At 42.5% G+C, this 72089-nt stretch overlaps 1 long non-coding RNA gene and 1 other non-coding gene across 2 annotated transcripts; both read left to right on the top strand.

The window, feature by feature from the left end:
- The first annotated feature begins 29369 nt into the window (after positions 1-29369).
- Positions 29370-29531, top strand: LOC133371549 (U1 spliceosomal RNA). Its single transcript, XR_009759340.1, has one exon. It is a non-coding gene; the product is annotated as a U1 spliceosomal RNA (small nuclear RNA).
- Positions 29532-33123: 3592 nt separating this feature from the next.
- Positions 33124-49885, top strand: LOC133371339 (uncharacterized). The gene is made up of 3 exons (XR_009759303.1): positions 33124-33358; positions 46384-46482; positions 49621-49885. It is a non-coding gene; the product is annotated as an uncharacterized LOC133371339 (long non-coding RNA).
- The last annotated feature ends 22204 nt before the right edge of the window (positions 49886-72089 follow it).

The following is a 72089-nucleotide window of genomic DNA, read 5'->3' as shown; positions in this document are numbered from 1 at the left end:
TTTGATTTGGATTCCTGCATTGAGCAGGGGGCTGGACTTGATGGCCTTATAGGCCCCTTCCAACTCTACTATTCTATGATTCTATGATACTCTTCTTAAGCCAAGGGCAGAAAAGCAAGCATCAATATAATTAACACGCGTAAATTGGATTGGTTTACTTCATCCGCGATCCATGTTTGACAGGACAAAGGCAAGTTGGGTGGCTACTTGCGTCATCATAAATGCATGCATGCATACATACATACATAAAATAAAGAGGAAATGGGAAGAAGGATTGACTATTAAACCACTCTGAGTATTATAACTCTGTGAGGAGAGCAGGAGCTTCCTAAGAACTTTCATAGCCCTTAACAAACTACAACTCCGAGGATACTTTAGAGGAAGCCATAACTGTTTAAAATGATACAACAGAGCTTCAAATGTATAGGGCAGGTGGGGCCTTTATCTTTAAACCAGGCAATCCTTCAAACAGAGGACCATCCTCTGTAAAGTACAACCTAAACACTTACAAGATTTGGGCAAATAATGATTTCTACCCTGAGGGTCACAATCCTTCATGAGCAACCTTCCAGCAGTCACATGTCCATGGTGGGTAGGGCAATGGATGTGAGCTGCCTTTGCACAATAGGCTACGGGACAGAGAGGAAAACATCAGTGGCTCCTACATATAGGCCTCTCCCATCCCGGCGAACTAGAGTCATTATTACAGTTCAAGGACAGAGTCCAGCCATACACACACACACACACACAAATACTGGAAAGGGAAAGGGAGAAATGTGGTCTAGGGAGAAGGGGTGTGACTTGTGGAGAGTCCCAAGGGCCAGTTAGAGATGCTTGAAGGGCCACATCTGGCTTTTAGGCCTGAGGTTCCCCACACTTGTTTTCCCCCATACACATACTTTGGGAATCATAGAAAGGGTTTAAGAACATATGAAGAGCTTTGCAGGATCAGGCCAGAGGCCCATGCAGTCCAGCATGCTGTTCTCACAGTGGCCAAATAGATGCCCACTGGATGCCCACAACCATGACCTGAGTACCATAGCACTCCTGTGGTTTCCAGCATTCAGAGGCATACTGCTTGTGTTTTGTACTCATTTGCTGACCCTTCATCAGGAGAAATGGCAGAACCAAGGGCTTTTGGCTGAGACACCCCCCAAAAAAATCAGATCCAGTCCTCTATAGATCTCTCCAAAAGTACATTCACCAGAAACAGCCGTCTACTCAGAGCATTTCACCCCATAAAAGACAAAAGGAAAGCATTGAACTGTGCTATACAATTGGTGAGGTTTCTGCAAAGGTAAGATGCTGGCCACTGAGCCACCCACCTCTCTCGCACACTGTCTGAGGGCTTTCAGAGTTTAAAACATAATGGTTAATCAATGGAAATTGTTGTGATCAGATGGATGAACATGTGCTTTTTTAAAAAAATGAGGCTAATTTCACTTAGCTGTGAAATAATTCCACTCTCTCCAGTCTTTAACTTGGAGAGACACTCTTCATTTTCAAAGCAATACAATTAAAAATATATCATTATTTTAAAGAGGAAAAAAATTATCTTTGATCAACTGCATTGGATTTCCTATAAGTCAAGGCACCCCATAAAATAGCCTACGTTAATGCAGCTTTCGGTGGTCAAGCAGTTGTTTGCTTGTGTGCAAGATGCTGTCACCTCCAAGAGCTCTTTGGGATGTTTCCTAGGACACTATCAAAACCAAGCATGTGATGAGGGGGTTTGGAGATCTGTCGGTGGGGTAGGTTTGGAGACCGCTGGGGGTAAATTAGGCTTGGGGATCATTGGAGGAAGAAGGGTAAGGTTTGGAGACCCATAGACGGGAGGTTTGGAGACCTGGGAGGGGGAGAGGGGGAGCTTCAGCAACCATTTTGCTCATGGGGTGTGTGTCTGGCAACCCATGTGTGGTGGGGTTGGAGTAGGGTTGATGAGGGGTGGGAGGATGGCTAGGTGCACCTGGCAGACACAGTGAGGGGAGTGGTAGGGGCGGCATGGCAGAGGGGATGGATAGATGGCTGGGCGACACCTGGCAGAGAGGGGGAGGCCTTGGGGGTGCTGTAGGGTGGGGTGTAGGCGGGGCTGGTGAGCAAACCATGCAGGGGCAGTAGCCCATCATTTTTTAAAAATAAGCTATGCAGGTGTTCAATGCAATGAGGGTAGAAAGGTGGGATTAGAAATGTCCCACAGATTGCAAGATGGGGCAAGTGGGCATCACCCGTTATCAGTGGAGCTCCTGGCTTCTCCCTTGATTCCTCAAACCACATCCCTCCTCTTTGTTGACTCTCTTTTGTTGGTACAATTGGCCAATATGTGGGTGGGGGGTGAGTGATGCACATTCATCCCACCTCAAGAAGGACTCAGTGCCATAAATCAGTGACATGTATTTGTTTGTTATTTGATTTAAGTATTTATAAGCCACGCTTTTCATAGAAGTACATCGAGGCGGCTTACACCAGACAAAAACACAAATAAACATTAAAAACCAATAAATCACCATTAAGAACAATAATAAAAGCATCACTAAATACTGCATTGGTTAGACAGAAATTGATTTTCAAGGCCTGCCTGAAAAGTTCAGTTTTAAAGAGCCACGTGAAAGAAAGGAGAAATGGTGTCTGCTGAACATCTATTGGCAGGGAGTTCCACAGGGCAGCATCTGCCACACTAAACGCTTGGTCCCTGGCATGACAGAGTAGCATATGCCCATATTAACAAGCCTTTTAAGTTGAAACCTATTCCAGTCTGCATCTGTGTTGGAATTGTTTTTTAATGTGTTTTTTTTAAAAAACAATATTTTTAACCCTTTTTAAAAGATCTTTTAAAAGCTTTTTTAAAAATGTTTTTAAAGTTGTTTTGTTTTGGTGTATTTTAGGGTCTGTTTTTATGATGTTATGATGTGTTTTTAGCACTTCTGTTTGCTGCCCTGGATCCTGCTGGGAGGAAGGGTGGGATATAAATCAAATAATAAATAAATATTAGAGCAGAGTGCCTTTTCTTACCACTTTGGGAAGCTACAACCAGATCACTACATATTTTAAATGTGCAAACAGGGATTGAGCTATTGCACTTCTCTTTTTACAAAATAAAGACTTGCACAACAAGTAGACAACAGTTAAATCATATTGGGATAACTGTGCCAAGGAAAGATATCAGAAAAGCCTTGCTGGAAAATGGAAATGGACTGCCTTCAAGTCGATCCCGACTTATGGCGACTCTATGAATAGGGTTTTCATGGTAAGCGGTATTCAGAGGGGGTTTCCCATTGCCTTCCTCTGAGGCTGAGAGACAGTGACTGGCCCAGGTCACCCAGTGAGCTTCATGGCTGTGTGGGGATTCGAACCCAGGTTGTAGTCTAGCACCTTAACCACTGCACCACATTGCTAGATCAGGCCAAAGTCCCATCTAGTCCAACATTCTGCCCTCACAGTGTTCAGCCAGATGCCTCTGGGAAGCCTGCAAGGAGGACCTGAGCACACAAGCACTCTTCTCACTTGTGATTCTCAGAAACTGGCATTTGGAGGGACACTCCCTCTGTCAGTGGAGGTAGTGCATAGCCATCAAGGCCGGTAGCACTAGCCATTGGTAGCCCTATCTTCCATGAATTTGTCAAGGCATTCAAGTTGGTGGCAATTAATTCGTCTTATTGGAACAATGTGGGTTTTGAGGCTCATGGAGGAGAGTGGGATGGGACCTTGCCACACTCCAGATAACATCATAGATGTGCAACAGGGTTCAAACTGAGTTTGGGATCAGGCTCTGAATTAGTATATTTCATAGCAGGCTTCCTTTCCCCCTTGTTGTCTGTAGTAGTAACCAATTATATCAAGCTGAGCATGATATGGAGTAAAAGCGTCAAACCTCCTCTCCCCCTTGAATTCAAAGTGTTCTAGTGATTTTGAATCTGCCATTGTCTGAGCTAACTATTTCTCCTTCTTTAAAGAATGGGATCATGTAAAATAACAGAGTGGAAAAGAAGCCTTCATCAAAAACACAAAAGCTTTGAAGGATGTGATGGTGCTTCAATAGGATCATTACGATGCCTTATAGTATGTTATTACCTTCTCAGCAATTTAGTATGAAATGCGCATCACCGCCACTATAAGTTAACACAATGCCTCTTTCAAAGTCTTTATGTTGTGTTGGCACAAGAGCTGTTTTTAACAAGCCTTTAATCTGCACATCTGTATATGTCAGGCAACTATATGCCCACCACCATTTTTTTTTTAAATTGGTTACTAAAGAAATGAAGTATCAGCTCTCCATCTCATCTTCATCTAGCCAACAAGTCATCATTTATGGGGGGGGGAGAGGAGATGGATGGATGAATGCTATGGATTAGCTTTCACTGAAATGATGCAAATAGCATATTGTGTTAAGGGTCACTTCAGATGTCTTGAGAAGCATCAAAAACAAGATACTTTTGAAAACACAGATGCTGCAAGTGACAAGTATTCACTGAAACATATATGGTGGCATAAAAGTGGTGATTAAAACATTCTTCCCATCCACATTTCTTCCTGGTTTTTGAGGTTCTGAATTTCCTGGTCTTGAGGTTCTGGATTTCCTGATTTAGTTTGCAGAGTAGCACTGTTTAGGGATGGGAGAGGAATTCATTTCACTGACCTTCTCTGATGTTCCCAAGCTTGTTTGTTTGGAAGGAAACTCATAAGAACATAAGAACATAAGAAGAGCCTGCTGGATCAGGCCAGTGGCCCATCTAGTCCACCATCCTGTCCTCACAGTGGCCAACCAGGTGCCTGGGGGAAGCCCGCAAGCAGGACCCGAGTGCAAGAACACTCTCCCCTCCTGAGGCTTCCGGCAACTGGTTTTCAGAAGCATGCTGCCCCTGACTAGGGTGGCAGAGCACAGCCATCATGGCTAGTAGCCATTGATAGCCCTGTCCTCCATGAATTTGTCTAATCTTCTTTTAAAGCCGTCCAAGCTGGTGGCCATTACTGCATCCTGTGGGAGCAAATTCCATAGTTTAACTATGCGCTGAGTAAAGAAGTACTTCCTTTTGTCTGTCCTGAATCTTCCAACATTCAGCTTCTCTGAATGTCCATGAGTTCTAGTATTATGAGAGAAGGAGAAGAACTATTCTCTATCCACTTTCTCAATGCCATGCATAATTTTATACGCTTCTATCATGTCTCCTCTGACCCGCCTTTTCTCTAAACTAAAAAGCTCCAAATGCTGCAACCTTTCCTCGTAAGGGAGTCGCTCCATCCCCTTGATCATTCTGGTTGCCCTCTTCTGAACCTTTTCCAACTCTAGAATATCCTTTTTGAGATGAGGCGACCAGAACTGTACACAGTATTCCAAATGCGGCCGCACCATAGATTTATACAACGGCATTATGATATCGGCTGTTTTATTTTCAATACCTTTCCTAGTTATTGCTAGCATGGAATTTGCCTTTTTCACAGCTGCCGCACACTGGGTCGACATTTTCATCGCGCTGTCCACTACAACCCCGAGGTCTCTCTCCTGGTCGGTCACCGCCAGTTCAGACCCCATGAGCGTATATGTGAAATTCAGATTTTTTGCTCCAATATGCATAATTTTACACTTGTTTATATTGAATTGCATTTGCCATTTTTCTGCCCATTCACTCAGTTTGGAGAGATCTTTTTGGAGCTCTTCTCAATCCCTTTTTGTTGTAACAACCCTGAACAATTTAGTGTCATCAGCAAACTTGGCTACTTCACTGCTCACTCCTAATTCTAATTCTAGGTCATTAATGACTCCCACTCCCACTTAGATTCTGTACCTCTCCAAATGCAATGCATTTTTTGCTATAAGAAAAGTAATCAGTATTTTATATTTTTAATTTTTTAAAAAAATGCTTACACAATGCGTATTTTACTGGTGAATGTATTGAAAAGCCCTGAAAAGTGAGCATTTTACATATTTTTAAATTTTATATTTTTAAAAGTATTTTACATAAAAAGTGTGCACAAATTGTGTACAACAGGATGAAATGGATGGAATGAGAGACTCAAGTGGTTATATATATTAATGAGTCTAATCTAATAAATTAGTCATGTTTATTAACTTCAGTGGACTTACTCTGAGTAGGACTAGCACTGAATACCACCCAGTGGGATGCTAAGGAATAGAATGGGACAGAATAACCTACGAGTGAGTGACAGCGAGATGGAGTTAGCTGCTCATTCCATCTCCACTAATAATTCATTAGTGATCCACTGTTCTCCAACTTTGTATCAATAGACAATGATTATAAGAAACCAGTAAGTTTCAACAGCACAATCCTATACATACTTACTTGGGAATAAGTCCCATTGAACTGAGTTGGTCATAATTCTGAGTAGACATATATCAATTTCACTGTAAATGTGTTTCGCTGAAGAAGAAGAAGAAGAAGATTATGATCACCATATTCCAGCCTTCACCAACCTGGCACTGATGAGAATTATAGACCAAAATATCTGGAGGACACCAGATTGGCAAAGTCTGCCATATTATTCTATGGTGTTCACACCATTTTTCTGTAGAAACAAATTCTATAAGACTAGCCCAAGGAAACATACACAATAGTGCCTTTGTCATCATAAGGTAGCTTTGAAAGCTTGTCTCTCAGAAAGGAACTGCATTCAGGCCTATTCTCTTACAGCTTCTTATTAAAGATGGAAGGAATATTTTACCCACACTAGGGGTAGGGGAATCAATTCTCAGCATTCATTTCATTTATGAACTCTTGAACCTCTTAATAATCGTGCCAGAATTCTGTTTAATCCACAGCTACTTATATTGTCTGCAATCACATCTTGCTTTTGCCTTGTTCATTAAAGTTAGAATTAATTCTAAGTCAAATGCTAGCTCCACTTTTTAGTATTTGGAAAATTTGTTAGGAATAATCTAATTAATTAAAGGTCAACTAAGCCTCTGCGCAGTTGAGTGGAGTCAGATTTTCCACCAAGATGCTGTGCAATAGAGATTCCACATATGATGCTTTGTTTTAATGTTTTTTGGTGGTTGTTGTGTTTTAATATATTTTGAAGTCTGTTTTTATGATGTCTTAAAGTGTTTTTAGTGCTTTTGTTTGTCACCCTGGGGTCCTACAGGGAGGAAGGGCGGGATATAAATAAAATAAATAAATGAATATGACAGACTCACATTTTATGCCTCCTAGTGGATGCCAAGGGTAAATCCAGACAATGATATCAAGCATTGTTAAGTGCCCTCTCATCTTCAGAATGTCCTAACATACCATCTGATAATCCCAATATGGGTTACAAATCTAAAACATTCAGTGAAAAGATGAACAGACAGGAAAAGAGCAGGAGAGGCACAAAAAGAAACTCATCCTGAGAGGAAGAAAGTTTGGTTCTCTGGAGCCATGGAAGATAATTTTGTTCAATCTGCAGTTTTAAAGCAGGTGTAGGGGATCTTTGGCCCTGCTTGCTGAACTACAAATCCCATCAGCCACAGCAAGCATGGCCAATGGCCAGGGATAATGGAAGCTGTACACAATTTCTGGAAGGCCAGAGGTTTCTGGAAGGCCACCTGTTTTAAAGCAAACTGCACTAATTTGTAGGTCCCAGAATTATACAAGAATTGGAACACAGTTCTCAATTGGATTGCACATTTCTTCAAATTTTGAAATGCAGTTTTTGTTCAAAGAAAAAGTATACAAAATGTGTATTTTTATGGGGAAAATGCCTACCAAAAATTGCATACAACTGCATGCTGGAAAATTGCATACAAAATCGGTATTTTTTAGAAAAAAGTATATACAAAAATGCACATATTAAAGAGAAATGCATAGAATGATATCCAGTTAAGTCATATTCTGAGTAGACTAATTGAAATTAGTGGACTTATGTTCCTGAAGTGCCTTTATTTCAATGAGTCTACTCTGAGTATGACAAATGTTGGATATCACCCATGCAACCTAAATGTTAAGGCTGTACACATACACCCCTGCACACCCCGTGGCTCCGATCTGGATTGACCTTGGGACCATCCCCTGCCCCATGTTGGATTCACTCCTGAATACATTTGGGGGCAGGGCTACTGTTTAATTAGGATTTAAAACCTGAATTAAACATGTTGCAGGCAGAGGGGCAGGGAAAAGAGACCTTGCATCTCCTCCTCCTCCCCACAACCAAGACCAGGGTCAATTCTGAAGAGTGCCATGATGCCTTCCATGCACACACACAATCAATGCCTCAGTGGAGGCATTGTTTGGGGGCAGAGGCATTGCAACACCATGCAGAATAAACCCCTCTGCTGAACAGCTGATCAGCAGAGGGGGTAATCCTGTGCAGGTGATGCTCTGAAAATGCAGAATCAACCCCTCCACTGGACAGCTGATTAGTAGGGGGCAATTCTGCACCAGTAATACTGAGCAAGCGACTTTCCTTTAGAAAAACTGCTTCCACCGCATTCACTTTACCATGCAGAATTGCTGAGGGATTGATCCTGCCAGGGGTTGGTGGGGGGAAAGTAGCAGGCAGACAGGAAGATAGGTCAACCCCTGGAGGAAGGGGTGGCTGGGAGACAGGGAGGTTTATGTTGCCCCATTGTCATGGTCAGACCACTATCAGGTGAAGGTTAGACTTACGGCTCCAATCCTCCCCTGCAGGGCTGGTGAACAGATTAAGATGATCCGCCCCGGAGACTAATGGAATCCATTGGATTTCTGAATGCCCTGAGGAAGTTTCCAGTAGATAAAGCAAGTGACCCTGTTGAAGCCCTTGTCATGCTGTGGAACAACAAGATGTGTTGGGCTCTTGACACGGTTGCCCCTGAGCATCCACTCTGGCATTATGGAGCCCGGTTTGCACCTTGGTAAACCAGTAAACTAAGGGCAATGAAATAGGCTGGGCAATGGCTAGAGTGCAAGTGGCGAGACAGCAGACTGTCAGATTCAGTCAAAATCTGGTACTAAGTCCAATTTAGCGGATATTCTTCCCCATCCCTAACTACCACTAGACATGTGTGCTCCATATCAATACTGACAAATAGCCATGGATATACATGTTCTTCATGTTTTTGTCTAATTCACACTTAAAGTTATCCAAGGTAATGAGTATCACCACATTTTAATACAGTGAATTCAATTTAAGAAGGCTGCAGCTCAACGGCCACTTACAGGGTAGTAGGCTTCACTGATGATAATAGGGCTTACTCCTGTGTAAACATTCATACGAGTGCACTGTTTACAGGTTGATATACTTTGAAAAGTGAAGAATGTTAAAAGGCACAATTGACACCAGCAAGGTGGGACTTCTGCTGAGATTACAGCACACTCTTGATGGGTAGCATGCAGCAATAAAATCTTAGTTATTGGAGAGTTTTAGAGTTTGCTGTGATTCAGTCATCTTGTAAATAATATTGATGATATTTTGCTATCAGAACAATCTGTGGGATGCCAATCAAAAATTGGGAAACTTCCCCATGACAATTTTGTGAACTTCCCGCATGACAATTTTATGAATGGAAGAAGAGATTTACATTCAGAAAATGAACCAAAAAAAAAAAAATCCAAAAGGTCATTGCAGCTCCATTCCATGTTTGTCCATTCATCCTTTTGGACTGTCAGGAAATATTCCTCAGCATCCCAAAAGTCACTTTAAAAACAAAAAGGAAGAGGCTGCTGCCAGGCTGATCAACAGCTCTCATTTAGTAGTCCTTGGGTATATCTTACCTGGAGAGTGTGTCATTGTAGCTGCTTGTTCATCTTCTGTTCTCTTTTTCTTGCTGCATTCCTTTGTTTATCTGCCTTGTATTACACCTGACATGTCTGCATTCAGTTTTCCTGATTTTTCCCAAACCTATGTCTTTGTACATCCACTCGAGCTACGATTCCACATCCAGGCACCTCCTCTGACAGTCAGTTTAGCTCCTAACACCATGACCATATGTCTCACTGACTTCAGAGCAACGCCGTTCCTAGACAAAGCTACAATCAGACAAAGCAAAAATAGCCAATGCTAAGATCTGATGCCTTAATTATTATTTTAATTTGTAGGGGAGGGGATTCCCCAAGGATTTAAAATGTGTTAATCATGAATCACATTGTTGACACTAAAATTGCCCTTGATCATGATCAGAAAATGGCTTCTTTTCCAACAGTATAGTTATTTAAAGCTTGGGAAATTGCAGGCATGGATAAATTGATGCACATAACTCATCAGAGAAATGGACCAAAAGATTGAATTGATTTTCTTATTAAGTGGTACACATTTATTGCATCACTGTAGAGATGGGGGAAATTCGAGCAGTTCTCATTTAAAGCCAAATTTATCAAATTTGCACAATTCAAAACAATATAAGACTCTTTTCAGTAGCCAACACTCTCAGCTTTCATGCTGGTTAGCTCCTAGGGACGTCCGTTGCTGCGGGAGCAGGCATTAATAAGCATCTCATTCTCAACCCAGCAGCAAAGAAGGGGGGAGGAGCATGGCTGTGATGATCATAAAGGGGCCCTGCACTTCTGAATTTGTCACTATGTTACTGCACATGAGGCTACCTTGTTCCTGAAACTAAGTAGGTCTGGGGACGGATGACAGCCTGGGAATGACACATAGGCCAACTTGGGTTCCACGATGGAAGAAAGATGGGATATACAGTAAGTGCAAGAAAAACAAAGAAACAAAATGAGCAGTAAAATTACAAGTTTTTTTAAAATGTCTTCATGCGTTCTTTCCTTCATTTGTTTACTCAACCCATTCTTTTAATTGTAGCCTTCCATGAGGAAGAAATATGGAAAACCTATCATCACCTTAGCTATAGATAATGAACTCATATTCAGGCAGTTAATTTCTGGGTGCAAGGCAATATAATCCACATTTTCTTCCTCAAATAAAAAATAGTGTTATACTGTTAAGTGTTGAGGTACTTCGGGGGGGAAATGCTAACATGATTTAATGGCAACATTTTGTTGCTGTTGATTTGTGTGTGTGTGTATGAGAGAGAGAGAGAGAGGGAGGGAGAGAGTATAAATATATGTGTGTATGTCTTGGTTACCTAGAAACTGAAATCACCATTCTTTGTTACATTCAAGGGAAAACAACAAAACCTCCAGAGAACAAGGGACCCTGACAGGGCAGCTTCTGATGCATCTCAACTAAACAACCTGGAAAGCCCCACAAGGCCATTCTCAGTTTACATTTGGTACCTTGCATAGGTGTTTTAACAAGCTGATTCACAGTGGCTCCCTTAGCAGAGTATGTTTTGATATCCAAAGGGGAGAAATACACACTTGATCTAGCTTTTGTCAAGGTCAACTGGAGCAAAGATCTGGGTGTAACAATTAGGATGTCTTGGCAATGAAGCCATTATGACGGCTGACTCCTCTTCAGGTCGATGCAGATGCAAGGTTGACCCTAGACACCTGTACTTGGCAGGTCGTCCAATCTGCACAATCAGTGCAATCAGATGGGAGTGCTCCATGCACTGAGCAAAGTGTAAGACTACTACCCAGTTCCATATGAAAGGTCCATTTTTGGCAGAATTGACAGTGAGAGAGGAGGAGGGCCATTCCATTGGCCTACCTGGCCCAACCACCATCAAGGCTCTCCTACTCTCAGACTGCAGACTCTGCAGCTTGGGGAAGGGGGAGGGAGAGCAAGAATAAAAGTGAGCAAAGCCCTTTCAATCACTTTCCCTGGCTCATCTTTCATCTGGTCCCTCCTATCTTGGGATCCAGCTGAATCCAGTCACTCCGTATGGGAGGGAGAAAGTGAGAGATATTTCAATGGGCCTTTATTTCAATGCTATTTTCAGCATTCGTTTCTTCTGTTTTTCTTTCTATTGGAAAAGAAGGGAGGGAGGGAGAGAGGAATTGCTGCAGCCAATGGCCAGTTTACACACACACACACACACACACACACACACACACACACACACACACTATAAAACACTCTGTAGATAAGACTAAACTAAAACAAGAACCATAAAACAAATAGACTAAAGTTAAAATGGACCAGAACTATAAACTAAATCAGGGCTCCCCAAATATTTTGGTCCTGTGGGAACATTTACAAACTGGAGAAACTCTTCTGGGTGTGCATATACACACGCACATATCTCAATGAAGCCCACACCACCACATCTTCAATTGGCTAGAAAATAATGCTTCTTTGGAACCTATTTTCAGTGAGGGAAGGAGAACTTGCAGTGACACTGATGGGCACCACATTGGCAAGATCTGAACTAAATCAAGCACCTATTGGCTGAACTCTTCTCTAAACATAGCAAAGAAAGGATCTTAACTAATGAAGCATCTAATTAATTAATTACATGCTCATACCGATGGGGTCATCCTGACCATACCAGGGCCGTGGCCTGCATGCTCCAAATCTTCTAGAGCATGGGTGGCAAAGATTTGGCACTCCAGATGTCGCTGAACCACAATTCCCATCATCCCTGCCCATGGACCATGCTGGCTGGGGATGATGGAATTGTAGCTCAGCAACATCTGGAGTGCCAAAGGTTTGCCACCCCTGTTCTAGAATATTGCCAGGTCAAAGTTGTCATCACTGCATTGGATAGCAATGGCAATGAGATTTAGCATGTCTCAGAGGCAAGGATGTTGCTTGGACTCCAGGCAAAGGCCCATGAAACATATTTCCACCAAATGTGTATACACTAATTGTGTGTGTGTGTGAGAGAGAGAGAGTGAGTGAGAGAGAGCAGCACTTTGCCAAACTTTGTTTTAAGTATTAAAAAAGGAGCTCAAAAGGGTCAGGAGATTCAAGGCCCAGCAGCAAAATGCTAGATGCCACCCCCTAACAATGTCCTGCAGTCCCTAGTACCCCAAAAATGGCTCCAAAGAACCAGGGGTCCCTCCAGAAGAGGATGGCCTGAGGGCTGCACTGGAACAGGCAAATCTGCAAAAGTTGTTTCTCCTCTTCTTCCATTGGCAGAGGTGTCCACTAGATTTTTTTTTAAAAAAACACCTTTCATGAGCACAAGGGCACTACCTGAACCCCAGCCTTCTTGTGGATTATAAAAGACTGATAAAAACAAAATTTAAACCCAAACAGAAAAGACTGTGGAAATAGAAAAGCTTGTGGGCTGCCCACCCACTGGCAGCTTCTCTTTGCATTTTGCTACTGTACAAGCAAAGAAAAACCAAGGGAATCGTAAGGTCAAGGGGAAGTCAAGAGTGGTCTCTAGATTTGAAAGTTCAGATATAATTGCAGGAGGTAGAGTTCACTCGCAGAAGCTCTGCTTGCTTGAGGAATATTTCCCTCTGCATTTTGAAGATAAGCTCTTGTATCCACAGGGCAGCCAGGTTGGTTTGGCAGCCTTGGGAAACTGAGCTTGAATATTTGTGCAGAAGCAGCAGGAATCCCTGAAGAAAATGCACAAACTAAGCTACATTTTCAGTTCTTTTGTTTCCATGTGGAAACAAATAGCGTATTGAAGCACCAGCAGAGCAACCCAAAAATGATGGTGGTGATGATGGGAAGGAGAACTGAAGGCAGATGAACTGCCGTGCCCAGTGCCCATTGAACTGATGCAAGCAGGGAAGAAGATGTCAAGAACATCTCCCCCTCTCCTCTTCCTGTTCTGTTTCCTCCCTTAAAAATTGGTTTCCCTCCAATATGTAGCTCACCACAAGATATAGGGAGGGCCATCAACTTGGATGGCTTTCAGAGGAGATTACGCAAATTCATGGAACATAAAACTACCAATGACTACTAGACATGGGGGCTACGCTGTCTATATTGCCTCTGGTATCAGCTGCAGAATGCTAGGGAGGTACATCTAGTCTGCACAAATCTCAGATCCCAAACTGACTTGAGCTGATTTGGGATGATCTGGGATTTGTCCAGGGAGGGGTCAGGACAGCCCCGGATCAAACCGTGTTGGGTCAGGTCCACCTGGAGTGATCCAGGGCTGGCAAAAAGTGAGGTAGTCAGCGAGGAGGGGGGAGAGGATATGTTGCAGACAGAGACCATTGCCACTGCCCACATGCTTAATTATGGTTTTAAACCTTGAATTAATATGTGATCAGGATTCAGGCGGCAGGGGGAGGGAGAGATGATGAAGATGAGAGAATTTGCCTGTATTGTCTTCTTGCCTCCCCTCCATTCCTTTCATCAGCAACATGTTTAATTAGGGTTGGGTCAGGCCTGGATCAGTCCAGGTCAGATTGGAGCACAACCAGTATTGCCAGATGAGGCTCTGGACTAAATTGGGGATGCCTTGCACTGCCCTACAGAATGGTCCTGAATACCAGCTGCTAAGGATCATATGCAGGAGAGGGCTACTGTGTTCACCCTGCCTTACTTGTGCGTTTCCCATGGGCATGTGGTTGACCAGTGTGAAAACAGAATGCTGTACTAGTAGACAGGCCTTTGGTATGATTCAGCAGGGCTCCTCGAATGTTGTTATGCTGAACCTTCTGGTGTGTTTAGTTGTTTATGGTGATTCCAGAGCTTTATTAAGTTTTTTCCCCTGTATATTTTTATTAATATTGTGTGCTGCTCCATGCCATTCCATTTCGTGTCTGGAGGAAAGCAAATAAATAATGAAGAGAGCTGACCTTCATCAAGGATAATTTGTATGTTTATGACTGTTAATCTACCTTTGATTTTTCTGACACAGGTTGTAATTGCAGTATCCCTCGGTTAGCATTAGCAGAGCTGAATGGCTTTGTTTCGCATGAGAGAGAGGGGGGCACTTTCACTAAAGATATTGCAAAACAAAATTATGGGGGGCATGCATTGTTTACCTTCCAGTTTGTGCTGTGATATCACCACTTAGGATTTGGGGAATGATTGCCATAATCACAGGAACATGGCAACTTTGGAAACAACAGGTAAGGAAGGGCAGATCTCTCAATGTTAGTTTCTCTCATTTTCTCATTTTTTCAATCTTAAGTTCAGTTCTCCATATTTCCACATTAGTAGCATTTTTTTTAAAAAAAAGTCCTCATGAAATTTCTTCATCATTTTGTGTGAATTTCTGCTACATATTTTTGTGTGCAAGTTTGCCTAATACACATTTTTGCAAAGCAATTTCTCCTAATATACACATTCTTATATACACTTTACCTCAGTATATACATTTTTGTACACATTACTTGGCTGGGGAACTGCATTTCAACATTTGGAGAAGTGCACATTTTGAAGGATGGCGGCATTTTGGTTTGCACACAGTTTTGGAAAGTGCTAATTCGGTTTGCCTTTAAATGCAGACTGAATTGAATTCTCCCTCCATCCCTACTCATGGGATAAGTCACCTCAAGACATCTTCCCCTGATCTTTAATAGAAGCACAGGGAACCAGGGAGAAATTACAAGCAGACCTCCCCTTTTGTTTAAAAAAAGTATTTTTTGCACACATGAATCCTTTACAGTTTATACACCACTGTGCTTAACAGGGCAAAAGGATTGAAGTCTTTTTGGTGTTGTGGTGCAAAAAAGAAAAGAAAGAAAGTGTCTCAGGCACTGGATGGTGGGAGTTATTTATTGGAGAGATTTGCAGAAAGAAAGTGCCAGCGTTTGTAGCAAACAAACTCCTAAGTCTGCAAAAAGAGCTAGCAATAAAACATCTGGAGTGATGGCCCAGGGGTCAAGACTATCTTCCAAGATGCAGAAATCCATGAAAGAGAAAATAGAAGATTTCGGATCATTAGGAGTGGAGGCTGCTTCAGCGTTAATTTTAATAAACAATGTAAAAAAGCTCAAGATATTATAATCAAAAGATGGATCCCAAATAAAGGATTGATTTGTTTGACAATAATGGTATCTATTCTGTTCCAGACTGTTAATTTATCACTCCTAGGAGACTTTTGTTTCTACATTCAAACGAGAAGGTAAACAAAACAGAGATCCATGAATTTTTGCTGAACTTTTAAAAAAAATCGCTCTGCAGACAGCACTATTGGTTATTTGCTTCCCCAATATGTTTCTGCCACATTCACACTTTCTTCTGATATCCCTCTTACACATGAAAGCTTATGCCATTTTTTTTTTTAAAAATAGTTTTTAAAGTGCAGGTGGAAAATGCTTTACAAAAATGGGTTTATTAGGGAAATTTTAACTAAAAACCTGATGGATTTTCAAGAGGACTTTAAAAAAATGACAAATTGATATGGACATGTGGAGCACTAACCTCAAGTATGGAAAAATGAGAAGCGAAAAGAAATGGAAAATGATGGATTTTTCAAATGAGGAAACACAGGCAGCCAAGGTGATTTACATTTAAAAAACATAAACATAGCTACATAGCTATACTGTTAAAATTCATTTTTAAAAACTCATTATTATTTAAACACAAACAATTCACACACACACAAACTCTCCACGACAGTCACAGGAAGCTTTGGTGGCACACCAACTGCAGAACAAAATCAGCTCATTCCATCAAAAGCCAGGCCGGGGGGAGAGGGAGTAAGCCTTGGTGCTGAAAAGATGTCAGCAAAGCTGACAGGTACTGGGTGTGCGTGTAACCATTTTGACACAGGCTCAGGACCTTGGTTGCTCACACGTTATTGACTGGCCAAGAAGTGAACATACAACTTCTGTAGCACACATTGCTCCATTGCATAAGTTAACAGAAGACGCTCAAAAGTAAATGCTGTCCCCATTACAACAGAGACTGTAGCGCAAATAATCACCACTTTAATCACCACATCCTCACAGACCATTCTCAACAGACACACCCATGAGGGCATAATGTTTCCTAGCAAACAAGACATGCACACCACTCATAAAGGAGTGTTGCATTGCAAATCATGAGCATAAGGATTGTTCTCTCAGTCCTCTAACAATAGATCATACCTTCAACATATAGTGATGCTGTTGCATATTTTCTATTCTTTTTAAAAAAACAAATTTTGTTTATTCCATTTTTTAAAAAAAATATATTTTATTGAATACATTTCATATAACAATTAAGAGAGCCAGTGTGGTGTAGTGGTTAAGGTGTTGGACTACGACCTGGGAGACCAGGGTTCGAATCCCCACATAGCCATGAAGCTCACTGGGTGACCTTGGGCCAGTCACTGCCTCTCAGCCTCATGAAAACCCTATTCATAGGGTCACCATAAGTCGGAATCGACTTGAAGGCAGCACATAACTCAAAACTACCCCCCTCATACCCAGCAACAAAATCCACAGTGTGTAAAGCAAATGCAGTTCACAGTGATTACAGTAAGAGACCAAAAACAAGTATAAGCATAAAAATAAACCCATTCACAAGAATCTCTGTGGAATTCCGTCTAACCAAAAAGACTTTTGTGACAGTGATGGCAATATCATTCCAACTTTCTGTACCACATATACAATAAAAGGATACCAGACATTTTCAAAAGTCCCTTTTATCTGTTTCCTCTCAGTTTTTTCTGCTAATCCTAAAGCCCGTACTTTTTCCCCACCAACCTGCCATTATAAAAAGAAACTTTACAGTCTCATGTATCAAGAAAATCTGCAACATTCACTGTACAGAGAAAACAGTACACCAGATAGAGCAACCAAAAGGTGAATGAATAATTAATAAAATCATATAACTAGAAAGAACAAATAAGCTTGAAGCTTATCTATCAGAAGCAAAAACAAAGCATCTCACTCAGCATAAAATACTGTAGAATGATTCTCAATACTAGCTTGAAGAATTGTTGATCCACTCTGCTATCATCACCTGCTCGTTTGCGTGGTACTTTTTTATCTGAATACATAATCATTTTGCTATAACACACACACACACACACACGAGTGATCTTCATATAGAATACATTATTGTAGCTTCACCTTGATGTTACGAAGGCTGTGAAAGTTGCCCTGGAGACCCTCTTGTTTACAAGCCTCACATCCTTCTGTGTAGCAAAGAATCTTGGAATGAAAGCTCAGTTACTGAACTGACACCTTCCAGCAATCAAATTTAGAACTAGGGATGGGCAAACCACAGTGCAATCCCATGTGCAATCCCATGGATCTTCACTCAATGCAGTCAGTCATGCTGTGTTCAATGGGCCTTAATGCCTACTAAGTGTACGTAGGATCACAGTCCTAGTCTATTTCTTGTCCGTGTCACTTTAACATATCTTCATCCATAAATCAGTGATCTCCAGTTTTCTGCATTACTTGGGGTTGTATCCAATGCTAGTCCTATTCTGAGTTGACCTATTGAAAGTGATGCGACTAACTCAGTTCCATTCATTTCAATGGGTTGACTTGGAGTAGGACTAGTGTTGGATACAACCCTGTGCACATGTGTTAAATAAAAATCCACATCCACTTTTAAAGTATTTATACAGTTCTTTGAGCTCATAATTGTGATGTGTATTTTGGGGACTGCAAAAGCAAGTGGATCATTTAATTCTAATCTTCTTAGTATTAGTACAGTGAATGTGGATCAGGTCAGTTCATACTGAAATTTGTCCCACAACCCACACCCAAAGCCTGCCCATTTGATGTTTCTGAATTGACTGCATCCTACAAGGTTCCCATAAAATCAGCTGATCACTTGCTGAGTCACATGATATTCCAAGAGGCAGGAGCACCTGGTGCAAGCAGGACCTGAGTGCAACAGTGCTCTCCTCACTTGTGATTCCCAGCAACATGCTATTACATGCACATTCCTAGTAGCATGTGGCTGATGCGGAAGCGATTATTTCCTTCATTTACTGCTATGATTGACTTTCCAAACCTCTGCTTTTTAGGGAACAAACTATGTGTCATTCCAGACACGCCATATCCTGTGCATTTGCTATGGAACAGAGAAAATGGATTAGATTAAGCCCAGAATGAAGGCAAGGTTGCAACCCTGGAGCTGGAGCTTCTGATTTCTGTAACAGGTGTGAAATTATCAGCATTCACTTCTCATGTCATCACTGCCTAGTCTATTTCTGGAATACATAAGAATTTATTTATTCATATAAAATGTCTCCCCCCCCCCCGGAAACTCACCACAGCAGCCCAGACATCTCTGTTACCTCCTCTAATGCTGCCCACATTGCCTGTCAAATTGCTGGGCACTACTTTTTGCCCTCTGAGTTATTATATTGGTTTAAAGAAATCAGCTTGTGTTCTGAAGCTCAGGAAGTACCTGTTGACAAAGGGCTTTATATTTTATTGCTATAGTTCCATTTTGTCTTGACGTTTGCAAGGATATGGATATGATATTGTTTGTCTCGGCACTGCAGGCAATTCAAGGTTCAGCACCTTGGACAGCTCCTTGGAAGTTTGGACTAAAACCCACAGTGGATTCACTGCCCTACTGACCTTGGAGCCACTAGTCTCCACTGCAAATATTTCCACACTGCCTTATTATGCACACAGAGGCTGATATTACAATGAATGTGCAAATGGGGGCAGGGTTGGGCCAGGGTATATGATCCTATTCACCCCTCTATATGGATTCAAAAGAATGTCTGAACAGTTCCCCTGGAGCTAAGTGTTTGAAGATTTCTTAAACAGGCTGGCTGGACAGAAATGATCCAATAAACCTTTTGGATTGAGAGGTAGGGATGGTGCCACTCTTGGAGCGCTCCAAATATTAGATCCCCCTCCCCTCCCAAATGATTGTCTTCCTCCCCATGCTATTTTCTTTCACAGTTGTTCACTCTAACCGAGGCTTTCAGCAACACAAGGAACATTTTCATTCCCAGCAAACTATGATTGTACATCATTTTTTCCCCTTCAGAGTCCTCTAAACTACTTGAAATTTGTCACAATATCACTTATAGCTTTTTTAAAAAAACAAGGAAAAGGAAAAAAAGAGAACATCATTGCCACTCAATAGGAAAGCAAAGGGAAAAAAAACATGATTACCGATATCACAGAGGGGAGGACCAGAAAAAAGGTTTTGGGATTATTTTAGAAGGCAGACACTGAGGGATGAATAACCCACCAAAGGGGGGGGATCACGCTTCCCAAGCAAAACAGGCTGCTCTGTGTTTGTTTGTTTGTTTGTTTGTTTGTTTGTTTATATTCCCTTCCTCACAGTAGGAGCCCAGGGCGGAAAACAAAAACACTAAAAACACTCTAAAACATCTTAAAAACAGACTTTAAAATATATTTAAACAAAACGTCTTTTAAAAACATATTAAAACAAAACATCGTTAACAACATCTTTTTAAAAAAGCTTTAAAAGCTTCTTAAAAAGCAATTCCAACACAGACACACACTGGGATAAGGTATCTACTTAAAAGACTTGTTGAAAGAGGAAGGTCTTCAGTTGGTGTTGAAAAGGTAACAGAGATGGCACCTGTCTAATATTTAAGGGGAGGGAATTCCACAGGGTAGGTGCCACCACACTAAAGATCCTCTTCCTGTGTTGTGCGGAATGGACTTCTTGATAAGATGATATTTGCAGGAGGCCCTCTCCTGCAGAGTGCAGTGATCGACTGGGTATATAAGGGGTAAGATCTTTCAGATATTCTGGTCCTAAGATGAATAGGACTTTATAGACCAAAACCAGCACCTTGAACTTAGCTTGATAGCTAACAGGCAGCCAGTGCAATTCTTTCAGCAGCAGAGCAACATGTTGGTGATATCCTGTCACAGTAAGCAGTTGTGCCACTGCATTTTGGACCAGCTGCAGCTTCCGGACCAACCTCAAGGGCTGTCCCACATAGAGTGAATTACAGTATTCCAGCCTGGAACTTACCAGTGCATGGACAACAGTGGTCAGGCTATCCCAGTCCAGAAATGGTCACAGCTGTCTTACCAGACAAAGCTGGTAAAAGGCACTCCTAGCCACTGAGGACACCTGGGCCTCTAGTGACAAAGATGGATACAGGAGCACCCCCAGACTATAGACTTGCTCTTTCAGAGAGGGTATGACCCCATCCAAAGCAGGCAACTGAACAATTATCCGAACTTGGGAACCACCAACCCACGTCGTCTCCATCTTGCTAGTATTCAGACTCAGATTATTAGCCCTCATACAGTCCACCACTGAGTCCAGGCAGAGGTCCATGGCTTGCACTGCCTCTTCTTATTGAGATGTTACCGATAAATAGAACTGGATATCATCAGTGTACTGCTGACATCTCACCTCAAATCTCCTGATGACTGCTCCCAAGGGATTCATATAGATGTCAAACAGCATTGAGGATAAGATGATACCCTTCAGCACCCCACATAGCACAACTGCCAGGGGGCCGAAAGACAATCACTCAATGCTATTCCCTGAGAATGACCTTGGAGATAGGATCGGAACCACTGTATAACAGTAACTCCAACACACATCACACCGAGTTGGCCCAGAAGGATACCATAGTCAATGGTATCAAACGCTGCTGAAAGATTGAGTAAGAATAACAGGGTTGCACTCCCCTTGTCCTTTTTCTAATAAAGGTCATCCATCAGGGCAACCAAGGTTCTTGCTGCTCCAATCACTTTATATTTCTTGTTGTGCAGTGTCCCTCCCATCCATGGGCAGTGTGGATCTTGGCAGTATGGCTTTTGCTAGTCTCCCTTCTTTTGGACAGAGAAGACTGAGAAGGATGTTTGGAATGTTCCTGAATTGGCCTTTTGGAGCACTTTCCCCCCCTCACCTACCCCACACCACCCCTTATGTATTTGGGTTATGGTAGGTTTTGGCTTGTTCATTAGAATGTTTCATTGTTCATTCCTATTGGGACTTAGTGTGGGCAGGTGAGTGGATTAGACTGAATACCTGTGTCAATCAGTCAATCAAACTTATTGGTTAAAAACCATTGGTCATCCCCAAAATGCAAACAGTATAGAAGTACAGTTTACGATGTACAATGAAATTCTGTTTTATCCATTGAGATGCTAAAGTGAACATAGAAAGCTTATGTGTAGTGTATTTAACTCCATTTATCAACAAATAACATTTTTTTAATACTACTGAAGCAACCTGGGGTGAAGGACACTTCTCTGACCACCTTCCCAGGACAAATGTCATCATTGGGCAGCGTATCAGCTGGCCAGCCACCTGCCCCCCCCGCAGCCAGACTGCCACTGCCACCTTACCTGCTTGCAGAGGTGAATGGTGGTGGACGACATGAGCGGCAACAATTTGGAAGGAAGTGTTCCCACTATTTCACAGCACCATCTATCTGTGGTGTTGCAAACTGCAGCATGACACTTGCATTTTTATCTATATAGAAACCATTGCTGATTCAAGGCTTTAAGGAGAGCTCCTTTTGAAATTGTTACTATCTATTACACAGACACTTCTCAAAGTGGCTTTTTTGACCCAATACCTTTTAACAGCTTTCTAAGGTCCTGTGAGGATTTTTTTTTTTTAAAAAAAACACCTTGGTGAAGTGGTTTCATCTTGTCATCTCTATTAAATATGAGAGGGTGGCAATCCTTGGGTAGATAAACCCTCCACACTTGAAGTGTGTCACACTAATTTGGCATATGCTGTCACTTCTGTAAGCTTTGAAACACTTGCTCCAGAGGAGCGCCATTAGAGTGAGTGGCTCGGGAATGAAAGCGACGAGCCTATAATTACGTGGCTGCTTCAGAGTGATTTGTCATAATCCTGCTTGTGAGTCATTAGTTTCTAAATTACAGCCTGTGCTGGGCTGTGCATGTGTCTACTTCTCCTGCGGTCTACAAGAACTTCCCACTGAACAGATAATAGCACTTGCCCTCTGTATCAAGCAGCAATCTAATTTCATTGGGGGTTAAAGCACCAGTGTGTGTGTCCATCATGAATTGAAACTGCTACCAATCACCCTCTATCTCCCATGCTACCAGCATACTCTTTCCTTTGCAAGCTCATCAGACTACCTCACCCACATCCACACCCCATTTCTAGTGTGCTGTCTAAGCTGCAGTGGAACATAGGAAGCTGCCTTCAACTGAGCCAGACCATTGGTCCATCTAAGAACAGGACATAAGGACATAAGAAGAATCCTGCTGGATCAGGCCGAAGGCTCATCTAGTCTAGCATCCTGTTCTCACAATGGCCAGCCAGATGCTCCAATGGGATTCCTGCAAGCAGAACCTAAGCTCAAGAGCACACTCCCCTCCTGTAGTTTCCAGCAACTGGCATTCAGAAGTGCACCACCTCCAATAGTGGAGGCAGAGTATCTAATTCACCATTGTCTGCTCTGATTGGCAGTGGCTCTCAAGATTTTCAGATGGAGGTCTTTCTCTGCCCTACCCAAAGATGCTGGGGATTGAAACTGAGACCTTCTGTGTGCAAGGCAGATGCTCTACCATTGCGTTATGGCCCTTTCCCCTGAAGTGAAAACAGATAATGGGGGAGAAACTTGGTCTGGTTCTCATTTTAATGCCAACCCACCTAATTCAGACTACATGAAACAATGCATGAAATCAGTGGTGGCTGGTGGTCCATGTCAGTGGGGCAATGGAATACACTCCGGAGTTTAGTCCCGTTTTAGTTCTGTTTAGTTGTAGTTCAGAGTAAAACCCGGGGCAGATTCCACTGCCCCACTGACATGGAGCCACCAGCCACCACTCTATGAAACTAGTGTCATCCCAGACCTGGGACACAACCCCCTTTTGAGATTTGCCTGGCACCAATACTGTCCAGCTGTTGGAGCCACCTAAGGTCCTCAGGTTGAGTCCAATTAAGACTAGACTCAGACTAATCTCAATGAAATTAATGAACCTAAGCTAGTCATGAACATTGGTTTTAATGGGTCTACTCTGAGTAGAATTAGCATTGGATAGAAACCCAGGCTTTTTGTTCAGGCCGTCACTGGAGTTAATGTCAAATTGTTGTGTTACATTGGTTGTAATTTACTTGCCTCTGTTGTAACATTATTGTTTTATGTGGATGTATTATGTTGTCTGCTTATTCGTTAAATTTATATCCCGCCTTCCTCTCAGAAGAAGCCCAGGGCAGTTTTAAATAGGTCGTCCGTTCTGAAATTGTTTGCAATGAAGAGTCATTCTTTTTATAAATAGATAAGTAATATTATGCATCATAAATAGTGATTAGGGAAGGGGGGGATTCAATTCAGTTTGTATTTAAAAATGAACTTACTTACTTCACACTTTCCAAAACAAACTGTGAACCAAAGTACATCTATCCTCTGAGTTTTGCAATGCAGTTCTCCAGCCAAGTAATGCGTACAAAAAATTCATATGCTAAGGTAAAGTGTGCCTAAGCATGTACTGTATATATTTGTGAAGATAACATACAAAATGCATTATATTAGGGGCAATATAAATATTAGGGAAACTATCCTTTGCAAAAATATGTGTATGAAGCAAAACGTGGATGGCTTTAAAAGAGGATTAGAGAAATTCATGAAGGATAAAGCTAGCAATGGCTCCTAGCCACAATGGCAAAGGTGTACCTCCATTGTCAGAGACAGTATACCTCTTAAGACAGAGAGGCCAGTCGCTGGGAACTGTAACTGGGGAGAGTGCTGTTGTGCTTAGGTCCTGCTTGTGGGCTTCCCACTGGGGCATCTGGTTGACCACTATGAGAACAGGATGCTGGACTAGATGGGTCCCCTTGGGCCTAATCCAATAAGATTTTTCTGATGTTCTTATATACAGCTTATGTGGGGGCATGGTTGGAATCCTAAACAGAAGTACTCCTGTTAGAGGGTGAGGATATGCTGCAACATTTTGTGCCAGGTCCCACTTGTTTGTGTTAAGTTCTCAATAAATTAATGATACATACAGATATAGATGAGAGCCGGTGTGGTGTAGTGGTTTGAGTGTTAGACTACGACCTGGGAGACCAGGGTTCAAATCCCCACACAGCCGGGAAGCTCACGGGGTGACCTTGGGCCAGTCACTGCCTCTCAGCCTCAGAGGGAGGCAATGGTAAACCACCTCTGAATACCGCTTACCATGAAAACCCTATTCGTAGGGTTGCCATAAGTTGGGATCGACTTGGAGGCAGTCCATTTCCATTTTTTCCATAGATATAGATATATAGGGATACATGTATGGATCTTCCTTTCTCTATCTGTTGGGGGAACTGGAGAATCCTATATGCTCAGGAGAAATGTGTAATACCTAAAAGGATCCATATTACATTCAGTCTGTGTTCATAGGAATTTCTTTCCTGAATTTAAGGGAGCAAGCAGAGAGGAGTGACTCAATTTCAAAACTGAAATTGAGCAAAGGCATTGAGAACATTGACCTTACCGGGCATTCCACATGAGCGTAATGAAAATATAGCAGACAAATGACCTAGAGTTTATTGCTTGCATTTCCTGCTAAATCTGGGGTCTTGACACTGGACCTGAACTGTGGAGGCAGCAGCTTCCATGACAGCAGGGCAAGGGTAAGGACTTTGAACCCAAGGCCGCTCTTGCAGCTGGTATTTGGCAAGTCTGAAAGGACAGATGGCTGAACTCACACCTGCATAAGGCATACAACTGCCTACCTGCCAGCTCACTCACAGCTTTGCGCTTGACAGAATGCAGAAGGGCATAGGTTTCAAAACACACCAGGCTTAACAAGCTTTCAGTTAGCCTCCTACAAATATTTGTGAATGCGTAAAAGCTCCAAATGTCCAGGTCCAGCCCAAGACATTTTACTACCTAGAAAGGAATAGAAAATGGCACCCTATTCACCCTATTTCCTCTCTCTCTCTCTCTCTCCCTCTCTCCCTCTCTCTCTCTCTCTCTCTCTCTCTCTCTCTCACACACACACACACACACACACACACACACACAAAGTCAGCCAAATTATTTTGATACTTCGGACACCTTTCCTCCTCCTTATCAGTGAAAATACAATAATAAGACTTAAAATCTGCTAGGTGGTTACCTCGCTCTGCCCAATGATAGAACCGGATGAACAAAAAAAAAATCAAATCAGTTCAGTTTTTCATTTTACCTTCCACCAGGCCAATATGCTGGAATAAGAAAATCCCTTAGCAAGGATTACATATGAAAAGGATGGTTCTGAAAGGAATCTGTAACTCAGACAATCACCAGTAGTTTCTGGATCTGTGGGCAGCAGCCACATGTAATGAACCAGTGAACTGCTAGTGTTATTTTCTCAGCGAAAGACATTCAGGTCTTGGATTATCTCCAGTCACCCAAGGTGGCCATTGGATCCTTTTGGACAGAAAGGGGTATAAAATAGAACTCTGCATCCAGTCTGGACAAATCCTGGATCCCAAACCAAATCGGGCTGATCTGGGAGTGTCTGGAATGGGTTGAGGCAGCCCCCTATTGTCCCGTATTGGGTTGGATACACCCAGAATGATCGGAGCTGTAAAAAGGAGGGAGGTATTAAACATGTAGCCAAATGGCAAGGAGAGGTGACTGACTGCATGTTTAATCAGTGTTTAAAGTCCTAATTAAGCATGTGGCTGGGTGGCAAGGAGAGGTGGGGAGAAGAAGATGATTCAGGTGGGACTCTCTGCCGCCATTGCCTCCTTCTCCTCCCCTCTTCTTGCTGCCTGATCCTAGAGCTATCAAAGGCCCTCACTTGAGTTCAGGGGCCAGATTAGATTGAGGATACCCTGAATTTACTTCAAACCAAATCGGGGGCGGGGGGGCTTGCACAGCCCTAGGATAAAACATTTCCTGTTCCTGTTGAGAATTGATTGAGCAATGAGGTCTTCCTGATCTCTCATGAATTCCTCTATCCTTAGCTATTCTTCAGTCCTGATGCTTGGCTTGCTCCTTGACCCTGTCTCCTCATTTGTTCTTTGGTTCTGATGTCTTCTTCTGTCCTGGCTCCTGGCTCCTGGCTCCTTCCACAGCTCCTGGTTCCTAGGTCCTGGATCTCCTCAAGACTGCTGCCCACTGTCCAGCCCCAGAAGGACTGAAAATCTGATCTGCATAATTTATAAGCCACTACTATAGTCCTATCTAGAGATGGCAGGGATAAAATGATGTTATCCATACAAGATCCCAAATAACCAAACTGATGCTGTTCTGAATTATCAATATATTGTAATTGAGTCGGAGTGTAGTTGTCAGGGTTGTGGGGGATTGTAGACCTGTTACTTTTTTGGGAGCAGGGTCCCAGCCAGGACCCTATGTATGAGCCAATCAGCATGAAAAGGGAGTGTATTAGCCACTGAGTCCTTGTCCTTTCATGCTGATTGGAGCCAATCAAAGTGAAAGGAGGTGAGTCAGCCACAGAAAAGACTCTTCTCAGTAGCTAACACACAGCTTCCCCTTTCATGCTGATTGGCTGCTGATGTAGTGGAGTCTACACTTGTGAGATGACAGGGAGAGCAAGGGAACTGGGGGAAAGTGGAAACGGGGGCATGGCTGAGAGGGGTCTGCATAACTATCATGAAGGGACCCTGCACTTCTGAATTTGCCGCTACAGTTGAGCTGAATGATATAGAAATATTGCCTTATACCAAATCAAGCCATTGGTCCATCTGGATCAGTATTGTCAACATGGATTGGTAGCGACTCTCTAGGGTAATCTAATCTACTAACAGAAGAAGTCTATTACACACACATGCACACATGCACACACACACACACACTGTTTTTCCACCTGTCAGAATGGTAGGCCTGTGTATGTTAAAACATTATCATTATATTGCAACAAACTCACTATGCTCAAATCTGGAAAGGTGAGACGACATAAAACAAATGTTTTTATTGTTATTTATTTCTTAAATGTGTGCCCCACCTTTCTTTCATCACAGAACCCAAGACAGCATACAAGTAGTTTCCAGGGGGTCTCCCATCCAGGCACTGAGCAGACCCAGACCTGCTTAGTTTCAGCAAGGTGATGGTCTCATCTGCCTTCCGACCATAGCCTGGAAGGAGTGTATGGCCAAGACCAGTAATATTTACAACCTCTTGAGATCCAGTTTGGTGGAATGATGGAACTGATGTGTGAAAAGGGTTGTATGGAAGGGCTGCGTTGTGAGAAAGAAATGTATTCTGTATGAAGACCAAATAAGATTCCCTTGCCTTCTCTCTCTCTCTCACTCCACATACACACACATACATTCTGATAACTTTAATATAGCTTATGTGTGAAAACAGTTGTATGAAAGAGCTCTGTTGTGTGAAATAAATGCAGTCAGCTTGAAGGGCAATTAAGATTACCCCCACCCCAGGCACATACATATTCTGAGAATTTTAATATATCTGAAAATAAGCTTTATTCTGCAAAGAAAAATGTATGCATTCTGTGGAGAAGAAAATGTTGAAGGTGCTTCCTTGGAGCATCATCAAATAAGTGTAATAAATAAATAAATAAAAACATAGACAATGACCTGCATCACCCCTCCCCTTCCCAGCTGTGAAATCTTTCCTCAACTCTGCAAGAATCCCCTTTCTCCTTTCTTGTAGAGATGGTAGTGGAACAGCAAAATGGTGGCCCAGGGCAAAGCTCCAAGCAGTCCACAGGTGAAACCAGTTCTCAATATGTGAATTTGACATCGATATGCTCATACCAACAGCCTGTGGCTACTCTTCTGGCCTTTGTTCAGACAGGAGCTCTGGGGTTATTATTACCAATATTAAACATGATGATTATTCTGTTGACCATCCAGACACACAATATAATATCCATTCCATTTGTTAGTCTTATTGAAAAAAAGGGGGGTTGACAAATGCTTCGTTTTCATCCTCTGAAGTATGAGCTTTACACAGTTGGCTGCATGGGCTTCCTTGAGTCTATAGCAGTTCTTTATTATGCTCTGGCTAAAATATGCTGTCACGGTACATGGAATGAGAGCAATTTCCAAGAGACACCTCATCACGCAGCGAGGAGCAAACCCTTGACCAAACTACACTCACCTCCATTTCTCTTGATGACTCTAATCTAACGTTTAGCAAACGAGGCATTTGATCCCCTCAACTGTATTGCTTTTTTCCTTTGTCAACTCCATAAATCATAACAGTATCACCTCCAAGGCAATGCCCTTCTCCGTCATTTCCCTGCCCAGGCTGCTAAGCTGGATGGACAAGCTTCTAACTAGAGAACACAGTGAATATTCAGTTCAAAATATCAAGACCATAGATAGGGCTGGAAGGATCTGTCAATTTCATTTTTTCCAGTTTCTCATTTTTCCCAGTCTTAAATTCAGTTCTTCACAATACTGCAGTCTCCATGAAAATTCTTCAGCAGTTTAATGAGAATTTCTCATAATACATTTTAGTCTACAGTTTTGATTAGTACACATTTTTTGCTAGTACACATTTTTTGCAAGCAATTTCTACTAATATAATGCATTTTGCATGCTATTTTCACTACAATATGAGTTTTTATGCATACTTTCCTCTAATATAGGCATTTTTGAGAACATTGGTTGGAGAATCGCATTGCAAAATTTGGATAAGTGCAGTTTGAACAATGACTGTGTTGTGGTTCTCATATTGTTTTGGAAAGTGTGAATTTGATAGATTAGGCTTTAAATGAGAAATGAATCAAATTTCTGCCCCACCCTTTTCTATAGTCAAGGTGTAGCCCTTGAGTGCCACATTCAGCTTGGAACAGCGGCTCACTATAGAACTGGTCCCTTATGCTCAACTTATGTGGCAAGGGAGAAAACTTGATCCTGAAGGAGGTTTTCCCAGGGTGGGGCTCATCCATCACACTCCTGACCCCATTGCTCACCCCTGCAATTTTCCCAAATGTGGGAAACTCGACTGCATAATTTGTGGTAATTTGTTGATAATTTGTGGTAGGTTGTTGATATGCAGTTTATGCATAGGAATGAAAGGATCAGCCTAGGCTATCTCTTTTATCTGTCAGTTTCACAAGCATTCAATCACAGGTCTGTTCCATCCTGCCTCCTTTTTTTCTTTTGCAGATTCACCCCCCACACACACACATAAATAAATTGTACACATTTTGCATCAATTTCTGCACATTTTGTATGTACTCCTCCCCTAAAATATGCTTTTCAGTACACATTGTCCCATAAAATCCACGATTTTGAACTGAAACTGCATTGCAAAATGTGAAATGTGTGATCTGACGACAGCTGTATTTTTCAATTGGCATTGAAGTCCAGACTTGGTGAAATAGGTCAGTTCCCTTTAAAATTGTGACTCCTCCATCTCTACCATTCTGCCTGACTTTCTCTTGTCCCTCTGCCCTTTCCAGGCTGTGTGCAGTTATTTTGCAAGGAGTTGCAACTATCTGGGTTTGATTGAGATGCAGAGAAATTACTGCAGCGTAAGTAGGAAGTCAGCCAAGGCTGAACTGAAAAGGTCATGCACCCTCCAATAGCTTTACACGAGGAGGGAACTTGAGTTGCTGGCTGACAGAAACTAATAATGTTTCACTAGACAACGAGAGTGAGCCACTTAAAGAGGTTTAATTTAAAATCTAGCAGGGCAACAGCATTCCAGTGACATCCTTCGAGAGATTAGAGCAAGTACTATTAGGTATTAATTTGAGCCTGCATCTTCCTTCGCTTTGATTTCCCCCTGAGTTCTCCTATGGATCATTCAACCTGAGCATCTCCTGGAATAATAGACCTTTTGCTACCTCCGTTCATTGCTGGAGCAACTGGAAAGAAGATTTGAGGCCTGCTCTTAATATTTCTCCAGTTATGTGTTCTTCATTTTTCCCTAGATGCAACTCATGCAGAATTTGGTGGCCTGACTTGAATAAGCCTGGCTTGAACCTTGGAGTCTGTGTATGGGAACTAGCTAACTGAGCAACCATGGATTGTGTTCTTCAGACCTCAGAGCCCTCTTCTGAAGGGACAGAAGGGGATCAGAGTGTGAAATGTGCCATCAGCCCCCATAATTGGGAGGCAATATGGAGCCTCAGGATTGGGTATTAAGTAGGGATGGGGGAAGAAATTCAATTCAGTGCATTTGAAGGCAAAACTACTTAATTCACATTTTCTGAAATATATATATATTTATATATATTAGAAATTGAAAAACAGCCATCCTTTGAAATTTGCACTACTGAAATTTTGTGATGCAGTTCTCCAACCAAACCATGTTTACAAAAATGCATATATTACAGAAAATTGTGCTTAAAAAAGAATATATTAGTGAAAATAGACAAAATGTATTAGGGAAATATGTCTGCAAAAATGTGTATGTTAGTGAAAACTGCACACAAAAATGTGTTTATTAGGAGAAATGTGCACTGAATTGCTGATGAATGTTCATCAGGATTTATTTTTTTAAAAAATCACAGATTGCTGCAGAAATGTGAAGAACTGAATTTCAGATTGGAAAAATGAGAATCCGAGAGAACTAAAATTGACAGATCTTTCCATCCCTACCTACAGGAGACAATAATTGACAGGAAAGTGGGATAAAAAACATATAGCAAGCATGTACTTTTCTCCCCTGTTCTAGGGTGTTGTGGGTGAAAGGGAGGGCCATGATTCCTATGAATTCACACCTTCTCCTAATGTATCCCTGGAATGCTTCCTTTTTGTCCTCTCTAATGTCTAATGTCACAGAAGAACACGCTGCAAACCTTTCTCAACCTTCAAGAAACCAGCATGGGGTCTCCCTTCCTGAGTAATACCTCCTCTTCATCTTCTCTGATACCTGAGACAAACTTGATATGAACCTTTCCTGAGCCTCAGGAGGAATTGATTGTTAAACCACTCAGAGAATTGTGAGGGGAATGGGACCTAACAACTCTCAGCACTCTCGACAAACTAGAGATTCTAGGATTATTTGGGGGGTGCCATGCAGAAAGTGGTATAATAGTGCTTTAAATATACAGCGCGGATGTGACCCTAATCTGTCTTCACCTCCATGCTGCAGTATCTATGGATCTCAATCCCCAATCAGCTATGTAGGGATGAAGTCCTTGTCTCTGCCAGGCTGCAAGTATCACAGCTAGAAGGAAACAATGAAAAGGTTACAGAAGACATGACACAACTATCATTCTATGTGTTTCTTTCACCCGTCTCTCTTTCTTCAGCTGCCTGGGGAGCTCAAGAAAGGTACGTCGGTAGCAGATCATCTAGAGGAATTCAGGATTCATTTTTTGTTGTCAGCCAGAGACATCTGTGCCTATTACAGATGGAAATTAAGAAAAATGAGCCATCTGTGATCTGAACCATTTGTGTAGGAGTTCTTGGACTCTTCTTTTTTCCTTTTACAGCATTTCCTGTAATTTTGTTATGCATTTTCTGTTAAGTTTCTTACGTAGGTTAGAGATGGAAGCAAGTACAAGACATTCAGGTGCATGTATAAAAGGACAACAAGAGGGTGGCAACTAGGCATGTAGGAAGGTATCCTGTTCCCCTTTTAGTTGTTGCATGCAACACTGTTTCCATTCTGCTGCAGTTCGTCACCCATCAAAAAATCTACTTTACACTGTCCGCTCTGGCAAAATTACATAATTTATGTAATTTAACTAATTACTTAAATTACATAAATTACTTCAATTAAATTGTTAGGTTATTCTACTCCATCCTTTCAATGCAAAGGAAATGCAATGCAAATAGAGGAAGACATAATCAATTACATATCATTTGTAGACTGCAAGCAACAACAGCAGCGAACACCAGGAGCATTTGCTGGAATGATTTCGATTTGGGACATGGGACAAACAGGCAGGCATCAGCAATTTCCACTCCTGTTTCTGTTTTCGTCAGAATTCTGCAACATGCCTAGAGGCACCTAACACCTGGATACTTTGGAAGCCCTTGCTCTCATTCAGGCCTAGGGCACCTGTATAAGATATCATCCATTATAGTATTCCTTTATAAGTGAAACCATGGCTTTTAAACTTCTATTCAGCATTGGTTTAAATGGCTACTTTGTCCAGTTCTTATGTGTATTTTCTATTCCAAAGGACGGTTTTGTTCCAATAACCTAACCTAACATTATAGGATCTCCCCACCCCACACTCCAATGGGAGCTAAAAATGTAAACTAAAATGTGACGAAGTTGCCAAGTAGCAATCTAGATATTATATGTTTGTCAGAATCAACAGCTTATAAGAAAGGCTAAAAAAGAAAAGTCATTCTCAGATTGCAAAATTGGACTTTATGGCTTTTTTAATTTTATTTTACAAAACATGTTCAAATTGGTTTCTTGCTTGCTCACTTGTCTGTAATTTGTTTGTAAAATCCATCTTGGCTAGAGAATGTATGTGTGATTTAAAAACAGCTTTCCCATCCTGTATTAACCCCATTTGCAAATGAAGTATTTCAAACTCAAAGGAGTGCTTTGTGAAAAACACCTTATTTCTAATCATCTTTTACAAAAACAGGTCATTGTTTTCTTTAACCAACATGATTGATTGCTGACTCACCACAGATCAATCAGGGACAGGTGAGGGTTCTGTTCCTAGCAAAGGACGGCACACCAGATCATTGTGCTGAAAATCTTCCAAAGTCTTCTGATAACAGCCAAAAGCTTCAGTTATTTTGAACAAGCTTTCAATGAGAGGCATCATGCCCTGGCGACCTTCACAAACAGAAATAGAAGTCACCTTCAACACTGAGGATGCTTGAAAACAATGGACCTCATCTAGCCCTGAGCAAGATATTCTATCTTTCTACATCACAGTGAGTACAGGTATGAGGAAAACGGCCGAGCTCAATGACAGAGAATATGCTTTGCATGAAAACTGTCCCAGGTTCAATCCCCAGCACTGCCAGATAAACCCCAGAGAGCCACTGCCAGCCAGTGTCCTCCAACCTTGGGTCTCCTGATGTGGTGGAACTACAGCTCCTGTAATCCCTGACCATTGGCTAAACTGATTAGGGTTGATGGGAGTTGAAGTCCACAATTCAAACACTGGTATACACAGTACTGAGCGAGATGGACCATCGCTTACCTTGGTATATAAGGCAGCTTCATGTGTTCCTATGGGAAATTTTCTTTAGGTCCTCAACATCTACCAAATGGCTCTGATGTTCAGAGATAATAGCAGGTTCTGTATCTGGCATGATTATGAGCAAGGTAAGTCAACACCATATCCAGCTGCCTTGGTTTGCTTTAATAAAACAATATTATTTTCCCTGAGCCTCAGATGTGGAGTGGGGTATCAACTGATGGATGCTGATTAACTGATGGTCCATTAGGGTGAATGTGGCACTGTCCCAACAACCTTCACCTGCCATCAGCCAGCTCTCATCTGCCTTCCTTCTTACTTACAACCAGCCCAGGGCTCTCCTCTTTCTCCTCTTCATTCTCACAATTCAGTGTTGTACTCATAGAATTAGTTGCTTCCACCTGCCATTGGCTCTAGTTCTGTCTATCATTGGGTCTGGTGCCACCTATTGTTGACCTCCCTGCCTCTGCTCTATCAGTCCCGAAGGGCACATGACACCTCTGGTTCAGGGAGGGGTTAATGAGGGGTTTTCAGGGGTGGTGGAAGAAGAAACCTGGGTGGAATGAGAGTCAGGGCAATATGGTGTAGATCCTAAAGCAGGGGAGGAGACACACACACAGAGATATGGATGACTACTCTAAGGAAAGACTGGAAACACGTTTGAAGTCCAGCAGCTGTGGTCCTTCTGATAAATATTTTTTGAATATAGAGGAGCCCACTAGTACCTGCCTTTCTAAATAAAGAAAAAGTGAGATGGAATATAGAAATAGATGGATCAGGCAATCTTTGACCTTGTTGTATAACATTTTCATATATGCACGGAGTTGATTACTGTGTAGGCCTGGGGTGAGGTACCTGTGTTCCTCTAGATATTGCCGGACTATGACTGCCATCATCCTTAACCATTGGTTAGGGAGGAGGAGAAATTTGATCCAGTTCACATTTAAAGTTCACATTTCACATTTTCTGAAAGAATATGAAAAGTGAAACACAACCAGTCTTCAAAATTTGCAGTATCCAAGTTTTGTGCTACAGTTCTCCAACCAAATAATGTTTACAAAAATGCACATTTTATGGGAAATGCATTATATTGATGAATATGCATACAAAATGTGTTTGCCACCACACCAAAGAAGACTCGTGACACATATATGGAGAAATGTTATATTTATTAAAATATAACACATAATCAATCAAATTCAAATCAGCCAATTAATGAATATCAAATATTTGGGCAGGTGAGGCTCAATCTATCTATGAGGGTATAGACCCTCCAAACCAGGAGGCAAGTCAGTCACATCGTACTGCAACTCCCCGGTCAAGGATGTGGGAAAACTTATCCCTCCTTGCAATTGGAGTCAGGTGTGTGGTTCCAACCTCCGCATCCTGGCCCTGCCGTACAGGCATTCACCATGATGCGCAAGCCGGTCCCACGTGGACACTCCCCAGATCCACACCAGACATTACGCCTTGATGTTTTACCAGGGTGTGCCCTTTACCAAAATGCCTCATCCACCTCAATTTTAACCCCAATTACCTCACCTGCCTGAATTTGACGCCACGAGAGGGGATCAGCTGAAGCTTGGTCCCCTCAACCCAAAGAAAACAGAACCCCCAAACCCAACCTATAATCCTCCAATAATAAATCACACCCACTCTCCGAGAGATGGACACCATCATCCTGAAACAAATGTGGAGAATGAAACCGAATCCTGTTGTGTGGGATATAAGCCCCACCTAATGACAAAACCAAATTCCTAACCTTCCTATTCACCCACTTTCTGGATCTATCGATTCTGCTAGGCTGCTATGCACCCCTCCAAACCCGTCTCACCAGCATACCGGACCACACTAGAACAAGGTCCAGATATGACTGGGTGAGTCCAGTGAAATCCCGCGTGATTTTGAGCAGCAGATCCATACCTGGCCGCTGCACCAAGTCATTTTCGCCCAAATAAACCACCAGCACATGGGGCCGATTAGTTGATGACATAATGCGGCACACCAAAGGCATTAACGCATCCCAAAGCATGCCCCTCTGAGCCTTCCAGCCAACCGTTGCTCTAGCAGAAAGCTGCAGCTGTGTCCCGGCAAGAGTAGAGAAAGCCCTCCGATGGGCCCAAAATAAAATCGAATGGCCACACAGGACGACCCTCGCAGGCACTGGAAGACTCAGCACACCTAAGAAAAGGAAGAACAACACATTAGAATCAATACCTGATATAAGACTTAAAAGCGGAAGAACACCACCTTCCTATCACCTGAATATCCTCAACGCTCATGCCCACGAGGGCAGCGGCCATAGCCGCCCCAATCCGAAAGGAATGCAGCCCATAGACTCCAGCATCACGACCACTGGCCAACAAGGCCCGCCGAACAACGGCCCAAAATTGAAATTGAGTCAGGGCAGAACCATCCACATGTATAAAGAGGTAACGCTGGCCCACTGGCCTGATAGACAAAAATAGACGCACTGCAGCAACTGGGCACAATTCAGGAACCTGGCAAACATTCAATGAAATAATACTGCCACGGCCCTTTTGATCAGTCTTAGAGACTCGAAGGGAAAGCCTAACTATGTCAGCACCTAATGTGCAATTGCCAAAGCAGAAGGCTCGGTAGGACACATCACGCTTCGAGGAAGCCAATACTTCACTAGGGTGAAAGGCACCATAGAACATCGTCAGAGTTACTGCGGTGAACAGGTGCGACTCATATGGCGATGAGCACATAGACCTAAATAATGGCAGGATCTGAAGGAGAACATCGGGCGTGATTGGCCTCCTTCAGTCAGCAGGCCTGTGGGCGGAACGCGACCAACCCTGAAGGACCTTTCTGACCCTAAAATCTACAGAATGATCCTGCAATCCTCTTGCCTTAGAAATGAAGGCCAGTGCAGAGAGGTGTCCGGTGATGGTAGAAACAGAATTATTTTGCCCTTTTAAATATAACATAAACTGCAGCAAATGTGATACAGGAATAGGCCATACAGAAGGCAAAGCACTACTGGCACGAAAAGCCTGGAATGTTCCAAGAGCACGCTGATACGCTCTCTGAGTGTTGGGAGCAAGGGCAGAGGCTATGGCGGCCCCAACTTCTAATTCCCAAGGCTCCACAGGAAGAAAGGGACCGGGACCGAATCCTGAGCTGCTCCTGGTGCCAGTTCCCGGAAACGTGTCATCTGTAAGCGGGAGAGAGCATCAGCAACACAATTCTGTAATCCCGGAATGTGGCGAGCTATAAATAATATATTAAAATGCAAGCATTGCAATACAAAGGCCCACACCAGGCACATCACCTGAGGCGATTTTGAAGTCTGGGTATTGACCACACACACTGTGGACAAATTATCACACCAGAAACGCACAGTGCGATTTTGGAATGCCAAAGGCCAAATATAGACTGCCACCACAATTGGGAAGAATTCCAAAAAGGTCATGTTTGAAGTAAGCCCAGAAGCTAGCCACTCCGAAGGCCATCTCTCAGCGCACCACTGAGATCTAAAAATTACACCAAAACCAATGCCACCTGCAGCATCGGAAACTACTTGCAGCTCAGCTTCCAGTAATAAGTTCTCACACCAGAAGGAGAGGCCATTGTAATTATCCAAGAAAGTAAGCCACATTTTGAAATCCTCTCTCATTCCCAACGTGACCCTAATAAGATGAAAACGAGAATGAACTCCCTTCATAGCATCACAGAGACGACGAAGGACTGCCTTACCTGGTGAAATGACTTTAGAAGCAAAAACTAAATGACCCAGAAGCTCTTGCAACTGAGCAAGTGTGACCTTTTCCAAAGTCAAAACTGAGCGCAATCTCTGCCTCAATGTGAGCAACTTATCCTGAGGCAGACTGGAAGACTGGGACTGCGTATCCAAAAGAACCCCCAAATATGAAAGGGAAGTAGAAGGGCCCTCAGACTTTTCGGGAGCTAAAGGGACACCCAATTCCATAGTTAACTCCTCAAATGTTCACATCAAATGCAGACAATGAGAAATGCCTGCAGGGCCAATGAACAAAAAATCGTCCAAATAATGAGCAGACAAGGAAGAACCAGCCCTTGTCCGTAAGGCCCACTCGAGGAATGTGCTAAAGGTCTCAAATGCAGCACAGGACACGGAGCATCCCATAGGCATTGCCCTATCTACATAATACTGGCCTTGAAAATGAAAACCTAATAAATCGACATCGCCAGGGTGCACTGGGAGCAATCGAAATGCAGACTTTATGTCACACTTCGCCATCAAAGCGCCCTTTCCAGCCTTCCTGACTACCTTAACAGCCTCATCAAAGGAAGTATATTGGACTGACGTATATAATGATGAAATACCATCATTAACAGAGGCACCTTTTGGGAAAGACAAATTATGAATAAGGCGATATTCACCTGGCTGTTTCTTGGGAACTATACCGATAGGAGAAATCCTCAAATTCGACAAGGGAGGGTAAGTAAAAGGGCCAGAAATCCTATCAGCAGCTATTTCCAAAGACCAGAATGTTCAACATCCCAACGAAGCGTGGAGTCCAAGGCCGCCCTTTGCCTAAAATTCTCATCGTACCGCAACCAAGCGGTACCAGAGAATTCCCTAAAGGCCCTATGAATGATGTCCTGATATTTAATCACACCCATATAAACAGTAAACGCATTAAGCCAATTAGGCCATATGCAATCAACTTTCTTATCGCTACCTCACGCTCATTCGGATCCGAACCCTCTTTGGGCTTTATTTCAGATTCCCGAAAAAGGAGTGTGAATATATCAATATATTCACCACGCCAAATCTTTTCCTTAGTGGAAGATAATAAGTGATCACCCAATGGCAGGGAAGTATCACCCTGTGGATATACACCAGAAGGAAGAGGCAGCGGAAGAGCAGGTGTACTAGCTGAAGCCACGGACGGCTGCCAGGGCGTTACTGCAGCAGTGGGCCAAGGAAGCGCAGGCTGCTGTGGAACTAAGACACCTCCCATATAAATTAAGGGTTGATGTGCTCCACCTAGCGCTTGAGGAGCTGCAGAATACTGCTGTGTCTGCTGGACCTGCGTAGCAGAAGAATGTGATGGTACACACCACTCACCTGCATAAGCAGCTGGAGACGCAACCACTGCCAGTGTGGCTACCCCGGAAGGAACAGTAGGAAGAGCTTGAATGCCAGGTTGTAGCAGATGCAGTTGTTCTTGAGGAAGGCCAGCGCCAGCGGAGACTGGAAATTGGGAAGAAGTGGATGCCAAAGGTGCCGCAGATGTGCAGACTGGTACCGCTGGAATGGTGGAATCATCTCTGGGCGCTGCCGCTTCAAGGACACCAATTCTGGCAACCAAATCAGAAAGAATGCCTGATTTAGTTGCCTTAGCAGCCAAGCGGGCTGACTTCTTACCTGAAGGGGTGGTGCTAGGCCTGCGCTCTCCCTCAAGGGACTCCACCCTAGCAAACAAAGCACGAATTGTCCCCATATCGTCTTCGTCATCCAAGGACAGGCACTCTTGCCGCGAGGGAGGGGCGCTTAGTCGCCTGCTTCACCACTCGAACCCCTCTCTTTTGTTGAGCCTTCTTTGGTGGCATGATGAATTCCAGCTAAACTTAACAATATTAACAACAACAAGAACAACAACAATTATTAGCAATATGCAATGCCGACCAAACGCCTTTATGAAGATAACCCAGTAACTAAATTGACAACAACCTTAAATGTAAAGAAATAAATCACAGGCACCACCCAATTGGCCAAATAAATTAATGCGCAAGGAAATTAAAATGGGGGGGTAAATTTTGAAGGGTGAATCAATTCAAAATATATGTATTATTAGTTGTATATATCACTAATTTAAATTTATTTATTTATTCATATACAGAAACAATGTCACTTAATTATACTTAATTATCTATATGGCTTAACTAATTAAATTAAATAACAGAAAAGAGAACTATGGAGTATATTTAAACTTAAATTAATGTTCTTTTCTTATTTTCTCTCCCTCTCTGTTTTTTTAATATATATATATATATTTATTATTATTATTATTTATTGTAATATCAAATGGGGTAGATGGTATTAATGAATTGAAACAACAGGGAGCAATTCAATCCCAGCCGCACCCAAATTCGCCAACTACCCAGCTGAGTCTGGAATGCAGGACAATGCTACAGAGAGGCGGGAAATTTAAACAACGCTGAGGCCCTTAGCAGCTGCAGACAAGCTCGGAAAAGCCTCCCACGGCCGCCTCACAGCTGATCCACGGGAAAAGGAGGGAAAATAAATTGACTCAGCGGCAATCAGGGCACCCGGGAGGGCCCTAGAGGCACCGAAGACAACGCACACTGGGGCCGCAGATCAATGCAACGCCGGGAGGGCAGGCCATGCGCCGCGACTATAGCGGCAGCAGACAAATTGGAAAAGCCGCCCTGCACGCGCTGCCCAGCCGAGAAACCAAATTAACACAGGCTGCCTCAATCAAGCGCGGCACTGGCCTGCAATGTCGCTTAAGGGAGCTGAAAGGACGGCCCTTCCCCTCGCTTCACAGCTGACCTGCGGTAAGAATGTGCCGTAAATATTTTAACGCTGGAAGGCAAGGAGAACGCCACCCGGCCCCTGATCCCCAGCTAATGCGGGGACTGACTATGAAGAAGGGGGAAAGGGGGTTAAGGGGGGAAAGGCGGTAAAGGAAACCCCCCCACCCACTCTGGCCCACCTAAACAGGGAACTAAGGACAGAAAAACAAGAAAACTAGATAGATTATACGATCACCAGCGACGACTCAGGTTAACATGAGGAAGATCTAGGTCACAGAGCTATCTCACAGCATGCCGCAAGGCAAAAAAGGCGAGTTTTTAGGGAGGAGCAGGCTATATATAGCTGCTCAATCCCTTTCCCAATTGGTCAGGATGCCCCACCTGACCAATTACAAATTTTTCTCGAACCTTCCCAAGTCTTCCCAGGAATAGGGTGGCGGCAAACCCGCCCCTGCAAAAATGCAGAAATGTTATTGAAGAAATTCACACTAAAATGATGATTAATTTTAATGATTACTTTTTGGATAATATTCATAATTTTTTTGAGATGATGAACATTTCAGGATTATTGTGTTGTTGTTGTTATGTGCCTTAAAGTCGATTATGACTTATGGAGACCCTATGAATCAGCGACCTCCAATAGCATCTATCGTGAACCACCAGGTTCAGATTTTGTAAGTGCAGGTTTGTGACTCCCTTTATGGAATCAATCCATCTCTTGTTTGGTCTTCCTCTTTTTCTACTCCCTTCTGTTTTTCCCAGCATTATTATCTTTTCTAGTGAATCAGGTCTTCTCATTATGTGTCCAAAGTATGATAACTTCAGTTTTATCATTTTAGCATCTAGTGATAGTTCTGGTTTAATTTGTTCTAACACCCAATTATTGGTCTTTTTCGCAGTCCATGGTATGCGCAAAGCTCTCCTCCAACACCACATTTCAAATGAGTTGATTTTTCTCTTATCTGCTTTTTTCACTGTCCAACTTCCACATTCATACATAGAGATTGGGAATACCATGGTCTGAAAGATCCTAACTTTAGTGTTCAGTGATACACCTTTGCATTTGAGAGCCATTTCTAGTTCTCTCATAGCTGCCCTCCTCAAACCTAGCCTTCTTCTGATTTCTTGACTATTGTCTCCATTTTGGTTAATGACTGTGCCAAGTTATTGATGATCCTTGATAAGTTCAATGTCCTCATTGTCAACTTTAAAGTTACATAAATCTTCTGTTATTATTACTTTAGTCTTCTTGACGTTCAGCTGTAGCGCTGCTTTTGTGCTTTCCTCTTTAACTTTCATCAGCATTCGTTTCAAATCATTACTGGTTTCTGCTAAGAGTATGGTATCGTCTACATATCTTAAATTATTGATATTTCTCCCTCCAATTTTCACATCTCCTTCATCTTGGTCCAATCCTGCTTTCCATATAATATGTTCAGCATATAAACACATAGGGTGATAAAATACACCACTGTCTCACACCCTTTCTGATGGGAAACCAATTGGTTTCTCCATATTCTGTCCTTACAGTAGCCTCTTGTCCAGAGTATAGGTTGTGCACCAGGGCAATCAGATGCTGTGGCACTCCCACTTCTTTTAAAACATTCCATAGTTTTCATGATCTACACAATCAAAGGCTTTGCTGTAATCTATAAAGCACAGGGTGATTTTCTTCTGAAATTCCTTGGTCCATTCTATTATCCAATGTATGTTTGCAGTATGTTTGCGAAATGTGTGCATTGTACAATTCTGGACTCTCCTTTCGTATCTGTGCGCATCAGCCTCTGGGCTTCATTTCTGCTTTGACCCAGTTGCATCATTAGTCACAACACTACTCGTACTTGTCCTTTGTTCTTCCCCAGTAGCTTGTTGAGTGCCTTCTGACCTGGGGGGTCTCATCTTCCAGCACTATCTTGTGTTGCATTTTGGATACTCTGTTCATAGGGTTTTCATGGTAAGAGGTATTCAGAGGTGGTTTACCATTGCCTTCCTCTGAGTTTGGATGCATCTTAGTCTGGTGTCTCAGCTTTGACCATTCCGCCTTGGGTGTCCCTGCTAGGAATCTAACCTCTTGGTCTAGACTCCTGATGGCATTGCTTTCAGCTTCTTCAACACTCTCAAACCCGCTCACCATGTTAAGATGTACATTCTAAAGGGGGGCTGATTGTTTAAGTGTGCCATTTTCATAAGTTCAGTATTCCATTGTAGGGTGCAAATGGCATTTCCATATGCACAGAAAGCTACACATTTTTTGTCTAAAAAGAAAATCATGCAGGTCTCTACCTGTTTCCAGAACCATTTACTTGTGCTTTGAGATCTTGATCCTTAATTTACTGGTTCTGGCAGCTGGCACCCTAACTTCTTCATTAGTGGTTTTTATGTTAAGGAATGCAACTACTCAGCCATTTTGTGTTCTGTTTAGCTTGCAAAATGGTTGTTTTCAGTTTCAAAGACTGTTCTGACCAAGGGGGTAAAACATTCACAGGATGGTCAAAAGTTAAGCTTAGAATCTTGGTAGTTAATGGGAAATGGAAACCTTAAGATTTGGGGGTGGCAGTGAAGAGAGAGAGGGAGAATGAGAGAGAAATCTTAATAGATAATGAGAAATCATCCATCAGTCTACTGCTCTTTTGATTGGTCAAGAACTTTGGAGGAGAGTTGAAGTAGTATATATAAGGACAGATAGTTAAAACTATCTGCATCTGTGTTGGAATTGCTTTTTAATATGCTTTTAACCTTTTTTAAAAAAAAACAATATGTTTTTAATCTTTTTTAAAAAAAAAGTCTTCAAAGCTTTTAAAAATGTTTTTAAAGTTGTTTTGTTTTAATGTATTTTAATGTCTGTTTTTATGATGTTTTAAAGTATTTTTAGTGCTTTTGTTTGCCGCCCTGGGCAAATAATAAATAAATAAATAGAGAGATAAATAAGCAGAAACATAAAATAGGGGACTTGTCATCCTCCATATGTTGATAGACTACAGATCCCATCATCCCTGACCACTGGCCATAATGGCTGGGGTTTATGGGAGTTGGAGTATAACAACATCTGGAAGGCTACTGGTTCCCCACCCTTGCTGTAAGTAAAAGTTGCTGGTGTGCTATGGAAGTTAGAGAGCAAGCATACTTAAAGCACTGTAGAAGAAAGAAGCCAGAAGCGACCTGAACTCAGAGAGGAATGGAACAGAAATGTCTGGTCTAGGTTTAGCAGCACATATTTTCTTCTGTAATTTTTTTAAATTTTGTTCTTTTATTTTAAAATAACACATTTTCAGAATCTGTTCAGTGGTTACCCTATACAAATCTTAGATAAAAACTGAGCTGGTGTATTAATGGGTAATGACAGAATTAAACGTTGTCTCCAGTTATTATGGGATGGAGCTGAGATGCCACCTTTAGCTTGTTTGCATGGTTTCTTTCATTTTCCTAAGCAGTTGTGTGATAACCTGTCCATCAGTAAACAGTGTCTTGTTCTGGGCCTGCAAAAGTGAGTGACTCTGCCATATATTAAATAAGAACTTTATAGTTGGCTTGGGTTTAAATATGCCTGAGGCTTTTCTATTCAATCTGCTTCCAATTGCTTTTCTACTCTACCCAGCATAGAGAGATGGATGGGCCATTTAAAAGGTTCTGGAAGCTAAAGGGCTGTTTAGTGGAGGCAGCAAGGGAAAATCAGATGTCCACCTGTTGGCTGCAGTAAAACTAAGAAGAAGGAGGGTCTGATTGGGCTGGTTTGCTTGCCTCCCTTCCATCTCACTGTGCTAGGTGAACTTTTGCTGTAGCAATGTCTAATAGCCTGCACACAGGCCCCTAGGCAGAAGTTGAGTGGCAAGGAGAATTAAGGGGGCAGGGGCTCATCACGGAGCAGCCACTACACAAAGGCAGGTAGCTCAATTTGTTTCAATATATTTAGTTGTATTACTTCTTAGTGAGCAATTGTGTAGAATACTGCCTTCCTATCTCCACAAGAGAAGACAGATGACGGAAACAAAATTTAAAGTGATCTCAATTGGCTGGAGCATTGGGCAGAAAAACAACAGGATGAAATTGAACAGCGATAAGTGCAAAGTTCTACACCTAGGAAAAAGAAAGCAGATGCACGGTTATAAGACGGGGGATACTTGTCTCAGCACTACTACATGCAAAAGGATCTTGGGATTATTGTTGATCACAAGCTGAATATGAGCCAACAGTCTGATGTGGCTGCAAAAAAGACAAATGCTATTTCAGGCTGCATTAAAAGAAGTATAGTTTCCAAATTGCATGAAGTATTGGTTCCCCTCTATTCAGCACTGGTTAGGCCTCTTCTTGAGTACTGTGTCCAGTTCTGGACACTACACTTTAAGAAGGACATAGACAAACTGGAACAGGCTCAGTGGAGGGCAATGAGGATGATCAGGGGACTGGAAACAAAGCCCTATGAGGAGAGATTGAAAGAACTGGACATGTCTAGCCTTGAGAAGGAAAGACTGAGGGAAGATACGAAAGCACTGCTCAAGTACTTGAAAGGTTGTCACACAGAGAAGGGCCAGGATCTCTTCTTGATCATCCCAGAGTACAGGACACAGAAAAATGAGCTCAAGTTAAAAGAAGCTGAACATCAGGAAAAACTTCCTAACTGTTAGAGAGGTATGACAATGGAAGAACTAATTACTGAGGGAAGTGGTGGGCTCTCCAACACCAGAGGCGTTCAAGAGGCAGCTGGACAGCCATCTGTCGGGAATGCTTTGATTCGGATTCCTGCATTGAGCAGGGGAGTGGACTCGATGGCCTTACAGCCCCCTTCCAACTCCACTATTCTATGATTTTATTTATTTATTTATTAGATTTATTAGTCACCCATCTGGCTGGTTGTCAGCCACTCCGGGCGACATACAGAATAAAAACATATACTTATATTAGAACATTACAAATCTCAACAACAATAATAAAACCTAACCCACCCCAAAAGCCTGCCTGAAGAGCCAGGTTTTCAAGTCCCGGCGGAAGCTCATCATAGAGGGGGCATGGCGGAGATCATTTGGGAGGGAATTCCACAGAGTGGGAGCCACAATTGAAAAAGCCCTCTCCCTAGTCCTCACCAGTCTAGCTGTTTTAACTGGTGGGATGGAGAGAAGGTCTTTTGAGGCTGATCTTGTAGAGCAGCATCGCTGATGATGCTGGAGGCACTCCTTCAGATAGACTGGGCCAAAACCGTATAGGGTATTAAAGGTCAAAACCAACATCTTGAATTGGGCCGGGAAAATAACTGATTCTAAGTAAAAGAGTTAGATGTACAATATTTTTTAAAACAAATGCTGAAAACTCAGGCAGGGGATCTGGAATATTTCATGGCGGTGTGTGCACAGCCCTCCCTGCAGCTGTGGCACTGCCTGCCTAAGAGACTTCGCACTACAGTATACCTTCCCTCCACCCCACCCCAAAAGTATAACAAAGCAGAACATCATGAACTGGCGGGATTTAAAAATGTGCTACATCATCAGTTATCAAGAACAATGCTTCCAAAGCAGGGAAGTATGAATGTCATTAATAAATGCATCAATAAATGTATAAAGCTGATCTGAGAAAAGGTAATTGCGCATAAGTAGGAGGAGGAGAAGCTGAAGAATCCACACAGCAACTATATTATTTTTCTGGTGGGGACAATTTTATAGAATGTGAGAAAATTATGGCTCATCAAAGCAGATCAGTAAACGCCCTAACTTTCTGAAAGATCCTTCTTATTTTTTTTCTCTTTAGTCATAAAATCTGAAATACTCTTGTTGAGGGAAGTCACTAACCACAGTGATTAAAGTCGGAGGAAGCGACTGCTGTATCTAAGTTGGTTAACACATCCAAACTTTACCTGTTTCAGTAAGAACGAGACAGTCAAAGGCAAATCTAAAACTCTGTGTTGTAAGTTCTCTGAAAACGGGTCCAATATTGGGCTCAGTTCTCACAGGCAGCAGGTAGTGATAATTGGAAAAGATCCAACATTCTGTGAGAGGACCTCCCCTTCCTCTCATTCCCCAGTGAGTACATCACAAAAATCAGTCAGTCTGTCTGTCTGTCTGTCTGTCTGTCTGTCTATCTGTCTATCTAATTTCATGGAGAACCTCCCCTTGCGCCCACCAATCTAAAGTAGTCTAGCACAGAAACTATCATCTCATCTGTTGCTCATGATAATTCTTCTTTGGAGTGGAGAAGGGAAAGAATAGGATTTCTTACACTGCTCATTTATTTATTTTTTTCCTTACAATTATCTGTTCTCCCACAGGTTTCTGAGGTCTGAACTAATGTCAGCAACAGCACCAACACCCCTGCAAAACCTATAAGCAGAAGACCAGCCAAAATGCAAAGTTCTTCATGCAAAAAGGTGTGGGTCTTGGGCTCTTGAAACCTTCCCCACACTGGGTGTAAAATTTTCAGTGAGATTTGGGGCCTTCACAAAAGAAGCACCTATGTGAATAGTAGGCACTAACCTGAAAAATCTGACCTCATCCCTTCTTCTTTTTACAGTGATGTAATCATACAAAAAAACCTACTTTTGTAGAATTTATTAGGGCTGTACAGGGATTGGGTTCACTATCTCATACCATTCCATTTTTCAATTTGTCAAATGGGCTGCTAGTTCCTATTTGCTATAAATTGTGTTCCGCTAGTTATTATGATTCCTGGTTATCCCTTTTTTTGCCCAAAAAATTACATAATTTTCTGTTATCCCTTATGCTGCTGCAGAATTATATAATGTATATAGCAGCAGCAGATTACAAAAATAATTATGTAAACAATTACTTAATTCCTGCTGTGGATTTTAAAAAAAAAATTACGATGCCACTGACAGCCATGAACACACACAGAGTGGGAACCTGTTTGACACTGAGATAAATTTGTGGATTATCCCAAAATTCAATGCCAAATCTGATTTTGTGAATATTCTACACCATCCCTACTGTACATACACACAATTCAGGCTCTGATCTGACTCTTCAGAGTGGCCCCAATCCAACCTGGTATGATCCAGGGTTAATCTGACCTGGGTCAGGGCCTGAACATATTCAGGGGGCTTGTACAGGTATGCAGTGGAGGGGGAGACATATGCATCTCCTCTCCCCCTCCCAACCACATGTTTGATCAGGGTTTCATATCATTGTTTATTGAATTTATATCCTGCCCTTTCTCCCAAAAAAGCCCATATGCAGTACTGTATGTTTATGTGCAGCGATCATATATGAAATCCTTCCACAGTCCTTGTTCTAGTTATTAAATAGCTCTCCACTAAATCTTCTTCTTCTTCTGCTTCTTCTTCTGCTTCTTCTGCTTCTGCTTCTTCTGCTTCTGCTTCTTCTGCTTCTTCTGCTTCTGCTTCTGCTTCTGCTTCTTCTGCTTCTGCTTCTTCTGCTTCTTCTGCTTCTGCTTCTTCTGCTTCTTCTGCTTCTGCTTCTTCTGCTTCTTCTGCTTCTTCTGCTTCTGCTTCTTCTGCTTCTGCTTCTGCTTCTTCTGCTTCTTCTGCTTCTTCTGCTTCTGCTGCTTCTTCTGCTTCTTCTGCTTCTGCTTCTGCTGCTTCTGCTTCTTCTGCTGCTTCTGCTGCTTCTGCTTCTTCTGCTTCTTCTGCTTCTGCTTCTGCTTCTTCTGCTTCTGCTTCTTCTGCTTCTGCTGCTTCTGCTTCTTCTGCTTCTGCTTCTTCTGCTTCTGCTGCTTCTGCTTCTTCTGCTTCTGCTTCTTCTGCTTCTTCTGCTTCTGCTTCTGCTGCTTCTGCTGCTTCTGCTTCTGCTTCTGCTTCTGCTTCTGCTTCTTCTGCTTCTTCTGCTTCTGCTTCTGCTTCTGCTTCTGCTTCTTCTGCTTCTTCTGCTTCTGCTTCTGCTTCTGCTTCTTCTTCTGCTTCTTCTTCTGCTTCTTCTTCTGCTTCTTCTTCTGCTTCTGCTTCTTCTTCTGCTTCTGCTTCTTCTGCTTCTTCTTCTTCTGCTTCTGCTTCTTCTGCTTCTTCTGCTTCTGCTTCTTCTTCTTCTGCTTCTTCTTCTTCTGCTTCTTCTGCTTCTGCTTCTTCTGCTTCTTCTTCTTCTGCTTCTGCTTCTTCTTCTTCTGCTTCTGCTTCTTCTTCTTTTTCTTCTTCTTTTTCTTCTTCTTTTTCTTCTTCTTCTTCTTCTTCTTCTTCTTTTGTTGATGCATTTGACACCATGGGCTCCTGTGGGAGGAAGGGAGGATATAAGTTCAATAATAAATAAATAAATAAAATAATATGGCTCCTCAAACCATCTCATTTTCACTTCCATGTCATATGCATACTGGCATCACAGACGTACTATTGAAGCCAAGTTAAATATATCAGATCAAGTATAGTAAGTTCACACAACCCCCTGTTTACTGCCTTAGTGTGGGTGTTCTACAATTATGAAGTTGGGTTTTTTTTTTGTTGGTTAAAAAATGTTCCTTGATATTTGGATTGTTAACGTTTTGTAATTATGTACGCAGCAAAGGAGTATGTCGTTTTTCCTTAATTGTGAAAAGTGACAGTCAGACAAATGGGGGTGGGAGAGGAAATGTAGACCTTTTGAAAGGAAATGATAACAGTGTATCCTGGTCCAGCAATCTGTTCTGTGGGGGCTGGTTTAACAGTTGCACAGAATCCCCACTGACTTCCACAGCAGCAGTGTGTAGGCACAGAAATCTGCCTGTGAAGTGTATGAAGGTTCACAGCCTTCATTCTGGACTGCTAAAGTGAGTCATTTTTCCCAGCTGATTCTCACTGTATTCCTTCCTTCCCACCTACTTGGAAACGATCCAGTAGATTTGTCTCTCCACTGAACAGTGGCTGTCATTCTGTATTCCGCATCAGCTGAAAATGTAGCTACCACATACCTTTTTGCAAAGCTTGCAAAGAGTTTTTAACAGACACACCTGTGCCTTATTCCATGTGTTTTCCTCCATTTTTTTCTTTATTTGAAAGTTTTCCATTGTTTTATAGGAGACCTTCTCTCATAGTGCCTTATCACAGTTTGTATCAGTTTCTAGCACAGTAAAAAAAACCCACAAAATTAATTAAAACAACATGCAATTAAACAACTAAAATTTATTATGTTATATTAATCAGGAAAAGCCTCACTTTAAAAAGCCTACATCTTGGCCATCTTTCAGATGTTCAGCAAGGATCAGGCACAGCTTCCAGTCAGAGTAGAAAATACTGAGTATAAGAGAACTTCCTATGTTCCTCTGTTTTGCTGTTTTATTTCATGTATTATAATAGATAGACATTCCACACAGCAAAATATAATTCTGTTTTCACTAATTCTTTCGATGCGTGTATCTGAAGGGTAAGCTTCTCTGCTACTGCTATCTTCCAAAATTCACTGTACCAAAAAATTATAGACTCCACATATTTCTGTTCTCTGTAATAGATCTAACTGCAACCAACAGAAATAATAAACACTCTTTCAACCGCACATGTGCATTGTCTTCTGCACAGAAACCAATATGAGTTTTGGAGTTTTTGCAATAATTTATCTTATGATTTTAGACATTCCTCATCATACTCTGATCTATGACATCATCGGAAAGCCTATTCCAAGTGAAGGAAATGCATCCTGCCCTCACTCTGATTTGAGTACAAGACACTATCATGATCTGACCAGCTGTGGAATAATATAACATCATCAAGTTGCCAATATGATCCTTGATTTGCTGGGATAACCTCAGGAAGAAATTTTTGTTTTGTTTTTTAATGGTGTGGCAGCCAAAGATTGGTGAAAGAAGTGTCACAAGTGACTAGTAGCTCAAGAATAAAGGCAAGTAAAGTGGTTTCTTTTTGCTCTCCCCTACAAAATCCTTCTTTTGCCTTCAATATTTGCATGATTGAAATTTCAGGGGTTGACCAAAAGTATATGGAGATCTGAGTGATTTTCAGTCAATTGGGAAGAGCTTCTGACACCCAATTACTTAACGAGAATACTTTTGGCACCTAAATTAGGCTGATTAAATGCAGTAATGTAGTGGCAAATTCAAAAGTGCAGGGTCCTTTCATGATAGCCATGATAGCCATACCCCTTTCCCCTTTTTGCTTTTGGGTTGAGAATGAGATCCTTCCTAATGCCCCTCCCACAACAATAGACATCCCTAGGAGCCAATAAGCACGAAAGAGGAGAGTGTTAGCTACTGAGACGAGTTTCCTCAGTGGCTGACTTACCTCCCTTCACTCTGATTGGCTCCAGTCAGGAGGAAAGGACAAGGAAGCATGTTGGAAGACTCTTCTCAGTGGCTAACATGATGATTGGCTCCTAGGATGCTGGAGACATAGGAACCCTGGGGAGACCTGACTTCCAAAAAAGTAAGGGGTCTAAGACCCCCCGAGACCCTGGAGGACCACACCTCTGCTTAAACGAAGAAAGCTAGGCAGGAGCTCAGTTTAGGTCTGGTCCTGAAAACAAATTTCTCGGCTGAGAGTATCCTCACAGGAACCTTGCTCTTTAATTTTAATTGTATGACTTTTGTACTTGGCTCTGGTTAGTAGGTCTTTGGGTTCTACTTTAAAAAAACAACACCAAAGTAGACCCAACAAGCATGAAGTCTGCCTAAACCTGTCATCAAAGAATATAATATGTTCTGCCAAGTCTCTAAAGAAACATTCCATCTGCTTTCTGCCTAATAGAAGGGGTGATTTAACAGAATGTAACTTTTTTCTTTAACCATTGTGTTTTCTTCAGATTACCTATCATTTACTGGAATGAAAGAGAATCATCAGATCTGAAAACCAATTATCCCAAAACATGACACAAATTAGATCCAGTTGAGATGTTGCATGTAGGGTTGCCAGGTTCCTGGCCTGAGACTGATCCTGTACCTTTAGGAGAAGAGAAAGTCAGCCAAGTGCAGGTGTTCTTGCAATACTCTAATGGGAGAAACCACAAGGTGGAATTCTCCCTTCCCCCTGCACAACTTTTAAGATACAGAAGACCTCTTGGAGGCTGGGCCTGGCAGCCAAGAGGTCTTCTGTATCTTTAAAAGTTGTGCACGGGGAAGGAAGAATTCCACCTTGTGGTTTTTCCCATTCCAGTATTGCAAGAACACCTGTGCTTGACTGACTTTCTCTTCTCCTAAAGGTACAGGATCAGTCTCAGGCCCTGGACCTGGCAACCCTATGCATCAGTTAGCTTACTCACACATACAAATGCTCTTAGGAACATAGGATGCTGCTTTATATCTTATAATGCATATACCTTATGCTGAGTCAGACCACTGGTCCATCTCAGCGCAGTATTATCTACACGAACTGGCAGTAACTCTGCAGGGTTTCAGACAGTGTGCATCCCCAGCCCTACCTGGAGATGCCAGGGATCGAACCTGGGGCCTTCTACAGGCAAAGCAGATGTTCTACCACTGAGCTATGGTCCTCTTGCAATTGGCCTACTCTTGACAGCAGTGTAATTTCAGAGGAGAGGACTTGAGCAAGATCCTCTTCCATCAACAGCAAAAATCTGCCCAGAGCCTTGAATTCTGCCTAGTTGGCTGTTAGCAAAAAGCTAACAGACCCATCCATTGGACTGTCATATCTTCTCAGCTTGTTGGTTGCACATTCATGTTTCCAGACTTTGGCTGTTGCTAGGCAACCAGTGTGTTTGCATAAGAACTCACATACCCAAAGGGCCAACTGCTCCCATCTGCTAAACTCAGCCATAATGTAATGATGTGTCAATGTACTTCAACTACATGGAACATATAGGATAATATTGTTTGTCACAGGGACAGTGTTTATTGTAACACATGGATCATTACTCATAAAAATTATGGCCTCTGCATGTTACCAATAAGGCAAGAGGCAGATACAAATGTGTCAGTCTTCCTTGCAAATGATTGTTTTAATGGAAGTGCTGAGCTGCAGGGAGATTAGTCTGGTCATATGGCAGATGGGAGCAATATACTGTCACTTCTTGGAGAGTATGCAATGGAGAAGATTTATCGTTCGACAGACGGTTGGTCCGTCCCACTGATAATTACATCTCCAGCGCTGTAAATAAATGAATATAGCGACCTCACGTAGACCTAATAGCATTTGTGTCACCTCACTGAGATCAATGCTAACATAATCAGATGTTGCTGAAGTTTTATTACATAGTGTGTGGTTTGGAGGTAGTGATCTCCAAAGGATGCAGATCCTTTCCAAAAATAGAGTATTTGTGGCACGAAGCTAGCATTCCTTCAAGCCTCTGAGCCAATAGACGCTCCTTCTGAACAATTGATTATCAGAACATACGAGCTTAAGAAAAGCCTGCTGGATCAGGCCGATGACCTATCTAGTCCAGCATCCTGTTCTCACAGTGGCCAACCAGTTGCCCACGGGAAGCCCTCATGCAGGACCTGAGTGCCAGAGAACCCTGCCTTCCTGCAGTTTCCAGCAACTGTTATTTGGATGCATACCAGCTCCAACTATGGAGGCAGAGCATAGTTATCATGGCTAGTGGCCACTGGTAGCCTTATCTTCCATGAATTTGATTATAGCAGAGTTCAACTTTCCAAAATTAAAACAATGACATTGTTTATTTTCTCCTCTTAGCCACAGAGAAATGATCGCTGCTACTTTCACCAGCTGAATTGGTCCCTCCCTCTTCACAAAGGCTTTCAGAGTCCATTGCCCCATCAGGAAGAGGGGCAGGACCTCTTTGGGGTTGATGGAATCATCATCTGGGATATTGCTCCAAATCCCTTGACCTCGGGAGGCGAGACTGGTGCCAATTAGGGGAAGGTCCTTCTCTGCTGGGGCACTTATCCTATGAAATGCTTTGTCGAGTGAAGTCTATAAGTCAGATCACTATACTACTTGTGGAAGCTGGTGAAGACCTGCCTTTTGAAAAGGGTGCTTGGTTAATGGTTAATTGTATGATGTTTGGTGGTTCCGTTCTATTTTTTTTTTACTTCATATATACCTGCCCTGCAACTTTGCTCCTCACATGGGACACTGCTCAGAGTACCACATGCTCCAGAGGTGTGCTTTGTGTGCACTAGAGACTGGGCTTTAAGTGTTGCCACTCCAGCCCTCTGGAACCAGTTACGAGCTGAAATTAGACAGGCTCCTATTATCATAATATTCCTATTCAATATATATTTTAGTCTAAGACGGTTTTCTCTGAAGTGCGAGTCAGTCATTCTATGGAATAAGGATTGTACAACTGTAGAAATAGTTTTATTGCTTTACGTTACTGAGTTTGTATTTCATCTTTTTTTAAAAAATCACTTTATTGTGTACTGCTTTAGTATCATCATCATCGTCATCAATTGAATTTACATCCCACCCTTCCTCCTGAAGCCCAGGGTGGCAAACACATCAACAAAACAGTTTAACTACAAAAAGAAAAGCATTCTAAAAACACTTCCAAAATACAATTACGGTTAAAAACATTCTTCTAGTCTAGCCAGTAATCTCTGGGTTGCCAGGAACAGTCTCCATCAGTCATCATATGCTTGGCTACACAAGAATGATTTCAAATTCGTCCTGAAAGTTAATAGTGACAGACCAGATACACCTCATGTTGTGACGTATATCTGGATAAAAAGTGCTGTGTCAGCACAAAATGGTTGCCATTGGCAGTTATGGCTTCCCCCAAAGGATCCTGGGAGCTGTAGTTTATCATGGGTGCTGAGACTTGTTAGGAGGCCACTATTCCCCTCACAGAGCTACAATTTCTGGAGTGATTTAACAATCAATCCCTCTTCCTAGGGAACTCTGGGAACTGCCACTCTGTGAGAGAAACAGGGGTCTCATAACAACTCTCAAAACCCTTAACAAACTACAGTTCCAGGGATTCTTTGGGGGAAGCCATGGCTGCTTAATGTGGTATGACACTGCTTTCAATGTACAGTACAGATGGGGCCTCTGTGTTTTATTTTACCCATCTGAAAAGTGATGCTGCTGTTTAAATTTGAAGATCATAATTGCTGGGGAAAATAAATAAAACCATCATTCCAATAAATTTATTACTGAACAGGTTGCAGTACTGGTGAATGTAGTAATATCTCTTAGACATTCAATGATCGTTAGCTCTTAAATCCTTAACTTCACTCTTTTGATTTTATGATTATGCCTTTATCCAGTTGTGTACTTTTTAATGGTTGGTTGCCTGCAATAAAATGTTGTTGTTGCTGCTGCCGCCGCTGCCGTTATTATTACTACTAATATTGTTGCTGAGACTGACTGCTACTATAGCCACTACTGTACTGCTGCAATTGCTGTTATTGCTAACAAAAATGGTTAGGGTGCTTTCAGACATGGGGCTTATTGTGTTTGTTTAATGGATTAAAATGGTAGCTCTTCTGTCCCAATTTCTAAAATTCCTTTCACACTGCAGTACCTGTTGCATTAAGGAACAGTTGCTTTTTCAGCCGATATACTGGCATTTCATGCAACTATATTTTGCATGGCTGCAGTGAACATCTTCTTTTCATCCCTCACCAATTATACACGTGTGCACTCTAGTTCTCCACTGTGTAGAAGGTCTACGATCTCATCCCGTCACCATGCAACCCTTCTGCTGCTACCCGCAGCTATGCCAGAATACCGGCACAATTTTCATCAGGCACAAAAAACCCCCACACACCTAAAGGGCAGAAATGCACTGCATACTGGGTTGCCTGTCATGTGAGCGGCATCAGCTCGTGAGAAACTCCTGTGATCTTCTGGGTTCCCAAGCTTGCAAATGGATTATTTCTGGTATTACTTATCATAAAAATTGGCACTAAATTTGCACTATATTCCACAAGATTTTTGGAACTAGCTTGTACATCATGTGAAAGATCAAAAATAATGCTTAAATTACCAGGTAAGAAATCATCAGAATAAAGTAATAAAGTGCAATGTAAAAGTAGCCTTAGTATGAGTGGAATGTATTGGGTGATTTGTGTGTGCTCAGTAATCATAATCTTAAATTTGCACTTATTTGAATTTTGTGAAGGGAAAGTGTGCATAAAAATAAATATATGAGTGAAAACAACATGCACATTATATTATGAGAAATGGCTTGTAAAAACGTGTATGTTAGAACTCCCCATGAAAAAAATGTTTATTAAGATAAATTTGCATTAAAATGCTGAAGATTTTCATGAGGATTTTTTTTTTTTAAAAGCAAATTGCTGCAGAAATGTGGAGAACTGAATTTCAGATTGGAAAAATGGAACTGACTTCCATCCCTAGTGTTCAGAAACTTGTTTGCAAGTCTGACATGGACTAAATGCTCAAGCTATGTGCATTTGTCTTGTCTATCAGAGACAAAATAAAACATTGATTCAGAAAAGGCCTTTGCCAGAGAACAGCCTGTTGAAAGACCAGACCTTTCGTCTTCTGTCTTTTTAAAATATTTCCAATACTGCATGAGTTTCAGGAACCAAACTGCAGTGTTTTGACTCCATGAGATCTAATTGAAAGTCAGCTTTCAAACACTCAACTAAGGATCACTCTGCATTCTAAAATAATCATTACTGTCTTTTATAAATGGGGGAGGGGGAGGGAGAGATAGAAAATTAATGTTAACAGTCTTTTCCACTTCGGTGTATTAAATCAAATTGCTACTGTCAAGTCACCTTATTAGTCACACGGCTAAAAATAAAATGAATTCTTTAAAATGATTCATCATTTTGCTGCAGAATTGCTGATAAATAAATCTTCTGCAACTGGCCTGTAGAAGTTAACAATTAAGCAACAAGTATTATTCCTGGCAAGGGAAATAAGTACCCTCTTCTAAGTTGTGTGGAGAGGTTGGAAAAACAACAATACACAAATGTGGTTTGCAAATTATTTTTTAAAAAATTGAATATTGTTATACTGAGTATTCTGCCATGCTTTCTATGTTTGACCACAAACTTCTCTCGTAACATTATTTATATTGGCAGCCCTGCTACTCAAAAACAGACTTCATTTTCTCTGCAATGGGGAGGACCCATAATTCAACTGGTAGAACACATGCATTACACAAAGACGATCTTGGATTTGGTTCCAGCCGCGCAGTTAAAAGAATCTCAGAGAATGCACTTGGGGAAATGTTGGCAGCAGTTGGGATCATAGGAGGCTGCCTTATACTGAGTCAGACCACTGGCCCATCTGGCTCAGTTCTATCTACCCTGACTGGTAGCAACACTCCATGGTTCCAGACTGGGAACATTCCCAGCCCTAGATGCTGGGGATTGAAGCTGGGACCCTCAGCATGCAAAGCAGATGCTCAGCCACCATGCAGCGGCCCTTCCCCAGTAAGAAAAAGCACTGATAGGGATTATTTATTTATTATTTAGTATATTTGTATGCCGCTTTCCATCACCAAGAGCCAGTGTGGCATAGTGGTTAAGGTGTTGGACTACACCCTGGGAGACCAGGGTTCGAATCCCCACACAGCCATAAAGCTCCCTGGGTGACCTTGGTCCAGTCACTGCCTCTCAGCCTCAGAGGAAGGCAATGGTGAACCCCCTCTGAATACCGCTTACCATGAAAACCCTATTCATAGGGTCACCATAAGTTGGGATCGACTTGAAGGCAGTCCATTTCCATTTTTCATTTTTATCACCAGGTGACCTCAAAGCGGCTTCCATAGCAAGAAGAAAACAATGTAATAAGAACAATTCAGAACATAATAATAACACTAAAAACTACAACAGTATCAATAAATAACACCACAAAATATCACCAAACAAATCTCAAATCAATCTAGTCTGCAAAGGAGAGAGAAAGAGAGAGAGAGAGAGAGAGAGAGAGAGAGAAACAAACATGTAGTAAAGTCCATCATGGTATAACAGTCCATAGCCTTCAAAGAAGGCTATAACAGATTCCTTGCTAGCAGCGTCTTCCCCCGGTGTCCAGATAGGCCTCCGTCCATCGCCACGTCCTTGGGCTCGCTCAGCCTCTGCTGCCACTGTTGCTGGTGGTTCATGTTGGGCGGTGGCCACAACAGCTCGGGCTGAGCTGCTGCTAGGAATCATAAGTGGGAGAGGACTGTTGTGCCCAAATCTTGCTTGCATTGGAGGCATCGGGTTAGCCACTAGTTGGAAAGCAGATTCTGGCCTTTGGCCTGATCCAGCAGGGCTCTTCTAATGTTCCTATGGGAAACATGTTAACAACTGGAGGGGGCAGGGATGCCCACAGGATTGCCTGCTCCCTGTGCCCTGCATGTGGATTGGGTTCTCCGCCCCACTCACAAGAGTGAGAAGGCTGTAACAGATTCCTCGGTAGCAGTGTTTTCCCCCAATGTCCAGATAGGCTTGCTTCCATCGGGCTCCCTCATCTGCCACTCCCCAGGCTTCTTCTGCCGCTGTCACTGCTGCTGGTGGTTCATGTTGGGCAGTGGCAGCGGCAGCACGGGCTCGGGAGACTGGGCCTTGCCTGAAGGAGAAGGTGGACGCTGTGATGGCTGTTGTTGTTAAGCAGGAGGACCTGTGCCCGGGCAGCAGCGAGGAATGCTGGAGCAGGAGCAGGGAGGCTTTGCAGATTGAGGCAACAGGGCTTCAGGCTGGGCTCTGGAGGCGGCAGCTGTGGGCAAGGCAAATGTCTCCAGGTAGGCTTGTTTCCATCTCCACATCCTCAGGCTTGTTCGGCTGCTGTTCCCAGGGCTACTACTGCCGCTGCTGCTGCTGTTGTGGTAGGGATGGATAAATGTGTCAGTTTTGGCCTCTCCTAGGTTCTCATTTATGTGGGTCACCTCTCTTCCATGTCAGTTTTCCTTTTCTTAGAAAAAGGAAACTCACAGGAAATTGTCAGTATTTTCATGCTAATTTCTCTTAATAGGCATCTGTACACATTTTGGCTAGCATAGTGCCTGTTCCATTCACTAATAAATTCACATTTGTGGGGGGGCAGTTTCTTCTAACATCCACATCTTCAGAGCTTGGAAAAGTTCCTTTTTTGAACTACAACGCCCATCAGCCCAATCCAGTGGCCATGCTGGCTGGGGCTGATGGGAGTTGTAGTTCAAAAAAGTAATTTTTCCAAGCTCTGTACATCTTTATGTGAATATTTTTGTTTGGAGTACAACATCACAAGATTTGGAAAAGGGTAAGTTTTGAAGCATCACTATGCTGTGGTTCACATATTGCTTCAGGAGGTGCAAATTAGGCAAGTTCTCACTGAAATGTGAATCAGATGAATTCCTCCCCCATCTCCAAGCATTGGGCTGGAAAGCATTGGGCGGTTCAGTCCAGTGGCATCAGTGTATAATATCATGGTTGGAGCATTCAAGGATTGCCTTATTCAAGTGGTGCCCAACCTTTATTTCCTCACAGACTGCTTGAAAATTGCTGAGGCTCTCGATGGACCACTTAATGATTTTTCTGCCTGTTGGAGCCATTGTAATACACTCACCTAGAAACTGTATGATTTGTCATTGTATTTTATTACTTCTTTTCTTTATTATGTATCCTATTTTATTGTATCCTATAGAATTCAAATTGTAATACAATAATGTACAATATAAGACATAAGAGAAGCATTTAAACTACAATTAAAATTAAATAGGAATATTAAATGCAATGGATGTGCTATCTCCCGTCTTCAACCACAAATCCACAGACATGCTGTGGGCCACCTGAATTAAGCTCACAGACCACTGGTGGTTCATGGACTACACTTTGGAAACCCCTGCTTTATTCGACATTACTAGTCAAAGATTGATTTTATTTGGGGCTATATTCCAGCATAACACAGGAAAATAATAATATTAATAATCCTGCTGGGTATGCCCAAACCAGCCCTTTGGATTCCACCCACCATCCCACAAGAAATATTCCTTTGTTTGCTTGCTTGCTTGCTTGTTTTCGTTTCGCAGGCACAATGTAGTTGTTTCACTGCAAACCGATATACTATTTAGGCAACCTATTTTCCAGGTAAGGCTTCACAGATAAGTGTTGGCTCAAATGGAGAGGAACGAAAAGGAAGGTGAAATCTCTCCCCCAGGCCCACTTCATTTTGCTACCTCCACATGTTTTGCTGACACTTCTGAACAGGCTTTCCCCCAGCATTTTTCTCCTGGGAGCCACATGGCATCATCACATCACTAGAGATGGGAGACATTTGACCCACTTAGCATTTAAAGGTGGACCTGCCTAATCAACACTTTCCGAAACAATACGGGAACTGAAATGCAGACATCCTTCAAGGTTCACGTCTCCAAATTTTGCAATGCACACGCTTCATTTCTCCAGCATATCATTAGTGAGAATAAACTGGGGGGGAAATCATTACGTATGGGGAAATTGCTTTGCAAAAAAGAGTCTATTAAAGAAAATTGCATACAAAAATGTGTACGTTATGAGAAATTTGCATTAAAATGCTCATGAAAGTTGCATGAGGACTTTTGAAATATAAAATATTTTGAAATATAAAATAAAATTGCAAATTGGTGTGGAAATGTGGAGAATTGAGTTTGAGATTTGAAGAATGAGGAAGAGAGAGAAACTGAAATGACCAAATTCACCCATCCTTTCACCTGACATCATTCTGAGGTGAATTTTGGAGAGAGAAAAATATAGTGGTCAGCAGTTGCTCTGTGGAGTGCTCCCACTGGTAAGGCCTCATTTCACACTCGTGCACGCGCACACACACACACACACCTTCACTTCCTCCTGAAAAAAAAGCAACTGACACATTTTCCAAATTTCTTCTTCTGCAAATAGGGCAGTGAAAGTGTGTGTGTGTGTGTGTGTGATTCAGTCAAAGATTTATCATTGCAAGTATGGCCACAATGCAAAAGAACACAGTAATACAGGCAAGCTCATATTTTTACTTTTGCTTTTGCAAGATGTCCTGACATTTTGTTGGAACAGAGGCTTCCTGTTTTGCAAGCGTCTGACTTTCTTTTCTCTTCCCCCCACCCCCCGGCTCCTTAACAGGCTTTGGCTGTTTGTCGACGTGGTTTGTTAAGAAGAATTCTTTTGTACATGCACAGACAAAATTGAAGGTTTACTCTTGTAAGCACATTCTATGAGACACAAACATCCTTCTGACACGCTTGGGCAGTTTCTGGTGCGAAAAATGCTGTTATTTTTTCTTTACTTCCTCTACTCTATGAAAGCTATGGAGTGTCATACGTAAATCACTTGTTTCTTTGTTATCTAATCCTTTCTCAACTTAAAGGGTTGGGGGAATATCAGTTTAGAAATGTGAGAATATTGTTCCTGCACTTTGGCAGAGGTGTGTTTGCCTCCCCACCCTTTAGCAAGCAAGAGGACTTGGGACTTGCTGCCAAAGAGAGGGATGGAGAACTCACCTGCAGGCTGACTGGCCCATTCAGAGGAAGGATGAGTGGGCTGAAAAACCAGCAGTCTCTTCTTATGTTGTCATTTGTCTCAACAGGTGGCAAGGTCATATGAGGTTCATTTCTACTGAGCCATACCACTGATCCTTCTCTTTACATTTTTTCTACTGCACCGAGAGCTAACCTGTGACTCTCCAGATGCTGCCAACCTATAATTCCCATCAGTACCCACCAGCATGGCCAATGGCCATTGAATTCACAGCCACCAAATACATGATGGGTTGCATCCAACTGAGTCAGTGTACACCTGTTGAAATAAATGAAATTAGGTTAGGCATGTTCATTTATTTCAATGGGTCTGCTCTGAGTTGGATTTCTGCAGGTCAACTGCATGGCCAGCAAAGCCTAGAGTGAAACTCCAAAGCACAACTGGGTTCCTAAATTGTATTTAAGGGTTCTACGACTACAGCAGCCTCCACAACTGCAGTTCCTTGCCAACTTGCAGAGGGCAGTGAGACTGGGTGATGAGCTAAGGGACAGCGATACATATCACATCCCTGCTTTCCCCACATGCAACTATAATTATGCAAGGAGAAGAATGCCTGCATAGGCTTCACTTTGATCCAGAAAGGCTCTTTCCATGCTCTTACACCTATGCTCTCTTGACCTTGTGTGGGCTCAGAATGTCAAACCTTTTTCTGAATGGTCTGATACCAGTCCTTTTTGAACTCTTGCCAGTCCTCTCCAAGGGATCACATTTGAGAGTCTACTGATGGTTGTGGATGAAAGAATACATTCCAAATCAATGAAGCTAGATTACATGGTTCTGTTGCAATTACAGCTATGGCCCCAGAAATTTGGCACTGTATGGCTCCTTCCTCTTTACAGGTGTCCTGTTCCTGACACGTAGATTAGGAGCACAATAATATCTCATGTCTTCATCCCAATGACATGTTCTTTTCATCCTTTCTGCAACTTGACAAAGGGGTCTCATCTTCATACCATAATAGTCCTGAAGTGGCAGTTAGCAACAGAACACTGATTAATGGTACGAGGGTCAAAAGGTTGCACATTTCTGGGCTGTATCACTATGTGCAACAGAATCATAGCTTTGCCCTCATTAACTTGGAGGGCATTCAAGTACCTTTCACCAACCATAAGCTAGTTGGTTGTTACTAATTAAACATGTCTATTACTTCTCGGTATCCTTAATGTAATGAGCCCTCTTTACCTCTTTGACCCAAAGGGGTGGAAAATTAATGTTTAGAGGAGTATGTACCAAAGTTGCAAGGACATCATTATTATTTCCCCCCCCCCCCAAAAAAGGAATAAGATTTTAAGCCCATATACAAGCCAGTTCTCCAAAGATTCTAACAAAGTGAATGGCACTTTCAGGGGGCAAGTCTAATTAGTGTAGTAGCTTTAAAGTAACCAATTAATACATGATGGGGTTGACAGATATATAAGCCCTCTTCAAGCATTGTGTATTAGGGCTAAGTACTCACGTGAAATTGTGACCCCATGCCTTTTAAAAGCCCTGGATGTTTGAAGGCTGCTATTGACTTATTTACAACTTAGCTACATAGCAAGCTGTGAGTCAGACCATTGGTCCATCTAGCTCAGTGTTGTCTACACTGACTGGCAGGGGCTCTCCAGGGTTTCAGAGATACCGGGGATCGAACCTGTGACCTTCTGCATGCAAAGCAGATGTTTTACCACTGAGCTACAACCCTTAGTTCTCAGAGCTAGGTGTAATGAGTTTATTTAAGGCAAGTAAAACACTACTAAATCTTGGGCTTTCAGACATATGAAATAATAATAAAAAAAACATTATTTGCTCAGAACTGTATACTGATTAGGATTGAGCTGAATATCCTCTCAGTTTGACTTTCATTTCAAGCCACCGCTTCCTCCAGCTTATCATTTGCTTTGCTGTCACACCATATTGCTTCCATGGATGTTGCTTTTTCATGGCAACCTTTGCCTCATTATCTTTGTGCTGTTTGTCCTTAACATCATTGCCAAACTACAGTTTAATCCAGTTGGCTGTGGTGACTTGCAAGTAGGGCCGGTCCCAAAGGGCGGCCAGTTTGGGCCCTGGCCGAAGGCTCCTGGAGCCACAGAGGCCCCTGAGGGGCCTCTTGATAGGGTGGGGGAGGAGTAGCGTTCCTTTTTCGTGATCTGCAGCAGAGTAGCTGCCGTGGATCACAGTGAGGGAGCTTCTTCCACCTGCCCATTCACTGGCTCCATCTACCCATCTCTCCTGTCTTTTGCGGCTGCCCGGGCTGTGCTCACAGGACTGCCATTAACCAAGATGGTGGCTGAGATTTCCTTAAGGGGCTGAACCCTCCACCGCCATCTTGGTTGATGGCAGCAATGTGTGCACATAGCAGCCCACACCACCGCAGAAAAGGAGAGATGGAGCCAGAGAATGGGCAGGTGGAAGAAGCTCCCTCCTTGCGAGAGATAGGTAGGCATGCATGTCTGTGTGTGTGCACATGCATGCACACACCGGGGCCCAGGGCAAGCTGGCCCCGGCATGTCTGGCGTCAGCCCTACTCCCATGGCTTTGTAGATGACTTTATGGATGCTTGGGGAAAAAACACACACATGTGTTGTAACAGTTAATCACCACCACAGTGGCAGAAGAATTTGTGTAATGCCAGATGGGACTATTGGTCCTCCTAGCCCAGTATTATCTACTCTAGTTTTCCCCTCCAGATGTTTGGCTTCCAGATGTTTGGAACTGCAATTCCCATCCCAACTAGTGTAGTGAATAGTCAGAGATAGGAGGAGGAGGAGGAGTTGATGGCCACCAACAAGATGTAGTGATGGCCACCAACTTGGATGGCTTTAAAGTGGGTTAGACAAATTCATGGAGGATATGGCTATCAATGGCTACCAGCCCTGATGGCTATGCTCCACGAGCTAGAGGGAGCCCCAGCTGACGAAGCATCAAGGCCCCAGCTGACAAAGCGTCAAGGCGAGTTAAGCGTCAAGGCCCCAGCTGACAAAGCGTCAAGGCGAGTTAAGCGTCAAGGCCCCAGCTGACAAAGCGTCAAGGTGAGTTAAGCGTCAAGGCCCCAGCTGACAAAGCGTCAAGGCGAGTTAAGCTTCAAGGCCCCAGCTGACAAAGCGTCAAGGCGAGTTAAGCAGCAGAGCGAGTTCGGCAGCAGGGCGAGGAGACCACGGCCCCCCACTCTGCCCGTCTGTTCCCTGACCTCAACTAAACCGCAGTCTCCAACCCATTGACGTAATAAACCTTAAACAAAACTATGCAGGGAAGAAGCCAGCAGGGGTGTGGGGGCTTTCCAGTGTTTTGCACCGCCTGCAGCATGTACGACTATCTGCCTGTTGGACAGAAGTCGTGGGTATGCTCTCGGTGCAATGAGCTCCTGGCTCTCCGGGAACGACTTCATTTCCTTGAGGCCAAGGTGGCGGACCTGGAAAAGCTGAGAGAGGCAGAGAGGTGTGTGGAGGAGGCCTTCAGGGACGTTATAGCTGTGTCCCACTCCAACGATGATAGCTCTCCTGCTATCATGGAGAACGATGGTCTCGGGGAAGGAGAGCATCCAGCTGAGGAAGAGGGAAACGATCCCTTAGAAGGGACCCATTCCTTGGGGGATGAGCAGCTATCCTCTCGTGCCGAGGATATATCTCCAGGGGGTGGAGGGATCCTTGTAGTGGGTGATTCGATCATTAGGAACATAGACAGTGGGGTGTGTGATGGGCGTGTAGACCGCAAGGTGTTTTGCTTGCCTGGTGCGAAGGTTGCGGATATCGCCCGTCGTTTAGATAGTTTGGTAGACAGTGCTGGGAAGGAGTCAGTGGTCGTGGTGCACGTTGGCACCAACGACATGGGGAAATGCAGCCGTGAGGTCCTGGAAGCAAAATTTAGGTTGCTAGGTAGGATGCTGAAAGCCAGGCCCTCCAAGGTGGCTTTCTCTGAAATGCTACCGGTTCCACGCGCAGCACCAGCCAGACAGGCCCAGCTTCGCAGTCTCAATGCGTGGATGAGACGATGGTGTCGGGTGGAAGGGTTTGGATTTGTTAGGCACTGCGGAACATTTTGGGACAAGCCAGGCCTGTACAAAAGGGACGGGCTCCACTTGAACCAGAATGGAACCAGACTGCTGGCACTTAAAATTAAAAAGGTGGCAGAGCAGCTTTTAAACTGACTGAGGGGGGAAACCCGACAGGAGCTGAGAAAGGTCCGGTTCGGAATAAACCTCCCCCCTGGGATAAAAACCAAAGAAATGATGAAATTTTAAAAGGGGTAGGCCTAGAAGTAGGCACTGTGAGAGCAGGGGCACAGGATATCAATTCAGAAGAGCAAAATTACCACAGGCCTAACCACAAGTGCCAAAGACACTTGAAGAGAGACACTGCTTACAAGTGCCTGTACGCTAATGCTAGGAGCCTCCGAACCAAGATGGGAGAACTGGAGTGCTTGGTCTTAGAGGAAAGCATTGATATAGTGAGCATAACGGAGACCTGGTGGAATGGAGAAAACCAGTGGGATACGGTTATCCCTGGATATAAACTATATCTGAAGGACAGGGAAGGACGTATTGGTGGCGGAGTCGCTCTATACGTGAAAGAAGGCATTGAATCCAGCAAGCTCGAAACCCCAAAAGAGGCAGACTCCTCCACAGAATCGTTGTGGGTGGTGATACCATGCCCCAGGAGGGACTTAATACTGGGAACGATCTATCGTCCCCCTGATCAAAATGCTCAGGGAGACCTTGAGATGAGATATGAAATTGAGGAAGCATCCAAACTAGGAAATGTGGTAGTAATGGGTGACTTCAACTACCCGGACATAGACTGGCTGCATATGTGTTCCAGTCATGACAAAGAAGCAAAGTTTCTAGATATTCTAAATGACTATTCCCTAGACCAGTTGGTCATGGAACCGACCAGAGGGACGGCAACCCTGGACTTAATCCTCAGTGGGGACCGGGACCTGGTGCAAGATGTAAGTGTTGTTGAACCGATTGGGAGCAGTGACCACAGTGCTATTAAATTAAATATACATGTAACTGGCCAATTGCCAAGAAAATCCAACACGGTCACATTTGACTTCAAAAGAGGAAACTTCACAAAAATGAGGGGATTGGTAAAAAGAAAGCTGAAAAACGAAGTCCAGAGGGTCACATCACTCGAAAATGCTTGGAAGTTGTTTAAAAACACTATATTAGAAGCTCAACTGGAGTGCATACCGCAGATCAGAAAAGGTACCGCCAGGGCCAAGAAGATGCCAGCATGGTTAACGAGCAAAGTCAAGGAAGCACTTAGAGGCAAAAAGTCTTCCTTCAAAAAATGGAAGTCTTGTCCAAATGAAGAAAATAAAAAAGAACACAAACTCTGGCAAAAGAAATGCAAGAAGACAATAAGGGATGCTAAAAAAGAATTTGAGGAGCACATTGCTAAGAACATAAAAACCAACAACAAAAAATTCTATAAATACATTCAAAGCAGGAGACCATCTAGGGAGACGATTGGACCCTTGGATGATAAGGGAGTCAAAGGTGTACTAAAGAACGATAAGGAGATTGCAGAGAAGCTAAATGAATTCTTTGCATCTGTCTTCACAGTGGAAGATATAGGGCAGATCCCTGAACCTGAACTAACATTTGCAGGAAGGGATTCTGAGGAACTGAGACAAATAGCGGTAACGAGTGAGGAAGTTCTAAGCTTAATGGGCAATATAAAAACTGACAAATCACCGGGCCCGGATGGCATCCACCCGAGAGTTCTCAAAGAACTCAAAGGTGAAATTGCTGATCTGCTAACTAAAATATGTAACTTGTCCCTCGGGTCCTCCTCCGTGCCTGAGGACTGGAAAGTGGCAAATGTAACGCCAATCTTCAAAAAGGGATCCAGAGGGGATCCCGGAAATTACAGGCCAGTTAGCTTAACTTCTGTCCCTGGAAAACTGGTAGAAAGTATGATTAAAGCTAGATTAACTAAGCACATAGAAGAACAAGCCTTGCTGAAGCAGAGCCAGCATGGCTTCTGCAAGGGAAAGTCCTGTCTCAGTAACCTATTAGAATTCTTTGAGAGTGTCGACAAGCATATAGATAGAGGTGATCCAGTGGACATAGTGTACTTAGACTTTCAAAAAGCGTTTGACAAGGTACCTCACCAAAGGCTTCTGAGGCAGCTTAGCAGTCATGGAATAAGAGGAGAGGTCCTCTTGTGGATAAGGAATTGGTTAAGAAGCAGAAAGCAGAGAGTAGGAATAAACGGACAGTTCTCCCAATGGAGGGCTGTAGAAAGTGGAGTCCCTCAAGGATCGGTATTGGGACCTGTACTTTTCAACTTGTTCATTAATGACCTAGAATTAGGAGTGAGCAGTGAAGTGGCCAAGTTTGCTGATGACACTAAATTGTTCAGGGTTGTTAAAACAAAAAGGGATTGCGAAGAGCTCCAAAAAGACCTCTCCAAACTGAGTGAATGGGCAGAAAAATGGCAAATGCAATTCAATATAAACAAGTGTAAAATTATGCATATTGGAGCAAAAAATCTTAATTTCACATATACGCTCATGGGGTCTGAACTGGCGGTGACCGACCAGGAGAGAGACCTCGGGGTTGTAGTGGACAGCACGATGAAAATGTCGACCCAGTGTGCGGCAGCTGTGAAAAAGGCAAATTCCATGCTAGCAATAATTAGGAAAGGTATTGAAAATAAAACAGCCGATATCATAATGCCATTGTATAAATCTATGGTGCGGCTGCATTTGGAATACTGTGTACAGTTCTGGTCGCCTCATCTCAAAAAGGATATTATAGAGTTGGAAAAGGTTCAGAAGAGGGCAACCAGAATGATCAAGGGGATGGAGCGACTCCCTTACGAGGAAAGGTTGCAGCATTTGGGGCTTTTTAGTTTAGAGAAAAGGCGGGTCAGAGGAGACATGATAGAAGTGTATAAAATTATGCATGGCATTGAGAAAGTGGATAGAGAAAAGTTCTTCTCCCTCTCTCATAATACTAGAACTCGTGGACATTCAAAGAAGCTGAATGTTGGAAGATTCAGGACAGACAAAAGGAAGTACTTCTTTACTCAGCGCATAGTTAAACTATGGAATTTGCTCCCACAAGATGCAGTAATGGCCACCAGCTTGGATGGCTTTAAAAGAAGATTAGACAAATTCATGGAGGACAGGGCTATCAATGGCTACTAGCCATGATGGCTGTGCTGTGCCACCCTAGTCAGAGGCAGCATGCTTCTGAAAACCAGTTGCCGGAAGCCTCAGGAGGGGAGAGTGTTCTTGCACTCGGGTCCTGCTTGCGGGCTTCTCCCAGGCCCCTGGTTGGCCACTGTGAGAACAGGATGCTGGACTAGATGGGCCACTGGCCTGATCCAGCAGGCTCTTCTTATGTTCTTATGTTCTGTTTCCGTATTTGGAGGCAGTATGCTTCTGAATAGCAGTTGCTGGGAATCACAGGTGGGGACAGCACTGTTGGGCTCAGGTTTGTTCATTTGTTAATTTATTTATATCCCACCCTTCCTCCCAGCAGGAGCCCAGGACGGCAAGGTTCTGCCTGTGGGATTCCCATTGGGACATCTGATTGGACACTGTGAGAACAGGATGTCAGAATACATGTTGCAAGAGGGTGTTTCTTATATTCTTATGTTGTTAACACATCTGGAAGGCACTAAAGTGGAGAAGACTAGTCTATTCTAACAGGCAGCAGCTCTCCAAAATCTCGGGCAAAGGACATGATTTACATCGCCTGCTACTTCATTAATTAACAGCTCAATTAACAGCTTAATTGAAGTTACCAGGAATTGAGCCTGGGACCCTCTGCATGCAAAGCATGGGTGGCATTCAACATAGTCCTACTACAGTAAACCCATTAATGCTAATGGACATGAATAATTTAGGTTCATTAATTTCAGTGGGTCTCCTCTGAGTAGGACTTAGTTGAACACCACACTGTGCATTGTACTGCTGAACTATGCTCTGGCAGTGAGCATTGGTCCCTCTACAACAAAAAGAAAATGGGGCCAACAACAATGATGGCAAAAAAGAGGAAAATGATACCAAGAAGTAGCAGCATCAAAACGACATATATCCTACCTGTCTATTAGTTTCGTTATCTAGAACATCAGTCTTCAACTTGTGGGTTAAGACATAGTAAAGTTTTGTGGCCTGATCTAAGGAGGGTTGCAACAGCAACACTGCCATCATACGAATGTAAGTTTTCTTTTTTCTCTTTCTTTTTTTTAAAGAGGGTCTTCAAATGCATGTTGGGGCTAAAGGTGGGGGGTGATTTTTCAACAGTCATGAGAACAAATAAATAACAAGGTTAATAATGTAGTCTCTGCTCAGGATTTGGAGACCGTAGTTATGTAAACACTTTGCCATCGAAACTCCAAAGGGCACAGTGCACTTCAGCTCTTCTTTTGTAACTAACGGAATCTTGCATGATAATCACTTAATCTATCTCAAGCTCTCGTGGATAGCAGTGCAGGTTTATCTAATCTATATCACTGTCATGCCTTTAATTGACTAATGCTTAATAAGGATTGCTAAACAGATTAAATTAATGGCGTTAAGCAAAAAGACAGCTTTCTAACGACAGCCATTGATTTGGTGGTGGATTTTGTTGATCTTACGACTGTGGTCTCTACAAGCAGCGCAATGCAGAACTGCATTAGGGTCTACTTACAAAGGAACATTATGCAGTGGAGGCTGGCACATTAGAGCTAGTGAGGCACTGCCCCAGCAACCACAGTCTGCTCTCAGCCATCCCCATCTGCCTATCTTCTTACTTACAACCACTTCAAGCTTCTTCCTTCTTAGTCTCAGTGTGGCCCCTTACAGATCACAGCAAGGAGGAGGATGGCAACAAGCTAGAATTAATTGGTTCTGCCTACTGTCAGCTCTGGCCCCACTTACTGTTGGTCTCCCTGTCTTCTGCCCCCCCCATCCCCAGTTGGCACCAACCACAGCTGCAATCATGCACATCTCAAACATGGACTATCATGACTGGCATACCAGAGGCTATCATCATGCTTGAGTATTCCTCCTGGTCAAGACCTTGACCAGGAACTAGAACCAGGTTGCCAGACAGAGGCCTGGTAATCCTGGGCATAAATTAAGTAGTTCAGAGGGGATAAAAAAGAGAGTGCTACTCAGCCCTCACCAAACTGGAGCGAGCTGGTCTATTCATGCAGCAGAATCAGGTGTCAGAATCAGACTTCTACAGAGTCCGTGTGGGCATGTGCCACATGTTTGACTGCTTACCTGCATTTTTTTTAAGCGGGGGAACTCTCTGTAAATAAAACAACAACAAAACACTCTGATAACATCAAGACTAGAAATGTAAGATGGCATCATTTTCCATTCAATGTAATTTTACTGTGTTCACTCATAAATCCGTTCCTTCTCACTTCCACGTTAAGCTGCAGAAAATCCATGCAAATATGGTCATTTATCCAGCAAAGTGTTTTTTGCTAGTGTAAGGACTTTTGGCTGCACAACCAAACTTTTCCTCCCTCTTCGTCTGCCCCCCATCCCCTAAATATATGCTGGGTTTCACCGCACCTCTGGAGCAGATTTGGGGATGCTGCAGGGATAGAGAGGGAGGAGAGAGGGAGGGGAAGTTTGGTTGTGCAGCCAAAAGGCCTTGCATTAGCAGAATCACTTCATTGGATACCACCTTAAATATGTATTTAAATGGGTTTTTTTTAAAGTATTTTTACACAAAACATATATTTTAAAATGCATTTTAAATGGAGGGGCGGCTGGGGAACAACTAAATTCCATTCCTTGCAATAGTCTGTGAGGTGTGAATCATGGTAGGGATGTGCTGGAATTCCACCCAATTCAACTTTGGTACCAAATTTTCTATTAATTCACTTATTCTTAATTGCTGAAGATTGGATTTTAATGTAGCAAATTTCCACAGCTATTTTTGAAAACAGACTTTTAAAAAAAAAATCTCCCTCCAAATCTTTGATTGAAAGAATGATAATTTATCAATATTTATTTTAAAAATATCAGTATTTCCTTCAATATATTGATATTTTAAAAGGAAAATGCTATTTCCTCCAAAATATAGCTATTTCCTTTAAAAATAGCAATATTTTTTCCAAGGCAAAAAAATGCATGGATCAGTAAAGGCAGTAGCTAGTGGATACAGAATGAAGTTTAATTGATGCCAACCTGTTAGGTCAACAGAATACTTTTGAACCAGCACCGGCCAATGGATCCCATCCCTAGAATCAGGTCAGTTCATGTCAGAATTCATTGTCTGAACTCCTCAATCATCCTGACTTATGCGAACATGGCAGAGGAGGGGAAAAGTTTGACGTAAGTTCATGGAAAATCTTGCCCAACTTTGCCTTTAACATTTCAGGGTTTTATGTTATTTTATTCCTACCTTCCATTTCACTTTTCTTCTGTGGAACTCAGATGGGCTCATGCCACCAATTTCGTCCTTGAAGTCTGGAAAACAAAGGAGTGATATGCAAGGGAAGAGATGAATGAATGACAAAATTGTCTGTTTGAAGGAGCCAGTGGGTGTGCACAGTTTACACGGCTTCAAGGCTGCTTGTCTTTGCTCAAGGAAACCAAACATTTCTAACAAAAATGAGTGAAAAATCATGATATTTTTTTTGGATATATTATTCTTTTTAAAAATAATCCTTCTAAGATATGTTTATTGCCTTCGGAAGTTGCTGTGATTACTGTGTTTTATAAAGCTAGCAAACCCCTTTATTTGACTTTCATGCATTTCTTATGTGGTAGAAATTTGGTCTGGTGGCTAGCCTGGATGAAATCCAATTAAACCAAATGTGATTTGGATAGACTTCCTCCTCTGCATGGCTTGTACCTGGGTGATGGGTTTATAATAAATTTATGGAAAGTTGTTTAATATGTTTATTGTCTATTCTCTGCCATTTAGAACTGAAGCAAAAAGAAAGTCAACTGAATAGCAAGCCAAGGCAGATAGATGCGGAGGAGTTCCTATTACATTTCAGGATTTAAAAATGCAAAGGATAATCTCTGCACATATATGCCATTAAAAATTAAAATTCTGTTGCTAGCTTCATTCAACAAAAGATTTTTTTTGTTTCATTTTGTTTGTTTGCTGATGTTGTGCTCTTTTAATATAATGGTCCCTATTTCTCTCACATACAAATGATTTTCTCTGGACCTTTGTTCTTTTATCTCTTAAAAAACCTTTTATCGATTTAAAACACAGATGAAAAACAAATATTGTATTCCAGGTAAGTTTCAAAGAAAGTCTGATTGCACTCTCAGTTTGTTTTATGCTTATATGTCTGACTTTCAGACTGTGTCCAGGCATAGAGATCCTTTTTTAAAAAAAAAAATGTTATTTCTGCCACTTGTCGCAAAACAGATGTTAAGCTAAGCAGCCTATAGCTTCCAGGATCATACATAAGCAATATTGGAGCAGCGACCTTCTTCAGGGCAAAAACTGAACAGCAACCTCCCCTGCCCCTGTTGCTTTTACTGCACCAGAATATGGGAGAGATCATCCTCCGGATGTCATAACCAAAGCTTGACCATCATTTCCTGCACTTGGCACTTTCAGGGAACTGGATCACTGACTGTATGATTTGTTAATACCTAACTACACTGGAAAATTTGATCATATCTGATTTTTCTCTTTTAATAGAAATCATAATAACGGATATGTGTGTTAAGGATTGATACTGGATATTTTATAATGAATTCAGAAACCAGAATTTGCTGGTTTGTGATTAAGAACATAATACAAGCCCTGCT

The sequence above is a fragment of the Rhineura floridana genome, chromosome 16 (genome assembly GCF_030035675.1).
Source record: "Rhineura floridana isolate rRhiFlo1 chromosome 16, rRhiFlo1.hap2, whole genome shotgun sequence".
NCBI classification, from domain to species: domain Eukaryota; kingdom Metazoa; phylum Chordata; class Lepidosauria; order Squamata; family Rhineuridae; genus Rhineura; species Rhineura floridana.
The sequence above is the reverse complement of the archived record's forward strand: the minus strand, read 5'-3'. Positions and strand labels throughout refer to the sequence as shown.